This window comes from Eleutherodactylus coqui, chromosome 2 (assembly GCF_035609145.1).
Source record: "Eleutherodactylus coqui strain aEleCoq1 chromosome 2, aEleCoq1.hap1, whole genome shotgun sequence".
NCBI lineage: Eukaryota > Metazoa > Chordata > Amphibia > Anura > Eleutherodactylidae > Eleutherodactylus > Eleutherodactylus coqui.
Genome location: NC_089838.1, coordinates 144,734,294 through 144,806,382, shown reverse-complemented (window position 1 = coordinate 144,806,382; position 72,089 = coordinate 144,734,294). Strand labels below are relative to the sequence as shown.

General features: G+C 43.9%; 1 protein-coding gene across 1 annotated transcript; it reads right to left on the bottom strand.

The window, feature by feature from the left end:
• Window positions 1–18,071: 18,071 nt before the first annotated feature.
• Window positions 18,072–53,687, bottom strand: LRIG3 (leucine rich repeats and immunoglobulin like domains 3). Its single transcript, XM_066591708.1, has 19 exons — window positions 53,412–53,687; window positions 38,815–38,886; window positions 38,607–38,681; window positions 33,864–33,998; window positions 33,473–33,616; window positions 32,346–32,489; window positions 31,171–31,314; window positions 30,752–30,895; window positions 28,626–28,706; window positions 27,992–28,063; window positions 27,465–27,536; window positions 27,184–27,347; window positions 25,528–25,848; window positions 25,153–25,434; window positions 23,468–23,920; window positions 22,835–22,990; window positions 22,360–22,500; window positions 22,016–22,252; window positions 18,072–19,185 (listed from the first exon to the last, which is right to left on the bottom strand). The coding sequence occupies exons 1-19, from the start codon at window positions 53,582–53,584 to the stop codon at window positions 18,956–18,958; spliced, it is 3,240 nt and encodes a 1,079-aa protein (XP_066447805.1). The 5' UTR covers window positions 53,585–53,687; the 3' UTR covers window positions 18,072–18,955.
• Window positions 53,688–72,089: the final 18,402 nt, after the last annotated feature.

The following is a 72,089-nucleotide window of genomic DNA, read 5'->3' as shown; positions in this document are numbered from 1 at the left end:
AACATGGGCGGCGCAGTGGGAGTCAGCCTCCTCAATTCTTTACAGAAGAGTGGGCCTGGTTGGCAGACATCTGCCAGGTCCTTGGAAACTTTGAGGAGTCTACCCAGATGGTGAGCGGCGATGCTGCAATCATTAGCGTCACCATTCCTCTGCTATGCCTCTTGAGAAGTTCCCTGCAAAACATAAAGGCAGACGCTTTGCGCTCGGAAACGGAGGCGGGGGAAGACAGTATGTCGCTGGATAGTCAGAGCACCCTCCTGTCTATATCTCAGTGCATTGAGGAGGAGGAGGAGGAGGGGGAAGAGACAGCTTGGCCCACTGCTGAGAGTACCCATGCTGCTTGCCTGTCATCCTTTCAGCGTGTATGGCCGGAGGAGGAGGAGGATCCTGAAAGTGATCTTCATAGTGAGGACAGCCATGTGTTGCGTACAGGTACCCTGGCACACATGGCTGACTTCATGTTAGGATGCCTTTCTCGTGCCCCTCGCATTACACGCATTCTGGCCACTATGGATTACTGGGTGTACACACTGCTCGACCCACGGTATAAGGAGAACCATTCCATTCTCATACCCGAAGAGGAAAGGGGTTCGAGAGTGATGTTATACCACAGGACCCTGGCGGACAAACTGATGGTAAAATTCCCATCCGATAGCGCTAGTGGCAGAAGGCGCACTTCCGAGGGCCAGGTAGCAGGGGAGGTGCAGAGATCAGGCAGCATGTACAGCACAGGCAGGGGAACACTCTCTAAGGCCTTTGACAGCTTTCTGGCTCCCCAGCAAGACTGTGTCACCGCTCCCCAGTCAAGGCTGAGTCGGCGGGAGCACTGTAAAAGGATGGTGAGGGAGTATGTAGCCGATCGCACGACCGTTCTCCGTGACGCCTCTGCCCCCTACAACTACTGGGTGTCGAAGCTGGACACGTGGCCTGAACTCGCGCTGTATGCCCTGGAGGTGCTTGCTTGTCCTGCGGCTAGCGTCTTGTCAGAGAGGGTGTTTAGTGCGGCTGGGGGAATCAACCGACAGTGCCGACAGGCTTACACTCATCAAGATGAACAAAGCCTAGATTTCCCCAGACTTCTCTTCTCCACCAGCGGACAGCAGCGATACCTAAACAATACGTAGGCTGCACCCGCAGATGGAAGCATTGTTCTCTATCACCATCAAAAACGTGGACCTTTTAGCTTCATCAATCTGTGTATAATATTCATCCTCCTCCTCCTACTCCTCCTCCTGAAACCTGACGTAATCACTCCGAACGGGCAATTTTTCTTAGGCCCACAAGGCTCAGTCATATAATTTTTGTAAACAATTTTTATACGTTTCAATGCTCATTAAAGCGTTGAAACTTTCACCTGAACCCATTTTTATTTTAACTGGGCTGCCTCCAGGCCTAGTTACAAATTAAGCCACATTAACCAAAGCGATTAATGGGTTTCACCTGCCCTCTTGGTTGGGCATGGGCAATTTTTCTGACGTACATTAGTACTGTTGGTACACCAATTTTTTGGGGCCCTCGCCTACAGTGTAATCCAATTAATTTTTTGCCCACCTGCATTAAAGCTGACGTTACATCAGCTGTGCTGGGCACTGCAATGGGATATATTTATGTACCGCCGGTGGGTTCCAGGGAGCCACCCATGCTGTGGGTCCACAGGGAGTTGTAACTGCATGTGTCCACTTCTAAAGAACCCCAGTCTGACTGGGGCATGCAGTGTGGGCCGAAGCCCACCTGCATTTAATCGGATGTTACCTCAGCTGTGATGGGCACTGCAATGGGATACATTAATGTACAGCCGGTGGGTTCCAGGGAGCCACCCATGCTGTGGGTCCACAGGGAGTTGTAACTGCATGTGTCCACTTCTAAAGAACCCCAGTCTGACTGGGCCATGCAGTGTGGGCCGAAACCCACCTGCATTAAACATGACATTACCTCAGCTGTGATGGGCAATGCAATGGGATATATTTATGTACCGCCGGTGGCTTCCTGGCACCCACCCATGCTGTGGGTCCACACGGACTTCACAATAGGGAGTTGTACCTGCCTGTGTCTATGAATTAAAAACCCCGGTCAGGTTGGGGCATGCAGTGTGGGCCGAAGCCCACCTGCATTTAATCGGACGTTACCTTAGCTGTGATGGGCAATGCAATGGGATACATTAATGTACAGCCGGTGGGTTCCAGGGAGCCACCGATTCTGTGGGTGCACACGGAATTCCCATTGCGGAGTTGTACCTGCCTGTGACTATTTATAAAAAACCGCGGTCTGACTGGGGCATGCAGACACCTTGACAGAATGAATAGTGTGTGCCTAGCCGTGCCAACCCTCTGCAGTGTGTGCCGATGGTTCCTCCTCATGGCAGACGCACTTATAAATAGACATGAGGGTGGCGTGGCATGAGGGCAGCTGAAGGCTGCGCAGGGACAATTTGGTGTGCGCTGTGGACACTGGGTCGTGCAGGGGGGGGGGGGGGGCAGCATGTAACCCAGGAGAAGTGGCAGCGGAGTGTCATGCAGGCAGTGATTGTGCTTTGTTGGAGGTAGTGCGGTGCTTAGCTAAGGTATGCATTGCTAATGAGGGCTTTTCAGAAGTAAAAGTTGTTGGGGGGGGGGGGGCACTCTTGCCGCTATTGTGGCTTAAAAGTGGGACCTGGGAACTTGAGATGCAGCCCAACATGTAGCCCCTCGCCTGCCCTATCCGTTGCTGTGTCGTTCCCATCACTTTCTTGAATTGCCCAGATTTTCACAAATGGAAACCTTAGAGAGCATCGGTGATATACAAAAATGCTCGAGTCGCCCATTGACTTCAATGGGGTTCGTTACTCGAAACGAACCCTCGAGCATCGTGATAATTTTGTCCCGAGTAACGAGCACCCGAGCATTTTGGTGCTCGCTCATCTCTAGTGCTTAACATACACCAGTAAAGGTCATGCAGCATTTTTTTTCATGCACATAAAAAAAAATGCAGGTGTGGGTAACTTAAAAGAAATCAATGGGCTTTTAGTATTACGCACTGCATGCATAGTACATGGGACACATATGCCCAAGTGATTGAGCTCTAACTTTTTACTCAAGGATTGCTATTTTCCACATGGATCCCCATAGCTGGTATGATATCCATTTGTTTGCACCCTATTCATATGGGGATTTTATTGCATGTACTGAGCTAGGTTCTGGAACTTTATTTATATACTGATCTTGGTTCTGGTGCTGCTTCGTTCTAGGGTCGTATTGAGGTGCTGAGCTTGTTTTTGGTATTTTTTTTGTGTTACAGAAGGCAGAGATAAACAGATCAGGCTATATTCACACCTGCATTCAGGAAAACAGTTTTCCTGCTCTGATATGGGAGCAGGAAAGGGGAAACCCCTGGCAGTAGCGGTCTATCTTATGATGAAAATTAAAAACGGTAAATGGGGTCTGTTTGGTTCCCATTTAGCTGTCCGAAATTTTACTAGATGGATAAGTCCTTCAAGTAGAGGGGGTACGCTGGGTCTAAATGGGGCCACAGAGAAGCTGCTTTGGGCCTAAGTGGTTCCATAATAGAGGGACACAATGGCCCTTAGTAGTTGCATGGCATAGGTGGTGCACTGGGCCATCAATTGGGTGTGCTAAAGCTGAGTGGAGCAACATAGGGGATGTGCTCGACTCATTGTCCCATTATAGAGAGGGCGTGCTGGTCCTAAGAAGTTACATGACAGGGTGGTATGCTGGGTCCAAGTGGGGACCTAGGTGTCGTACACTGAGCCCAAGTGGGGACCCAGCAGTGATATGCTTGGCCCAAGTGGGGACACAAGGGTGATACACTGGGCCCAAGTGGGGACCCAGAGGGGGGTACGCTGGGCCCAAGTGGGGACTCATGGGTGGTACGCTGGGCCCAAGTGGGGACCCAGAGGGGGGTACGCTGGGCCCAAGTGGGGACTCATGGGTGGTACGCTGGGCCCAAGTGGGGACCCAGGGTTGATACGCTGGGCCCAAGTGGGGACATGAGGGCAGTACCCTGGGCCCAAATGGGGACACAAGGGTGGAAGGCTGGGCCCCAGTGTGGGCCCAGGGGTGGTACACTGGGCCCAAATGGGGACCCACGGGTGGTACACTGGTCCCAAATATGGACCCAGGGGTGGTATGTTGGGCCCAAAAGGGGTCCCACGGGTGGTACACTGGTCCCAAATATGGACCCAGGGGTGGTACGCTGGGCAAAGGTGGGGATCCTGGAGTAGCAGGCTGGGCCCAAATGGAGGCCCAGGGGTGGTACGCTGGGCCCAAGTGGGGACCCAGAAGGGGTATCCTGGACAAAAGTGGGGACCCAGGTGTGGTCAAGGGGGTTATATCCTGCCTCCAAGTGGTTCCACATGATCGAGAGGGTTACACACTGCCCCTGAGTGGTTCTACACAATCAATTGATTGAGGGGGTATGGTGCTGCCCCCGAGTGGTTCCACACGATCGATCGAGTGGGTGACGTGCTGCCCCAGTTTGATTCCACACGATCGAGAGAGTTACATACTGCACTTGAGTGGTTCCACACTATTGGTCGATTGAGGGGGTTACGTGCTGCCCTGAGTGGATCCACACGATCGAGGGGGTTACGTGTTGCCCCCGAGTGGTTCCACATGATTGAGAGGGTTATGTACTGCCCTTGAGTGGTTCCACACGATCGATCATTCGAGGGAGTTACATGCTGCCCCTGAGTGGTTCAACATGACTAATCGAGGGGGTTACATGCTGCCCCCGAGTGGGTCCACACAATCGAGAGGGTTATGTGCTCGCTCTGAGTAGTTCCACATGATCAAGGGGGTTACGTTCTGCCGCCGAATGGTTCCACATGATCTAGAGGCTTACGTACTACTTTTGAGTTGTTCCACACAATCGATCAATCAAGGGGGTTACGTGTTGCCCCGGAGTGGTTCCACACGATCAATCGAGGGGGTTACGTGCTGCCTCCAAGTGGGTCCACACGATTGAGGGGGTTACGTGCTGACCCAAGTGGTTCCACATGGTCGAGAGGGTGAAATACTGTCCTCAAGTGGTTCCACACGATCGATCGATCAAAGGGGTTACGTGCTACCCCCGAATGGTTCCACACTATTGGTCGATCGAGGGGGTTACGTGTGCTGCCCCCGAGTGGGTCCACATGATTGAGGGGGTTACGTGTTGCCCCCGAGTGGTTCCACATGATCGAGAGGGTTATGTACTGCCCTCGAGTGGTTCCACATGATCGATCATTCGAGGGAGTTACGTGCTGCCCCTGAGTGGTTCAACATGACCAATCGAGGGGGTTACATGCTGCCCCCGAGTGGGTCCACACAATCGAGAGGACTATGTGCTCGCCCTGAGTAGTTCCACATGATCGAGGGGGTTACGTTCTGCCGCCGAATGGTTCCACATGATCGAGAGGCTTATGTACTACCCTTGAGTAGTTCCACACAATCGATCAATTGAGGGGGATAAGTGTTGCCCCGGAGTGGTTCCACACAATCAATCGAGGGGGTTACATGCTGCCTTTGATTGGGTCCATACGATTGAGGGGGTTACATGCTGACCCAAGTGGTTCCACATGGTCGAGAGGGTGACATACGGTCCTCGAGTGGTTCGACACGATCGATCGATCAAGGGAGTTACTTGCTGCCCCCGAGTGCGTCCACATGATTGAGGGGTTTACGTGCTGCCCCTGAGTCGTTCCACACGATCGATCGATGAGGTTACATGCTGCCCCCGAGTGGTTCGACACGATCGAGGGGGTTATGTGCTGCCCTTGAGTTGTTCCACACGATTCATCGATCGAGGAAGTTCTGTGCTGCCCCCGATTGGGTCCACATGATTGAGCAGGTTACGTGCTGCCCCCGACTGGGTCCACACGATCGAGGGGGTTACGAGTTGCCCCATCGACCGATCGTGTGGAACCACTAGAGAGCAGCACATAACCCCCTCGATCGATCATGTAGATCCACTCGGGGGCAGCACGTAACCGCTTTGATCGTGTGGAAGCACTATGGGTCAGTACGTAACCCCCTCGATCGTTTGTAACCACTCGGGGGCAGCACGTAACCCCCTTAATCGATCGATCGTGTGGAACCACTAGGATGGCAATACGTAACCCTCTTAATCATTTGGAACCACTCCGGGGCAGCACGTAACCCCCGATCAATCGTGGGCACTCAAGGGCAGTTCGTAACCCTCTCGATTGTGTGGAACAACTCGAGGACATCATGTAACATCCCCTTGATCATGTAGAACTACTCGGAGACAGCATGTAACCCCCTTGATGGTGTGGAACCACTCAGGGGTCAGCAAGTAATCCCCTCGGATTGATCGATCATCTGGAACCACTCGGGGGCAGCTCGTAACCCCCTCGATCGTGTGGAACCATGGGCAGCATGTAATTTCTCTCGATTGTTTGTAACCACTCGGGGGCAGAACCCCCCCTCGATCGATCGTGTGGAACCACTCGGGGGTAGCATGTAACCCCTCGATCGTGTAGAACCACTCGGGGAGCACGTAATCCCCTTGATCGATCGATCATAATACCCCTCTCGATTGTGTGGTACCATTCGGGAACAACATGTAACCCCCTTAAAGGGGTTGTCCCGCGCCGAAACGGGGTTTTTTTTTTTTCAATAGGCGCGAGACAAACCCAATGCATGTGTTAAAAAAAAAAAACGTTTAGTACTTACCCGAATCCCCGCGCTGCGGCGACTTCTTCCTTACCTTAGCAAGATGGCCGCAGGGATCTTCACCCACGATGCACCGCGGGTCTTCTCCCATGGTGCACCGTGGGCTCTGTGCGGTCCATTGCCGATTCCAGCCTCCTGATTGGCTGGAATCGGCACACATGACGGGGCGGAGCTACGAGGACCAGCTCTCCGGCACGAGCGGCCCCATTCACCAGGGAGAAGACCGGACTGCGCAAGCGCGTCTAATCGGGCGATTAGACGCTGAAATTAGACAGCACCATGGAGACGAGTACGCTAGCAACGGAACAGGTAAGTGAATAACTTCTGTATGGCTCATAATTAATGCACGATGTACATTACAAAGTGCATTAATATGGCCATACAGAAGTGCATAACCCCACTTGCTTTTGCGGGACAACCCCTTGAATCATGTGGAACCATTCAGGGGCAGCACGTAACTACCTCAGTCGTGTAGAACCAGTCGGGGCAATCATGCACGTAACTCCCCTCAATTGATTGATTGTAACCCTCTCGATTGTGTGGAACCATTCAGGGTTAGCTCTTAACCCCCTTGATCATGTGGAACCACTCGGAGGCAGAATGGAACGCCTTTGATCGATCGATCATGTAGAACTACTCAGGGGCTGCATGTAACCCCCTCGATTGTGTGGAACCCCTCAGTGGCAGCACGTAACCCCCTCGATCATGTGGAACCATTCGGGGGCAACACATATCTACCTCGGTCAATCAGGGCAATCGCGTACATAACCCCCTCAATCGATCGATCGGAACCACTCAGGGGTAGCACGTAATCCTCTTGATCATGTAGAGCCACTCGGGGGCAGCATGTAACCCCCTTGAGCGATCGATCATGTAGAACTACTCAGGGGCAGCATGTAACCCGCTCAATGGTGTGGAACCACTCGGGGGAAGCAAGTAACCCCCTCAGATCGATTAATCGCGTGGAACCACTTGGGGCAGCTCGTAACCCCCTTGATTGTGTGGAACCATGGGCAGCATGTAATTTATTTCCACTCGGGGGCAGCACCCACCTCGATTGATCGATCGTGTGAAACCACTTGGGGGCAGCACGTAACCCCCTCGATCCTATGGAACCACTCGCACGGCAGAATGTAACCCTCTCAATCCTGTGGATCCACTCGAGGGGCAGCTTGTAACCCCTTTGATTGTGTGACCTACTTGGCGGCAGTACGTAACCTGCTTGATCGATCAATCATGTGGAACCACTCGGGGGCAGCATGTAAACCCTGATCGTGTGGAACCACTCTAGGGCAACACATAACCCACTCTATCGATTGATCGATCATGTAGAACCACTTGAGGGCAGTATGTAACCCGCCTCGATCATATGGAACCACTCGGAGGCAGCACATAATCCTCTCGATTGTGTGGACCCACTCGGGGGCAGCACATAACCCCCTCGATCATGTGGAACCATTCGGGGGCAGCACATAACCCCTCGGTTGTGTGGAACCTCTCAAGACGATTGCGCACGTAGCCCCCCTCGATTGATCAATCATAATACCCCTCTCGGTCGTGTGGAACCACTCAGGGACAGCACATAACCCCCTCAATCATTTGGAACCATTCGGGTAGAGCACTTAACTACCTCGGTCATGTGGAACAACTTGGGGCAATCTAACACATAACCCTCTCGATCGATCAAACGTAACCCTCTCGATCGTGTGGAACCACTCAGTGTTAGCACATAACGCCCTTGATCGTGTAGAAGCACTTGGGGGCAGCATGTAACCCCGTTGATCGATCATGTAGAACTACTCAGGGGCAGCATGTAACTTCCCTGGATTGATTGATCATGTGGAACCACTCAGGGGCAGCTTGGAACCCCATGGATTGTGTGGAACCACTTGGGGCAGCACCTACATAACCCCCTCTGTTGATCGAACATGTGGAACCTTACTCGAAGGCAGCAAGTAACCCCCTCCATCGATCAATTGATCATGTAGAACTACACAGGGGAAGCATATCACCCCCTTGATCGTGTAGAACCAATCGGGGGCAGCACGTAACCCCCTCAGATCGATCAAATTGGGTGGAACCACTCAGGGGCAGCTCATAACCCCCTCGATCATGTGGAACCATGGGCAGCATGTAATTTCTCTCAATCGTTTGTAACCACTAGGGGCTTCTGCCCCCTAGTGGTTACAAACGATTGAGAGAAATTACATGCTGCCCATGGTTCCACATGTTCGAGGGGGTTATGAGCTTCCCTCGAGTGGTTCCACCCAATTTGATCGATCAATCAATCGTGTGGAACGACTCGGGGGCAGCATGTAACCCACCCGATTGTTTGGAACCACTCAGGGCAGCACGTAACCCCCTCGATCACGTGGAACCATTTTCGGGCAGCGCATAACCCCCTCGGTTGTGTGGATCAACTCGGGGCGATTGCACATGTAACCTCGATCAATCAATCATAATACCCCTCTCAATTGCGTGGAACCACTCAGAAACAGCATGTAACCCCCTTGATCATGTGGAACAATTTGGGAGCAACACGTAACTACCTCATTCGTGTGGAACCACTCGGGGCAATCGCGCACGTAACCCCCCTCGATCGTGTGAAAACCACTCAGGAGTAGCACGTAACTCCCTTGATTGTGTGGAACCACTCGGGGGTAGCATGTAATCCCTGTGATCGATTGATTGATCGATCATGTTGAACCACTTGAGAGCAGTACATAAACCCTCACGATCGTATGGAACCACTCAGGGGCAGCATGTAACCCCCTTGATCGATCGATCATGTGGAACTACTTGAAGGCAGCACGTAACCTCCTCTATCTTAAGGAACCACTCAATGGCAGTACGTAATCACCCCCTCAATCATGTGGATCCACTTGAAGGCAGCATATAAACCCCTCGATTGATCGATCGTGTGGAACCACTCGGGGGCAGCATGTAATGGTTCACTCAATCATGTGGGACCCCTCGAGGACAGTCCGTAACCCTCTCGATCCTGTGAAACCACTCAGGTGCAGCACGTAACCCCCTCGATCGTGTGGAATCACTCAGGGGCAGCACAAAAATTCTGTGGAACCACTTGGGGGCAGCAACCCTGTGGAACACACGTGAGGGCAGTATGTAACCCTCTTGATTGTGTGTAACCACACGGGGCGAGCACGTAAACCCCCTCGATCAATCGTGTGGTACTACTCGAGGGCAGTACGTAATTACCCCCCTCGATCGTGTGGATCCACTCGAGGGTAGCACATAACCCCCTCGATCGATTGTGTGGAATTACTCGGGGGCAGCATGTAAGTTTCCCCTAGATCATTGATTGATCGATCATTTGGAACCACTTGGGGGCAGGATGTGAACCCGCTCGATCGATTGCGTGGAACCGCTCGAGGGCAGTTCATTACCGTCTCAATTGTGTGGAACAACTCAAGGGCATCACGTAACGAATGCCCTTGATCGTGTGGAACCACTTGGGAGCAGCAAGTAACCCCCTCGATCGATCGTGTGGAACCACTCGAGAGCAGCAAGTAACCCCCTCGATCGATCGATCTTGTGGAACCACTCAGGGGCAGCATGTAACCCCCTTGATCGTGTGGAAGCACCAGTATATAACCCTCTTGATCGTGTAGAACCACTCGGGGGCAGCACGTAACCCGCTTGATCGATTGATCAATTGTGTGGAACCCCTCAGGGGCAGCATATAACGCCCTTCACTGTGTGGAACCACTCAGGGGCAGCATATTACCCCCTCGACTGTGTGGAACCACTCGGCGGTAGAACCACTTAGCGGCAGCACATAGCCCCTTTAATCGTGTGGAACTACTATTTGGGGGCAGCTTGTAACTTCCTCGATTATATGGACCCACTCGGGGGCAGCACGTAACAACCCACTTGATCAATCGATCATGTGAAACCACATGGGGGCAGCAAGTAACCCCCTCGATCGTGTGGAACCACTCGGGGGCAGCACGTAACCCCCTCAATCGATCGGGTGGAACCACTCGGGGCGATCGCACACATAACCTCCTTGATCGATCAATCATAATACTCCTCTTGATCATGTCGACCACTTGGTTATGTGCTGCCCTCCCCTCGATCATGTGGAACCATTCGGGGGCAGCACGTAACTACCTCAGTCGATTGATCTTAACCCTCTCGATCGTGTGGAACCACTCAGGGGTAGCACATAACCCCCTTGATTGTATGGAACCACCCGGGGGCAGCACGTAACCTCCTTGATTGTGTGGACCCACTCGGAGGCAGCACGTAACCCCCTCGATCATGTGGAACCATTTGCGGGCAGCACGTAACCCTCTCGGTCATGTGGAAGCACTCGGGGCAATCGGGAACGTAACGCCCTCGCTCGATCGTAATACCCCTCTCGATCGTGTGGAACTACTTGGGGACAGCAGGTAACCCCCTCGATCAGGTGGAACCATTCGGAAGCAGCACATAACCCCCTCGGTCATGTGGAACCACTTGGAGTAATCGTGCATGTAACCCTCTGGATCGTGTGGAACCACTAAGGGGTAGCACGTAACCCCCTTGATCATGTGGTACCACTCGGGGGCAGCACGTAACCTGCTTGATTGTTCAATGGATTGTGTGGAACTTACTCAGGGAAAGCACGTAACCCCCTTTTTTTCGATTGCAGGAAATCGCGGATTGTGGATTTCTCACCTGCATATGTACACCGATGCACTGCTGAACATCTGTGCATGAAAAAATGCACCCTTAGAAATCAATGGGGCCTATCTGCGCAGTATGCGCGTTAAAATGGAGCATGCTGCGTTTTTTTCCCGCGTGTGAAATCTGTAAATCAAAATAAATCACATCCGCGGCTGTTAAATTAACTGTGGATAGTTAATGATTGATCTCTGTTTTTTCTTTGCGCAGGAGACATGCTTGGATTTGCTAAATGAATTATGCTCGTGGAGGCCTTAGGACTCATGTCCACGGGCTACATTGAATTGTGGAATCATCCGCGCGGTTCTATAAATCCACAGTTCTATATGCCCATATTCATTGGGCATCCGCAGGTAATTAAATACCTGCGGATGTCATTTTATCCCGACGAGTTGATCGCTCGCATGGTATAAAAAATTGCAGCATGCTCCATTTTCTGCGGTTTCCTGCACGAAAGGCTTCCATTGAAGTCAATGGAAGTCGTCCAATCCACGGGCACGGCAGCTGATGACACTGTTGCCGTGCCACGGATCCACGGGAAAGCATGAAAGTAAAAGGGAAAAGCACTGCGCACGCGCGGCATGTTGGATGGCGCACCTAGCGCATCCGCCGCAGAGGAAAAAGATCTGGCCGCGACGGAGGAGACCTGCGCCACGTCTGGACAGGTGAGGAAATGCCTTTATTGGCCTCATGGCTGTGGGCACGGCTGGAAACCGCCGAGTGATTCTGAACTGGGAATCCATGCGTGCCCGTGGACATGATTCCACATTCTGTGCGTGCCATTCACAAAAAAAAAAAAATCAAACTCGCAGGTGTTAAGTGCGGACACCCCATGCTTCTCTATGGGCTGGTTGAACTACGGATCATCCGCAAATCAATTTTGCCCATGGACATGAGGACCAAGGGTTTCAGAACCAATGACCAGCTTTCTGTAGCGTTACACTTCAAACGTACAATATTTGTAACATTAAATGATCATTCCGGAAAAAAAATTATTTTGTATATTGAGAGACCACTGTACTATTAGGCTTCATGCCCATGGGCGGGTCTGATCTCGCAGCGGAATGCGACCCGCGGCCCGACATTGACCTCATACTTACCCGTCCGGTGTTTTCTCCCTCCGCTTTGCGATGTGCCGGCTGGCGCACAACCACGAAGAGCGGAGCCGCTGCGTCAGAGGTGACCTCTGTAAAGCCCGCACAGAAATAGGACATGCCATTATTGAAATACCGCGCAAGCTTTCACGTGGGGAAATCGCAGCTGTCGGCATAGGATTGCATAAACTAATTTAATCCTATGACAGCGTGTCACGGCGGAATTTCCGTCCATGGGCATTGGGCCTTGGAGAAAGAAAACACCCAGTGCTGACATTGACAACCTGCATGGGATATTCCGTCGAGTCAACCCTTATCAATGCATAGAATGAAAGGGTCATAATCTATCCATCTTCTTGTTACATCTTGACCAATCTGGAATGGCGCTGTTCTGTATAAAGAGGAAAAATAGATGCTGGGGCTGCTGGCTATACCTTACACAAATGCTGGGCTTGTTTATTAGACATTCAGGTTGTGTGCTGCCCATGTATTGTGTTTCTCACACAGCCCCATAATAGTCTATGAGGCTGTTCACATGAACATTCTTTCACATGACCCAATGTCCTTTAAAAAAACAAAACACTATGTCATATTCTCATCGGTTTTCATAAATGAGAATAGCATATGCAGTGTCCAAGAATATCAGAACATTACATCCATAGTTTTTATTATTTTGTGTGTATATTGGGGTAATAATGATTTTAAATATTTCTACTAAAGGAGTATATTTTTAAGAGGTATCCTCTTGCAGTGATGAATACCTTGTTGTTGGTCCCAGTCATTACATATCAATATTGCAGTGATATTAATGTTTACAGGCACTTTAAGATTCATGCAACTATACTGCTCTGAATGCAAGAAGTACACAAAAACAGGTATTTTTCAACTAAGTTCTGCTAAAACGTTAAGAAAATAATAAGGATAAAGATGTTTTTCTCAAGTTGAGTCGTGTTCTTCCTAATCCCTTTAATTTTAGCTGTCTTATCGTTATTACTTCTGTCTATCAACAAGCAAAACGTGGTGTAGCAGAAGCAGTCATCATAAAATGAGAAAATCTGAAATAACATCTATTCATGACAATGGAAGGAACAACCAAGTCCCTTGTCCTTATTTTATTTTTAAATTTCCCTATTTCCTGGAGACAATGACAGTAAACATCTTTTCCATTAACAGAATCAGGGCTCAAAGAGTTAGGTGCTGTCTCAAAATGACTACCCTGATTGGATTCTACCAGCAATAATGTAGTAAGATGGTGTATTTTTTATACTTATGTGATCACTCCATTATTATAAAATTTCACAAAATAAATAAATTAATTTATTGGGGCAGAATACTGTTTCAATTTACTTAGTGGTAATAAAATACAGCCATTACTAGTTTAGCTATGCAGCTGTTTTGTTGGAAAGTGCAGGTTCAATATGACCCTACAGTGTATGTCAGACATATTAGGGAAATGTAAAGGGACACTGTCATCATGGTTGAGCTCCACAGGCTACATTAGGTGAGGGAATGGGGAGTCTGGGGAGGTGTTTGATACTCATCGGGTGCCCAGTTCCTGTGCTGCATCGCTACAGAGTCAATGCATGCATCTCCCATTCATCTCTATGGAAGATGTACATGCAGAAAGAGTCAAGTTACTGGTGTACACTGACTTTGCCAGGATGCAGCACTGCAACGAAGTGTCGGTGAGTATCAAATATACCTCCTCAGACTCTCCATGCCATCACCTTTAAGCCCCAAAATGTGTTTTATGGGGCTAAAACGTGATAACCATGTTTCTTTAAAAATTCTCTATAATATTGTGTTATTTCTGTGCTATACCACCCAGGAAATGATAGAGTAAGGGTGGTTTCATATCTGTATCAGAACCTCCAAGCGAAGGTTCCGTGACAGATCCAACTGAAAATACTGAAGGAAAAAACCACTGCATGCTGCGGGTTTTTCTTCCATCCAAAAGCCGCCAGAAAGTGGGCAGACCCCATTATAGTCAATGGGGTCAGCCCAGCCATGGGATAACCCTTGCCTGCTCCCTGAACGGCAGAAGAAAGCGGAATCCCCAGAACAAGTGTGAAAGCACTGTAAATGGATAATTGGGCATTTGCATCATCCTTGTCAATCAAGTATATCAGCACTGAGTGGTCAAGCTGAATGGGGAGTCCTGGCCAGTATCAGTTGGGGAGGAGCAATTGTGAATAATAGAGAGATCCTGGTAGCCCAGAAAAAAAGTGACTACCTGAGTAAAACTGGCTTTTCTCAGGTAGCATCATTGATTTGTCTAACTGTTATGTGTGTAAATATCATAATCACCAGACAAAATTTAGGCCTCCTGGCGAGAGTGATATCCAGCCATGATTCACAGCCCGATATCGCTCCCACAATCCTTCTGAAAAGCCCTGGATGTGAGGCGTTGTCGCACGGAAACAGCCTCCCATCCCAGCAGGGCCGAAGAAATCTCCTGCTGGGGCTATCACAGCCACAGCAGGAGATCAGTCTTCTCCTATTGTTTTCAATGAGACTGGCAGTAGCAGCGCCAGTTCCATTAAAATCAATGGCCGAAAATCGCTGAAGGAAGTCCCTGCTGCAGCTGTCACAGCAGTGGCAGAGGAACACGATCATCTCTCATTGCTGTAAACGGGGCTGCCGCAGGCCCAATTTGAAACAATGGGCGAGATCACAAAAAGAATAGACATACTGCAATTTTTTTGTCAGACTGCATCGTAAGCGTTAAAACATCGCACGTGAGGGGAGCCATTGGCTTCATAATTTTGCGATTTCTCGCAGCCTCAGGAAGTCGTGCGATTTCATCACAAGTGTGAAGGCACCATTAGAGGTATGTTGTGCGTCCGTTTTTTTAAGTTGTCAGAAACGGTTATTCAAGCTTTAATGTGGAGAAGTGCCTCACTAAAGCCTGTGACCTCTCCATTAATCTTTCATTGGCACAAGTTCTGTGTATTTGTTATACACGGACCACCCATAAACCTAAAACCACTGGCATGTGACGTAAATGACATTGATTATCCCATTACAATGGTACCTGTCAAGGGGTAGGTTATATAAGAAAGTGTACAGTCAGTTCTTTGGAATGAGATGTTGGAGGCAGGAAAAATGGCCAAGCATCTTCAAAAACTACAGGTTTTGGGGGCATCCCAGGTACATTGTGATTAGTACTTCAACAGTCAGCTAAAGAGGGTCAACCGGAGAACTGCCAACAGGATTATGCATTCCCCAGGCTCATTGAGGCTCGTGGAAGAAATGACTAGCCAGTCTGCTTTGAGCCCCGAGAAGACAAAGGGACCTTTGTTGCTAGATATTTTGGTGAAAAGGTTCCAGAAAGGGTTTGTTAAAAGAGGCCTAAAAGGTTTACGCTACTGTTTTGAACCTCTAGCAGAAGTCCCACACTCATTCTTAAAAATAAGGCCCTAGAAGAGTTATTGAAATATAATGAAACTTTATATATGAGATTGTAGTGTGGATAGAAGGGATTACAATATCAGAGCAAAAGGATAATTTATTGTGGGAGACACCTGAAAGGCGGCTCTAGTACCCTGTTGAGCCGCCTCCACTCTGTAGTAGTAGTTTTGTCGTTCATGACACCACTGCAAACGAAGACTGTGGGTGTCAAAAGCAGTACACATAATGGGCGCTGTGAGACCAAGTGTCCTTCAGCCAAGCACCTTGAAATGGTTTTGATAAACACAGGGATCTGCAACAATGGTGGCACCTGTCTCTAGATTGTGGACAATGAAACAGCTGGAGCTGCTAGTGCTTATCAGGACGATCAGATGATTCGCTCTACTGGTGGTCTGTTGAGTGCATCCTGAGCCCAGTCGCCTTCTGTGCCGTCCCTCATGCATTAAATGGTTCCAACACCTAACAAGTCTTGTCAGAATGGCCCAGGTGCCAGGCAATTAATTGATACAACATCCAGCTTCTCGCAGTCCAACAACGTGCCCTCTCAGAGTTTAATTAGGCAAAACTCTTCAATTGCGGCAGAGGCATATTTAGTGGTCATCAAGTTCTACACAAGAGGAGAAAAGGGAGGAAAAAAACCCCCCAAAAGCACAACATTCCACTACTCACCAGTAGCCTCTGAGAGCTTTTTATAGACCAAGGATGGAACCACTTTTAGGGCCACAGATAAGACCATTTACCCAATCACATCACAACTCTAATCACTTGATAATCTGCCTGCAAAACTCCTTCTAGGTGCTTGATTTTGTTTTGACACTGTAGTTATCCTTAAATGTTACTTCCTCCATAATATCTGCCAAGAGTAAAAGGGAGATCCGAGCCTCGTCATCCATGGATCCATTCGAGATTTCTTCCTGGCAAGGTCTTGCTCAGGCTACTGCCAAAGTCTATTCATTGGTAAACTGTAATTAGGTCATCTGCCTTCCAGTGCCCCGTCCTGAACCTTCTTCTCACAAGCAATGTTATTTCCATTTCCTAGATCGGTCCTGTTAAGCTCTATTTATAACTTGGACAACACCTTTTAAGGCAGGCTTCTCCAAGCTAGACACTGCATGGTGAATGTATTTTGCACAAATCACAAAAAAATTTGTGACACTTACTTCTCCCTACATCCCATGGCACCGCTTTAAATCTCCCCTCCGATGTCCTTTTTTACAGGCTGCCCCATCCTGTTTATGGGACATCACAGACACTGCAGCCAATAACAGAGATCAGCCATGGATAGCAGAGCTGTTATTGGCTACAGTACCCATGATGCCCTGGAATCTGGGCAGGACTGTTGCCAGTAACTAAACACCGGAGTGGAGGACGGAGAAGCATCATGGGGAGCAGGGAGAGTTATGTTTAGTGCATTTTACAAAGGATCTATAACTTGGACAATCCTTTTAACTACCCTGGTTAAATGGGTTAAAAGAGGCCATTAGTATAGCTTATATAATTTCAGAACTGTGATCCACCTAAATTTGTTAGAGCCCCTCCAAATGGTCACCTCTTGGACAGAATAAAGTTTGATCCTAATGATCAGATTTGTTGCACAGTTTGGATCTTGCATTGTATAAATTTATCAACCACTATAGTTTGAATTTGATTCTTAGAGGGGACGGCTATCTGGCAGTCAATTTTAACTTCCATCATAAAAAAGGGTCTCCCTGTTCTGTTGCTGGGGGGATACCTAGATTGCCAACAATGTTCTCTCCTTAGTTCAAACAGCAGTACAAAATTCCCAATGAAGTTACTATTAATGAAAACAAGGTGGGGGGGGGGGGGGGCGAGATATCCTTACAGGCTCAGAAGGCTCTACTTAGTGTTTAAATAAAAAAAATAAAAATATAAAGTGTTTAACTAGGGTAATTCTCCCCCCCCCCCCCCCCCCCCCCCATCACTGTGCTGCTGTTTAGACTAAGGAAAACTAGATTAGAGATCATGGTTTTTGTTTATCCCACTTACAAAAAAACAGAACTGAAAGTAATCAAATCTTATATACCCAAAAATGGTACCAATAAAAAAAGAAAAGAATGTGTCAACAGCAAAACTACACAGCTATGGCTTTTGAGATTCATAGATGCAAAAACAAAAAACAGTGTTCTTGACGGGTCAAGATCACTATGCGAGTTCTACTCCCCAATGAAGTAATACTGCAAATTTTATGAATATTGATGCTTTGCATACAATTCACTAATTTATGCTCAATACAATAAATTTACAGAACATAGAGAACATAATTTGGGTAGATCAGCCTTTTGAAGCGGTTGTCCAGCTTTTATCTGTTGACGGACTATCCTCAGCCCAGGCCATCAATATTAGATTGATGGGGTAGCTACCCAGAACCACCACCAATCAGCTGTTTGTGGGGCCAGTGTGCTTTTGCTGACTTGTGCTATAAGCAGGACAGTCATGGTCTCTCTGCTGTGGCCTGGCTTGAAATTGCAGGCAGTTCCCATTGAAGCGAGTGAGAACTTTGCCTGCAGCACCAAGCTGAGCCACTGCAGATAGACCATCAATAGTTACAAGTTGATTCACTCCTGTTATGGGTCTGTAGTTTCACTCTGTCCATTGTGCAACTGTTACCAAAGTCAACTATGTAAACAGACCTGTGTCCGGCCACAAATCAGACACTAGCATGGTCAAATTGGCAAGGTAGTTACCCTTCTCAAATTGTTAATGAGATGTTACAGCACCTTTTTATTTATTCGCCATACTGTGCAAAATTTACAATATCAAAGAGATTTGGCAATTTCTTTACAATACACTGCTATTCATTTTCCATAGAAAATCTGATATAAAAATACAAAAATATTTATAATATTTACAGTTTTTTTAAATTATGGCAGGATTTTCTCTTTTATATATATTTATATATAAACCAAAGCTCTAAAATAAGCAGATATCTTATGCAAAGTTTTTTCTCTGAAGTTCATTTCTGGGGACTTTGCATTCACTCATAAGTTCATTATTTTTACCTTTGGGCAAAGTCTATTTTTGAGGTAGAAAGTTAAAGTCTTTGGATTAAGAAATGCAAATACTGTTAAGCCGCTATGTGTCTATATCACAGCAATAAAACATAGGAGTCCTGTGATCTTCAGAAATCTTTTGTTTGTAGAATTCTTTCCCAGTCTCATCTGAAAAAGCAATTTTTGATGGTTCTTCTTTATCACAGTCCAAGTGTATATCCAATGAGGAACGATTAGTATGTGTGGTCACGTATCCAGTTGTCCTCTGAAAGGGTTCATGAGGCGGCTTCCATACAGACTTCCCAAATGTGCCTGGAAATTAGAAGAGAAAAAAGTTAGAGTTAAAACCAGTTTGCTTTTTTTTTTCTCCCCCATACTCTTCTTATTTGCTTACTACACTTTACAAGTTATACCCTTTATCAACAGCACCACTTCTACAACACGTTTATTTTAATTGTTGAGGTCCTGGAATGGACAACGGATCAGTCATGTTAACAAAACGTCTGACAATTTGACAGTCTGTATGCTTTCCTCGCACAGAATCGTCACGGCTGACACGCCAACTTTGCATTGCGCATGTGCGGCAATGCACCAGCCGGCACATCGCAGTGCAGAGAGAGAAGACACCAGATGACCGAGTATAAGGTGAATGCCAGGGCCCGGGTCGCATCTCACAGCGGGATCCGACTCAGCCATCTGCATGAGGCATTAGGGTGCCTTCAAAACTTGCGATCGCTGCATTTTTGAAGTTTTTTTTTTAAATGCGAATGTCAATGGGACTTTCTAAATGTTAACAATGCATTGCAAAAAAATGTCACAAGAACTGCGTGTTCTTTAGTCAAGCAACTTGGGGGCTCATGCCCACCGTCGTGACAGTCTCAGCCAGTGGAATATGGCAGCGGTCAGTCACGGTGCCCCCCCAAAGACCCCATACTCTCTTCCGGGATCTGCTGTGCATGTCCCGCCTGATGCGCAGTACAGCGCATGACGCGGCCAGTTGTGGTCAGGGGCGCGTAATCCCCCGATACTTCCTCTGTGCTGACAGCGGAAGTATAGTGTGACGACTGCCTTCCATTGACTACAATAGAAGCCGGACGTGCGTATTCCTGCGACAAAGACAGCATGCCGCGGTTTATTTCACGCTGTGGAATTCCGCAGCGTGAATATTGAGCTATGGGGTTTAATAGAACCAAATATCTGCGTCTTAACGCCGCAGATTTCTAATCCAGCAGTCGGCATTAGCCCTGAGGGGAGGGGTGATTGATTGCATAGCTAAACACAGTGATTCATGCCGCAGTACACAATGGCTTTTTCTTCGCACTATTTAAAAACCTCCTGGCCAGAGATTCTTTGCATACACACACCCGCCTAAGCAAACATACAGTGTTTACATTGCAAATGAGGGAAATGACGAGTATTTAAAATCATCATCTTTACATGTTAACGCTTAGCGTTTGAAAGAAAAAAAGTTGGAGTCGTTCAAACGATTGTTGCGTGTAAATGGGCCTTTACTTATGCCGCTTAGATATGCTGGGTTAGGGTTCCATTTTTAGATGTACAAGACAGCCAATGCAATGTTCAGATTACCCAAACCCCGCAATTCGATAGCATTCGACATCAAATGCACTGTACCTGTTCTAAGAACTGCTCATATGATCTGTGCTGGCAAATCAGAGAGCAGAATTCAGAATGCATTAGGTAGTTACAAAACTGCAGTGGCCACCTTGGATAGGTGAAAGCAGGGATCCCAAACTGGCGGATTGGAGAGATATTGACAGAAAAGAATGGCAGCAATTTATGCACCCTTTCCCCTTAGGTCCTGGGGCAAATAAAGTTTCAGGAAACTGGATCGCTTTTTGAGTCTTGGGATTTTTTTTTTGGGGGGGGGGGGTTTCATTTGGTTTTTGCAGAAAAACTAGATGATTTATCTAGTCTAGGTGGCCACAGCTGTACTTTAACATTTATTTTAGCTATTTGAAGGATATGTTCAGCTGTTGGAATTTTAAATTGTCTCATCATTCAAAACTAGGTTTAAGATGCAAAAAGTTTTTAAAAAGGGCCCTGTCCAACTGAACTGTTATCATTCTGTTTCTCGCTGGACGGTGGGAATCTGAACGAAAATATTTGTTCAGTGTAAATGCCTACATGATCTGAATGACGAAAAACAACTTGTTGGTCGTTCAGAATGACTGCCAGTTTATCATTAATGGAGGCAGGCACAATCTTCAACCCGCTCAGCCTCCATTTACTGTAAGTCTTGTTATTTGTATAGTTACAAAGTAACAACTTATTTCGCAGCCCTTCTAGGTAATTTATTTATTACCCCCCCACTAAGCTGGGTACTCATTTTACCGACCTCAGAAGGATGGAAGGCTGAGTCAACCCTGAGCCGGCTACCTGAACCATGCAGGGATTGAACCCACAGTCTTCAAGTCGTGAGCGAGAGCTTAAAGGGGTTGTCCCGCGCCGAAACGGGTTTTTTTTTTTTTTAAACCCCCCCCCCCGTTCAGCGCGAGACAACCCCGATGCAGGGGTTAAAAAAACCACCCGCACAGCGCTTACCTGAATCCCGGCGGTCCGGCGTCTTCATACTCACCTGCTGAAGATGGCCGCCGGGATCCTCTGTCTTCATGGACCGCAGGGCTTCTGTGCGGTCCATTGCCGATTCCAGCCTCCTGATTGGCTGGAATCGGCACGTGACGGGGCGGAGCTACACGGAGCCCCATTCAGAAAAGAAGAAGACCCGGACTGCGCAAGCGCGGCTAATTTGGCCATCGGAGGGCGAAAATTAGTCGGCACCATGGAGACGAGGACGCCAGCAACGGAGCAGGTAAGTATAAAACTTTTTATAACTTCTGTATGGCTCATAATTAATGCACAATGTACATTACAAAGTGCATTATTATGGCCATGCAGAAGTGTATAGACCCACTTGCTGCCTCGGGACAACCCCTTTAAGACTGCATTTCTGCTGCCTTAACACTCTGTGCCACACACAAGTATTCGAGGGATTACCGTTGGACACTTCTGCACTATCGTCCCATGCAAAAAGGGCCCTTAGTCATACGGCTTTAACTAAAGCAAAAGAGTGTTTGCCGAAAAGGAAGAAAAAAAAAAAATAACTAAAAAGGATTTCACTTACCCATATGCAACATTTTATCTGCATTGTTGTTGAAGCCAAAAAGGTCCATCTCTGAATCTGCTCTGTTATTGTCGCTTTGTTCACAGGCAGAGCCAGGAAAAACGTAAACCACAGGAAACGTTTCACAACCATCTGAGTTATTGATAAAGGGATCATCTGTTTGTTGTGTATATGGGGAACCAAAGTCCTTTTGGGTTAAATCTGGTTCATAACTGTTGATGTTTGAAGATCTCAGATCTGAATGTTAAGATAAATAAAACAAAATCACTCAATATATTTGCATTACAGCTAAGAGAGAGAAAAAAAAAAAAAAAAAAAAAAAGGTTGCCGATATGTCCACTGACCTGCATGATAGACTTCACTCCTTTCAGGGCTGTACAGGCTTCCTTTCAGATATAAGCTCTGCTGTCCCATGTAGTTATAGTGAAGTGGGTCGGTTCCAATTTCTAAGTCACCTTCACTTCCATTATCCAGATTAGAAATTCCTATAAATAACAAAAGTATAAGGTTCCTTTTATTTAGGGAGAATGAAAAAAACCTTATAAAACCACGCTCAAGGAGCATCAGCAGCTGTTTATGACAACGAGATTCTGCACCACTGAACTCTGTTACATATGACTAAATAAAGGCCTTCCAATTAGCTAAAACATTTTCTGTAGGGTATTTATTATGGAAACTGTATCGTCTGTCACTTTGCAGTGTCAGCGGTGTATTTCATGTAAACTACATAAACCAAGGAAGCCAAAAACACCCAAGAGAATTTAAAGAAATCGAAAGATAAACAAAAAACACAAACCTCAACCAGAAATGTAATCTTACCATTAGCGTCTCTTTGTTGCGAGAAATAACCACTCATGGAAGAGGTTATGAAATGATGGCTTCCATTTTCAGAGGAGATGTATCCTTCTTGCCTTTCTGCAAGAGTTCCCTGGGAGGACAAGTAGCTTGGAGTATCCACTGGTAGGTTTGTCTCATCTGTAAAAGGTAGAGCGTTAACATTTGAAAATTGGCCAACTTAAGGTAGAATAAAAGTTTAAATATTTTAGACTATGGAAAAAAAAATAGAAGTCAATTATAGTCTCCGTACAGAAAACCCATGTTGGTTATGGCTTACTCACATGGGTGCCTGAATGGCCCAAAAGTAAATCAATAGGCTTTAGGACTCAGTTACATGAGCGCAATACGCAGCCGCCATACACCCATGTGAGTGAACCCTGGCAAAAATAGTCTGAGGTTTAGGAAATACATCTACTGTTTCAATCTGTGGTACACTTAAAAAGCAAAAAAACTGATTTTTAGAAGGCATAGTTTTTCCCCAGATGAAGCTCACTGTGCAACACATGTTTCTCAAAACGTGTGTGTCCCTCCAACCACTGATACTTTTCAATGTTGGTTAATTCAATTGGCATTTAACAGCTTTTATTTCCTGACTGGCTGTACAGTCATACCCACCTGTGTTTGTAACACTGCAATCCTCGTTCCTTCTTCGTGTGTGGTATATGATGACCACCCACACAAGGGAGGTTCCCACCACACAGCAAACCACTGCTATAATCACAACTCCAACTGTAGCCCATCCATCATCCTCCAATGATGGTGTGGCATTTGCAGGGGAATCACATGTTGGATTAGGAATTACAGAGAGATGGATATTGCCCCTCTCCGTTCCAAGAATATTGGACATCTCACAAGTATATTTGCCAGCATCTTCAAAGTCTGTGTCTACAAGAATAAGAAGCTGATTCCCAGCAGCAAAAAAATGTCTCTCCGTTACAATCAATGGTTTATCATCTTTTGTCCAGTTCACTCTTGGTGTAGGGTTTCCCCCAGCTATGCACTGCAGGACAGTCGTTTCGCCTTTCGATACAGTCCGATCTACTAATGGTCGGAGAAATGATGGGGTTTCTGTTGAGTAAGAAAAAAAAAAACCACTTAAAATTCAAGGTAGTTCAATTCTGGAAATAACCAAAATTTTACCCAACATTTCCAGTTATACATACACTGAGACTGTTTTCCACAGCCTCTCCTACAAATGTGCTCAGCCACAGACTAAGGGTAGGTGCACATGGTCACAACCACGAGTGGCACCCAAGGGACTTTTCAAGTGTGTTGTTCCAACATATATGGAAGATACACACTTAGGGGCATTGCCTGTCCCATTTCTAATTTTCAAAATGAACAAGTATAGCACATGCCATGACTTTTTTCATGTGGACCACTGGTCAGTGTGGGGAATTACTATACTATACACACAAAAACCACACCCAGACCAAAGCTACAATATTTTGCATCATAGGGAAGGACGTGATTGAATGCAGCATAATACAACGTCTTATCGGCATTATCATAGGAGATCATATACTTTGATGACAATTGCCTAAATCAGACAAGGATTGGTGCATAGTGCATCAGGAAACTAATGCAAGAGGGTATCAAAATAAGGGAGTCTATAGGCATTAGGCTAAAGTTTGGAAGCTCCAGGAAGACCCATAGCGACATGGATGTGGCGGAAAGCAATCAAGTAAGTTGGATGATGACCGTAGTCTTCTAGTATTTGGAGAGAACTGGGACCCCCCAAAACCCACCTCCAATCTATGAGAATGTAATGAGCATCTGGAAATTCTTGTGCTACTTGACCCCCAAAACCAAAACAGAGCAGTTTCCTTTGAAGGTTCTGCAGAACGTAGTGCGGGATGGACACCAGGAGGTCCTGAGAACTGTATAGCAATTTTGGAAGCAAGGACATCTTGATTGCATGCATGCGACCAAACCAAGATATTAGGATAGGTTTTCCAGGTGTCCATCAGGCCAGAAGAAAACGGATAGAGGGTGGATAGTTAGCCGCATAAAAGATCTGAGTAGCGAGAAGTTACTGAATGAGGTAGGATAGGGAAGAGCTGGCCCATTGAAAGGTATAAATAGACTTCAAAAAGGCTGAATTTTTGCAGAGAGAGGGAAATATTGAGTGCCACAGACCTATCAGGGTTAATTGTACTGCCAGAGACACTGGCAAAACCAGTTAAAGAGTAATTGAAGATCAGGAAGATAGATAGGGAGTTGAGAGAGAGAGGACAATGTCCTCTGTGGAAAAAAAATTAGGTTTTAAAAGACTATTCTAAAGTGTAAGAGATTGTTACCTAGCACGGTTAGTGTAGCATTGGCTGAAATGCTGCCAGCACCATTCTGGGCTGTACAGCTGTATACACCAGTGTCTCCAACTTTGGCATTGACAATAAAGAACACATCATCTTCTGGCATTACATGCATCCTTCTCTCACGGGCCGCAGGAAAATCTGTACCACCATTTTTTTGCCATGCTATCTGTGGTGTTGGGTGACCAACTGCAGCACACTCCAGTCGAGCCGTAGACCCAGCACGGATGGTAAGGTCTATGGGCATCTTTGTAAATGAAGGAAGCACTGAAAATAAGCAAACAAATAGAAACTTTAAAATAAACCCGTTTTAAAATCCCCATGTATCACAAAAAGTACTCAAAAATAAGCAATACGTACTGTTAACAGTTAACCTGGCCTTCACAGAGTATGTAGTCCCAAAATGATTGGAGATGACACACTGGTATTTTCCTTCACCGATAAACTCCACATTGCGAAGCCTCAAAATGGTGGTATGCTCCATCATATCATCACCTGGTACTCGCTGTTGAGCAGAACTTTCCATATCTGCATCATGTAGAATTTCATTATCCTTTTTCCAAGAAAAAGTCATTGGAGAGTCACTACTGCTAGCAGCGGAGCATATGAAGGTCACATTGGAACCTTTTATTGCAGATTGGGTTTCAGGTTGGACAGTAATCTGTGGCTTTGGAAAATCATCTATTAAGAAAAAAAAAAAAAAAAAAAAAAAGTACTATTGTTATTCTAGAAGTGTCTAACTACAATAGATAAGACTAGTGCACAAATTTTTAAGCTTGCACTTAAGGGAACCTGCCACATTCGATAAGCACCATAAACTAAAGTTATGTTGCTCACAGGACAGGGAATATGGAGTCTGGAGGGGTTCTGGCTCACTTGCCATCACCATTGGAATATGGCGCTCATGCTGTGGACATGACTTATCTTAAGTCAGCAATTGCATGCATACACTGCTCTCTATGGGAGCGCACCTTCACTGACTGAAGAGCGTCACGCTCAAAGGTTGAGCGCCGACTTACAGGCTTGGCGAGTGAATAGAGAGCCGAGCAAGTATAAGTACAACCCCAGACTCCACGTTCCCTGTTCTATGAGCACCATAACTTAGTTTACAGTGCTTATCGGACGGGACAGGTTAACTTTATGGATGACTACTACATTGTTGCCTTAAACATATGGCCTCATTAAACACTTCAGTATTTGATCAGTATTCATTTTTTTCAAGCATAAAAATCAGCAGTGGATTAAAGAAAGGAGAAGAATAAATATTACTATTATATTTTGCGTTTTGGATCCACTCCTGGTTTTGGCTGGAATGGATGATAAATACTGATCAAATGCTGAAGTTGTAAAATCTGCTTTAGGCGGCTTTGAAACAAGTGCATCACCAGCATGTGCCTTGGCCCGACCATGGAAATACTGATCCCAAACACACAGCATTATAGTGATCTACAGTGCTGCGAATTCAGATCAGTAGACCCGGCAGTTGGACCACTAGTCTGTAATACAGAAACCAGCTGAAAAGTGACCCAACACCGCTTTCACACAGCAGCATTTTGGTCAGCATTATGCATTAGTATTTGGAAGCAAAAACCAGAAGGTTTTATCTATAGGTTTTTCCTCTTCAATCAACTTTTTTTTAAATCAAAGTACATCCTTCATCAGAATAAGATCTGGAACAACCTGTTTTCATCAGCATTTCAGAAGGAAATGAACTATAGCCAACATTTGCCACCCTCCTCCCTTAAATAGGGGGCAAAATTAACACCAGTTACTCCATAGAATTAAATGACTTCATCTATTTAACTCCTCACTGCTACGAGCGGCATGCACATTCTGATGGTTGAATTGGCTTCTCCATTACTCTACTACACTTACAAGTAAATAGCTTACCATGTAGTAATCACTTCTACCAGAATCAGTAATCAGGTTAATGATGTTGGATTGCCATTTAATTTGAAAAAAAAAAAAACAAAAAAAAACTATAATTAAAAAAAACAATACACACTACAAACTTACCACATACAAATCCATCCGCTCTCACAGAGAAGATGCTTTTGCCTTTTAGACTTTGAGGATGTGCACAGTTTGCATTTACAAAGGTTTCCAACTTATTTTCAGTTAACCACTGAGGTAGCCATTTCAGTTGACAGTCACACAAAAGGCTTGATGTGTTCAGATGCCTGTGTGACAATAAAATATTAAAGTAACAGCAAGGCAGCCAATGATTACTGCTGTAGGCCTCCATACGAGTGACAAGTCTACAGGAGAACATACTCTGAGAAGGCGTAAATACTTACAATTCCTGAAGCTTCTTCATCTGTGAGAATGCATTACTTTGCAGTGACATAATGGCATTGTTACTCAGATCCCTGAATGTGGAGAGAGATGAGAAAAATAAATAAAAAAATAATGCAGAAAGAGTAAATAGAATACAAAAAAGAACAAAACCAGTCTAGTGCTGATCACACATGAAAAATCAAAAGATGTCTATTTATATAGAACACGCACCTTAATAGAACTATGTCCACAACACAAAACAATGCTTACTTAATTGACATATTCTACAGCACTAAGTACATCTACGAGTGACAAATGTACCAAGAGACGCAAGGTTCTTTTTTTTTGCTATAATCTACTCCAGTTTGTAGTGTAAATTGTAATAAATGTGATGGGTGGCATGTCTTCATACCCTTTAAGGCCAGGCCCTGCCCACTTTTTTGAAAAAGTGGCAGGGCAGCAGAAATGTCAGAAAAGTTGCAGTTTTGGCACTTGCCAGAATTGCAGCTTTTTGTTGCCAGAATTAAATATGCCCCAATATACTTACAAGTATTCAAGAGCTTCCAACCACGAAAATGCCTTTTTTGTTATCGATCCTATCCGATTACCCTGTAGCATCCTATAAGATAAATATCAGTATAAATTAAAGACAGTGATTGCCAAATGCTGTTGTACACAGATGTTGAAAGTTTCGTATAATTTAAACTTAGGTCAGTTTAGATTGGGGATCCCCAATGGAGCCCAGGACTGATGTAAGTGATGACAAGCTCCGTACAGTGCAGCAGAATTTATATGTGCTAAATAAATAAATTCCACTAAGAATTTGAAAGACTCCCTAAGGCCGGTCTTACATGATTGGATTTGAATTGGGGATTCCGCTCGTGAAAAACAGAATGCAGCATGTTCTATTTTATGCAGATACCTGCGACATAGAGGCTATTGTGGATATACGCACAGCATCATGGCTCGTGAAATACAAATAAACAAAAATATGTACCGCGCATGACCGCCTGCACGAGTACATAGTCATACGCAGTACATTACACGGTCATACACAGGGTCGCAGCCAGGCTCACAGCTGGAATGCGCTGCAGGCCTCCCGCAGCAGATTTCGCATATAGCATTTTGAGCCCGGCCTGAGATATACAATGGTACAACCACAAAACAAAAAGACAACTTACAGCCTTTTTAATTTCTCAAGGCCAGAGAATGCTCCATTCATATCTTCAATAGTCCAAGATATTTCATTGTACTTCAGATCCCTGCAACAATATAAAAAGCCCAATCTTAAGGAAGCCAGATTTAAAACCAGGGACAAGAAAAAGCAGTAATGCTAAATACTATTGTATAAACAAGACAAGTATTATAAGAGGTCAAACCAAAGAAATGCCCATGTTATTTCTCCTTTACATCCAGAAAAGCAAGAAAGCATTTTTTAAAGTAATTGTTCCCCCCGCCCCCCTCCCCCCTGAACTCAAAAATCAAGTAATGTTCCTCCAAATGTGAATAGAAGTTGCATATACTAAGCGATTGATAACAATCAGTCAACCCTAGGGCCGGCCAGCATTAACCCTCAGATGACCTGCTACTCATAACAATTGACAGTCAATGGCTTACCCCCTAGTGAGTTCTATGAGACAATGTATAAGACAATGATTTGCTAAGAATTTTGCAGATCTTCTCAACTTTTTTCTTCTAAGAACCTGAATGCATAAAAGAACAACAACAAAAAGCTAACTGTGCAATTAACCTACTTTGAACCTCATGGAAATCCTAAATGGTTATTAAAATGTGGCACCTCACAGAGCTGATGGGAACCTTAGGTGCAAAAGGTCAACTATGTCAAAAAGCTATTAGGTAATTTGAAGCTAGTCCTCTAGGATTACATTATAAAATGGGTAGATTTGAGCAGTAAACTAGCATTTTTGTCATGAGGGCTAGAAGGATTTAAATTGCCTTCCTCTGGATCAACAATGGGGGTGGAAACAGGCTGAACTAGATGGACATAGTAGGTTAGGCTGAAAGGAGACAATATTACTATGTATGTAAATGGAGCCGAGGCAGAACGTCTCAGATCTGGTAAACGAGTTGTGTATTGCCAGCTGAAGGGCAGCATCATGGCAAGTCCCGAATGTGTTTCTGATTTGGTCAGAACAAAAACTTCAGTATAGCAGCTATAAACAAATTATCTTTTTCACTCAAACCACACCATAATAATTGATGGAAAACGCCAAGCAGAGATTTCTAAAGTAAACCAGAGTAGAATCCCTTTTTACACAGGCTGTATGGGCAAGTTACTTCGTTTTCCCAACTAACTCATACAAATGCATCCATGACAATCCGACAAATGAGCAAATGCCTGCTGTTGTCAGATTACATCTTTTGTGTAGATATAAAAGTGCTCAATTGTTGGCAGCACGTCTCCCCGTGTAAACAGCGGGATGCGCTACCAACGAATGCCATCTGTATAGTGGCAAGCGATTGTATTAACGATCATTTGTCAAGATACTAATGATCTTTTGCTGTATTTAAACAGCAGTAACGAGCAAGGATATCAACCAACCAACATTAAACAGGCGGAGAATAGACCGGTGTCAAAGCCCTTCTAGGCCAGAAGTGGCCACATTTTGTATTACAGGCACAAAAAGACTTTAGTAACACAGCAGGGTACAAAAAAAATTAAACTGTAATGCAGAGTCTACATAGGAAGAAATGCTCCACATTTCATGGCCACTCTGCAACAAAATCCATATATATGTTACATGCAAAGTGTGCTGAGGATTCACTGCAGATTTCACAGCTATACACTGAAGTGTTGAAATCCACCATCAAAATTCATGGCATATCTGCGAGATAATGAACATGCTCTGGAATTGAAAGCCCATATGTATTATACTGTAACTGCATGTGGATTTGTGGTGTAGAACCCACACCGTAAATCCACCAGGTTTGGGCTCAACCAAAAAGATAAAAAAAGTTAAGAAACATTGATCGTAAAATACTTTCTACAGGTATGAAAGTTCCATCTATTCAGCACAGGACTCTGTTGGGCGTCCAAACCGATTCAAATGTAAATGTGACATTACTTTAAAACAAAAAAAGTGGTAACCAGGGATTTTGTCATTGATCTCTGGCCTTCACAGTAACCAATGCCTTCAAGCAAACTCTGATGAGAGCACAAAGCCATTTACACCATTATTAAAGTACACAAAGTGGTAGGCTGCAGATGAACATAAAGCAATTTAACAACTGGGAAAAATAGTCATTTTATCAATATAGGTTTGATAAACGATAAATCGTCACTTACAACGTGCTTAAACTGGACAGTCCATGAAAAGCGCCATCGGCAATATTACTAATTTGGTTGTTGCCTATAAATAGTCTACCAAGCAGGCTTAATCCCATAAAACTTGATTCATCTAATCTTGTTAGTTCATTGAAGGTTAAATCTCTGTAAAATGAAAAAAATAAATAAATAAAAAGTGTCACTCAGTGTGAAAACTATCATTGTACCCACAATTCTATGTATATTTTAAAGCAGGACAGCCTTAATTGAAACAGTGTGTCCCATAAAAAGGGAAGTCTGAACAAATAAGTCTACGTGAAGTCAGAAAGCAAAAATGCCTTAGTAACGCTGTTCTGAAAAAAGTACAAATCTGTGGTAAGAAACTCATGTTTTGGCATTCAATCTGTACTTAAAACTGGAACTAACTAAAAGCAACTTACAGCTCGCTGAGTTTTTGGCAAAACTCCCAGGCATCGGGGCTGATCCTGCTGATGGCGTTCTGGCTGAGATGGAGGTGCTGTAACATAAGCAAGCCATACAACCAGCCTCGACTAATCTCTGTGAGATTGTTATGATCCAACAGCCTTAAAAATGGAAAAATGCAAATGTAAACACATACACAAAGTTGCAAAACTGAACACAAGTAAAACAATACGTTTTGCCATGGCATGTGAATTAAAAAAAAAAAAAAAAATGTTTGGAAAGGGTAGTCCACCACGGAGATCCAAAGAGGCGTCTAATCTGTTCACCATTGACAGCATTTGATAACCTGTGACTGTATTCTAACAGTGGCAGTAGACAATGTCTATGTATCCACAGTCTTATTACTATTGAAATGGACGGGATTGCTCAGTTCTAATATTTTATATTAGGGAATTGCTCAATGTAATTTCATAGCATCTGAAGTGATTCCAAGCCAGAGCTTAACTGTAGACAGGACCAGTTACTGTCTAGTCCTGTAAGACAATATAAATTCTACAGACAATCTTTGGTTTTAACACTTAATTTACAAACCGCTTTTTATAAAAGACTCAAACCTTTCCAAATAAGCGAGATGGAACACCACCTCTGCAGCGCCACCTATTGGAAGGCAGCATTCCTGAAAGTCAATGTTAGACTTCACACAAGCCTTGTAATAATGACTGGGAATTGACAGCCGTTTCGGGGAGTTTGGCTTGGCTAGCGATGTGACATGGGCCTTTCCCTACTGCAATGCAAATTATGCATACAGGATTGCTAGACAGAGGAATCTCATTCTACTTGTGACATGCAACTTTTCAGCCAGGCACAAGAAACCAAACCTACCGTTTAGCTAAAGACACTAAACAGTTGTAGAATGCTAGATTACGACACTTTAGGTCTAAAGTAAAAAGCTGATTTTTAATGTTTTAAATAAAAAAGCAACACTAAAAACCACAAGTACACAAAGCGGTAAGCCTTTGGGACAGGTGGTTGGTCCTTAATCACAGCAATGCTATGCACCTGGTGTATAGAAGGAACACCTGTGGATTAGTGGGGTGACCTGGTTCACCATATTTAAAGTTGCTGTCTTTAGTCACAGACCATTTAACTTGAACGTACTCAACACATTGAACTACAGAATAAGACTACTTACAAAACTTCCATGTTACTTAATCCCCAGAAGGCTCCATCCATAAGCCGTGTGATGCCATTTCTCTGGATATTCAGATATTTTAGGGCATCAAGGCCTTGGAAAGCGAGTCCATCTACATGTTTTATCCGGTTGCGCTTCAACTCCCTGTAACAGAAAACAAAAACTATTGTAGAATTGTAAAATAAGGCTTAGCTTAAAGGAACTGCATATAATATATATGTTCAGAAGAGTCCACAGTATGTGATCCCCTTTAAAAGGGATGGTCAGCATCTTCATTGAGGGCAGCACTAGTGCCTGTCACGCTGATTGCAGCAATATGTCTGATTTATGCATTTGTGCAGTAATTTTGGAGAAACTTGCATTAGTGGCACCCACACAGAACTAGTCCTCCATGTTCATGAGCTGTAGGTTGGCCACAGCCAATGATTAGCAGCTTTGCCTACGCACAGTAACAGGCAGACAGCTGTTAATCAGTGGCTGGTGGACTGGGTGGGTGTAGCTCCTGAATATCCAGGACTACTACAGGTAGTCCTCTATGCATCTGCTGTTACTGAGAAAAGGGAAGTTTTCTCAAAGCTACTGCACAGATCCACACAGCAGACATGTCACTGTAATCTATGTCACTACTCTAGGGGTTGTCTCATAACAGATATTAGCTGTTGCTGAGCGAGTCCAACTGTGATTCATCCTGCAGTGAATGGCAGCTGTGACTACACATGCGCATCACCATCTCCATTAATGTCTATCGGACTGAGAAGAGATGGTCGGCCACTACTGCCACATAGTTTTGGATGAGTCATGGCTGGACTTGTTCAGCGACAGTTAAAAAACTTGTCATGAGACAACCCCTTTACCATAAAACAAAGCCGATGACACATAGGCAAGTTTAGAGAATACCCAAGTCTCTTCATCAAGTGCGGTATAGCAGGATGTCTAAATATGAAGATACTTCTATAGAAAGGAGAAAAACAATGGAAGGATGGCACAGGACAGCATATCAGAGAGTTATACGAGCAGGGAGAATAGATAGACTGAAGCAGTTTGTAGATAAGCGTAAAAGTTTTATGTAAGGGCCCAAAATACACATAAAACAGGCAACTATAAAAATGGCTGAGATTTATACTTACAGATGCTGGAGATTGGCAAGTTTGAACATTTTAGGAGGGATGTAGCCAATCCGGTTCTTATTGAGTTTCATCACTTGCAATGTAGCTGATAAATTGTCAAATGCTCCAGATTCCATAGAAGTTATTAAGTTTTTATTGATGTACCTAGAAGTTAAAGAAAGATCAAATGGCTCTTAACACAATGCACACAAATGACAAATAAATAATGTTATACACTCCATTCAGTATTAAATATATAGTGAATGGTTAACATCCTACTACTGAAAAAAAAACAGGAAATCTATGTTGAATTGTAACAGAGAAACGTACCAATATTTACCAGATTACTAAAATTTTTCTAAACCTATAATTAAAAAAAAAAAAAAAAATTCTGCCAGAGGGATTAACTTACAGATATTTGAGCCTCAATACAGGAAACGACGGCGTTTTCAGCTCAGTAATAAGATTATTACTCAAATCTAAGGTTTCCAGCGATAGGTAAGGTTCCAGGTGCTCAGGCATTACAGAATCAATCTTGTTGTTTGTTCTGAAATAAGTAGGGGAAAAAAAAAAGTTCAATAAAATTTGTGACTGCGGTAGACCATTATAAACCCCCTCCACCTTCTTACATGAAACAAGACTCTCAAAATAACAGTTTACTACGTACAGGTGAAAAATACTACTAACGGTACAGAATTTTTATATCACGCTAAATCATTTTAAAGGCACAGCCGAATATAATGCAAGAATGTCCCTTTAAAAAGAAAGAAAAACTAGCTCTGTTAAAGGCCCACATCTGGCTGCAGCAGCTGCATGTTGAGTAATTCACATTTGGAATGGAAATGTTTAACTGTGAGACTTCATGCCGAATTTAAATAAAAGGTTTGGGAGAAATGGAGTTTAGGAAAAAGCACAATGATACAGATGGCATATTACTATTATTTTAACACCATAATTAGGACCAACTTTGGCTTGCGGGACTGTAATAAATGATACAGGTGTAGCTTCTCAAAAATGTAATGTGAAAAAGCAGCAGGGCACAATACTGGTTTATTAAGAAGGTAATTACTGACAAGGTGTTAAACCCATAAATTACTTGAGTGATAAACTCTCCTTTGCAGCCCGGCTTGTTACGGCAGGGGCCAGCAATTTCCTGAACTGCACACCCTCTAAATTGCAGCCTGAAAGTGTTGGGTTGTAATCCAGGCGAGTGCACAGTGACGCCTTTGTGCGCAGCATTCATTAGAACAGAGATTTTTCTTATGGCTGAATGAATAATGGATTCTGTATCACAAAACACTGACATGTTCTAATGTGCTCAGATTCAATCGGAATAGTTTATATGTATACAGAAAACTGTTCGGCCTCTTCCAGGATTCCTAATGTAATATGTAGCTAGTATACATGCAGGTATATACGAATATCCTGATTGAAGATTAGTTATCCCAAATTATTTTTTAGGGAATTCATGCTTCCCTATATATAAAAACAAATGATCTTATAGTCTCTGATCCCAGCTATCCGCTGTGTCCAGCACCGCAGTCCTGGTCTTCCCCTGTTGATAGGCTGCAGTCAACCAATGTATATGGGATGTTACAGGCTGCTGCAGCCAATCACAGACCTCCGTTTTAAGTGTTCCCTAAAAATACCTCTTTAGGGAGGCCTAGCGTATTCCTTAATCTAACCCCTCTATATTTGATCCTATTGCATTCCCCACACCCGTTTCAATCTACTGCACATATCTATACATTTTCCTGGCTGCTGTCTGGCACATGTCGCTTTATGCACAGTATTCTATTTATTTACAAGATAGCTCGACCTCTTGTACCTTGGGTCACCTCCAATTCCTCATACACTATCCTACCAAAAGTAATTGGACACCTGAGCAAGAATCAAAAGTAGCGATTGTTTACATATGTTAACACTTGAGGACATGGTAGAAAGTATGCTATGGAGAGTACACAAATGTCCAATACCAACTGAAGTGCATTTCCCTTCATTCATCCTGCAAACATTTGCCGAGTTTTCTCATAGAAGATGGACACAGTTCATATTTATATTTCCTGACCCAACGTTCCAGGTCATCTTAAAGATGTTCATGAGGGGTCAGGTTGAGACTCTCCACAGACCATATCCTCAAACCAACATAATTCAGCACTGGAGCTGTGACAAGGCATGTTTTGTTGGAAGTATTGATGACCATTTCCAGACTACTGCCACTTTGTCGGCAGCACATTGTGTAGAATGTGAAGGTACATTCATGTTTCATGCCAGTACAACCAAAAGATGAAGACTACGCCACGTAAAACATTCCCAGGCCATAAAGGAACCCTCCGCCATATTTCGCTATTGGCACAACACACTCAAGCAAAAGGTGTTCCCTAGACAGCCTCCACACTCGGGAACATCCATCGTATTTGAACATACACAATTCATCACTTCATAGAACCTTCTATCGCTCAACTGTCCAATGACAATGCCCATTCCACCAAATGCATTGTGCTTTGTGATGGACAGCTTGAGTGCAGCGGGACAACCCGTATATCCAATAGAGTAGTTCCCATCATATGGTGCTGACTCTGCAAGTGGAAACAGAGTCTCCGTGTGCTCTGGGATAGTAGGAAAGAGTTCTGCGAACAATCCCTCCCAGCGGTTTCTTCGTTTCGATTCAGGTTTTGGGTCATCCGGTTCTTGCTTTCAGTGTGGAACATCTTTCTGACACTATGATCACGCAACTCAGTTAATCTGGCAATCTGGGTTTTTAGTGGAAAGAACACAAACTGATAGTCCACTAATGTGACAACCAACACCACCACGTGTAAATTCTAAGTTCCTTGGATCACGGCATGTTAAGCGAAACACAGAAAAAACAAACTATGGCTGACAATCTATATCTTCTGTAGCATACTTTAGGTTACAACACATGCCAATAAGATATGATCCATTCTACGGTAAAAAGATATCCAAATACTTTTTGTAGGATAGTATAAAATTGTAAGGTCTTGTGAGCAGGGCCCTCACTTCCAATGTTCAAAATGGCTTCTTACTTTAAAAACTGTGTGTACCTTCCGATTTGTAATGTGCTGCGAGATATGTTGGCGCTATATAAATATTATTTTATTGTTTTAATACATGATAAGCATGAAGAAAAAAAAAATGCAGCTAACCCCTTCTTTAATTGTTAAGCTGAAAGAATTACTGAAGGTCTAGTTCTTCCACTAATGCAATTATCTCTTAAGAGGGCGACAAACAAATGTCCTCATACCTCAGAGTTTAATAAGAAATAAGCACCTGGCTAGTTAAACCAATGCAAATTGATTTAAAACTCAAGGTAGCTGTAAAACGCATTAGATGGAAGAAAGGCACTTTCTCTGCAGGTGGCAAGTAAAAGCAGGCTGGTGCACTTAGAATGGAACAGAAAAGGCACGAGGCATGATCATTTAGACTTCATTTCTTGTAGAAGCTCCATTTTTATGAATATTGAACACTTTTACACAACGGTCTGCTTTTACTTTGTAAAGAATTTAAATCAACAGGTTAGTGTCTCCACGGCTCATTTTCTTAAACATGGTCTATGAAATCTAAATGCACCCTTCTCTAAACCACCTGCCCGGCAGACACACGGTAATGCAGAACCAAGATACAGATTTATTAGAAACTGAAGGTTTTTATGTGCTTTAAAACCTTGTCTTTACTTTGTTCAGATTTTTTTCTTTTACAAGACCCAACACCGAGGAAACTCTTAAAAGGGAACCAGTCATAGTCTTACCAAACCAAACGAAGAACGGGGCTACATTTATAATGGGTCTCTTATTCCGAAAGTTATTAGGTGTATGTATAAAAGCATACCAGAGGAATTACAGTTTACAAGTTTTGCGCACTGCATGCAAATCATGTCCAGTGGGCTGGACGGACAATCTCATCCTCACAGTGTTGGCTAGTAAGCGGCACGAGTTCATCTGCCAGTGCATGTGCAGATCTGTCCCGCCATAAGTTCGTCTATCACAGACAAACTCACTTTGTATGTGCGATACTTTGCAGCCATGTGTGGAAGACACCTAGTACATCATCCACACCAGTGGAGTAGACATTTGGGCAAAACTAGCATCTAGAAGGAACAGCCCAGCCTGCGCTACATGATTAGCGTGTGGCACATAAAACTTTTAAAACTGCAATTCCTCAAGTGAACTTTTATAAACACCCACGCAAGAAAATAAACTTTTGGAAATAGGTCTGACAATTGTAGCGGCGTTTTTGGTTTAGTTTGGTAAAAACGGAACACAGGATCTCCTTCCCTAATAGGTTCTATTAACAGTTTCTCTAAAAGCATCAAGTCATAAATTGGCTCCTTAATAGACTTTCATTTTAACTGGACCTTACCCTGAGATTAACAATCACCTTAAAACGAAGGCTGTGTTTATAAGTCCGGGATTCTGTGAAAGCTGAGGCTACAAAGCAAACTTGTCACAAAACCTAGTCTGTGTAGGCCTAGCCACAGAGACCGGCTACAGTCTGCATCAACAAAGCCAACCTAGTAGTAGCCTACAAGCATGAGCACAGCATAATTAAAGTCTAACAGTTGATATTCTGACTTTATATACAAAAAGGGTAACCAATTCACATGATCCAAAGACGCATTCAATCATAAGGTTCAGTGATGCCTAAACATGACCAATCACATGCTTTTCTGGTGGGAACTTCCAATGAGCAATTTCTTACTAAACATGTTCAGTTAGTTTTTTCTCTCTCCCTAAAAACAGGTTCCGCAAGCAACAAACAGTCATATAGTCACCTTCCCTGGCTCCCTGCATTTACAGCACCACTGCTCGGTCCTCCGTGCCCAGTGTTTTATAGGTTCCATTCAGCTTCTGTATGAGATGTCACAGGCTTCTGCAGTCAATGACAGAGCTCAGCGATCAAGCGCTGAACTCTGTTATTGGCTGTGTCAGCCTGTGATGTCCCATGAACAGGCCGACTGCAACCTGTACACGACTTCATGGGGAGCTGGAAGCGGCTGGACAGCATGGGGAATATGTGGCCGTTATGTTCTCCATGCAACAACATATTTAAAAAAAAAAAAAAAAAAAAAGACAACCCCTTTAAATAAACTACTCAATCTCCTAAAAAATATAAAGATATATATAATCCTACTTACAAGGAAAGAAGTGTAATATTTGCTGACAGAGGGCCAAGATTAGGAATCATCTTCAAGGCATTTCTATTTAACTTCCTATGTAAGAAAAGCACATGGGTGAATTTTAAAACACATCCATTCAATATAACGAAAAACACAGAAGAAAAAGAAGCCAAGAATATGTTCTTCACGACACTGAAAAGCAGCTTGAGAATATGAACAAACTTACAGTTCACGTAGATTATGGAGGTGACTCATTGAGCTCGCTTTGATTGAAGAAAGTCTGTTCTGGCTTAAATCCCTTTAAAAAAAATAAAAAAATTACATATGGTTAAAAATATGCTGTAAACTAAGAGTACGGTCACCACAGACGACATAAATGCTGCGAAATTTCACAGAAAAAAAAAGAAGAAAAAAAAAAAGAAATCTGTTGCACTTACATTGCAAGTTATGTGGACAAGGTTTAAAAAAAATAATCTCATCCACAAGGAGCAGAAGGTTTCTGTACGAAATCCATAGCGTACGTTATTTAGGATTCCAAATCCGTATCACATTGGTTCATGGTGCGGTTTTTGAAAGCAAATTTAAACTTGTGCAATGCAAAAGTACAAACCCGTGGCGTATCCGCACCATTAGATGTGGATTTGGCCTCTGCAGATAAACTGCGGATTTTCCACTGCATAACGCTCACGTCAAATATGCCCCGTTTGAGGATACTGCGATAGTGGTAATCATACATAAATTTTCTGACAAGAGCATACAGATCTTTAATTGTTAAACATTTTCTAGGATATGAACAATCATGTGAACAATACATTTTTGTACATCACTGGCAAAGGGCACTTTTCAATTTACAAGATAAGAGATGTCTATTCTCCATAGTTTACAAGTAATTTTTATGATATGGCGAAAATAAGCTCAAGAGACAGTTGTCAGACTTCCTACACAAAGTTCTAAGACCCTTAGAAGTTTTAGTTCAGTGGGATCGATGGAAAACATGGTTTAGGCCTCCTAAACCATGCATTGCATTATCCGCTGCGATAATCCGCACGTGGGTAATGCAATGAACACTTTCCTTAGGCTATGGAAAGTGCAGCCCGATATACACGATCGGAAAGCATAGTGACTTTAGTGGTCTCCTGCGGTGGAAATTTCTGGCATTAAACAAAACGCCCATGGACAGGCAGCCTGCAGTAACTCCCTGCAATGGCATGATATGTCTGATTTATAAAAGCAAACAAGCACTATAAGGGTGGCTTCTCACATCGGGTATTTTTTTTTTCTCTTTTTGGGGTGGGGGTTGGGAGAAATACACCCTGACACAGGATGCTCAACCTTGGGAATAGTATGGACTTCGGAAGGTCACTAGAATTACTTTAGTACTATTCCTTGTGTTGCTTATTCCATTGTCAGGATGCGCATAGTCTCTCCTTAAGGAGAACACCTAGGTGGTGTTTGGAGACACCTAGGAGGTGAGTGAGGAGACTTATGCTATTCATGCTCCTCTGGGAAATATATGCGAATAAGCGAGATGGAACAATACGTCTGCAGCGCCACCTATTGGATGGCAGCTTGCCTGCAAATCAAGGTCAGGCCCTTCATATAGGTCTTTAAAACAAATCCCAATCATTCTCATTAAGGCTTGTATAAAGAGTCTGACATTGATTTGAAGGAATACTGCCATCCAATAGGTGGCGCTGCAGAGGTATTGTTTCATCTTTCTGATTTACATATTTATTCCATTGTATAACAATGCATGCTGGGGATTAGTCAAATGTATTCAATGAATCTTCCCCTTATGAGCTTTGCAATTCTGTTTTTGCCCAGAATTGCAAAATTGGATTTTACCATTTGAGATTGTCTGCTACAGCGTGCACAATAGTAAGAAACAAGTTCCTGCTGTGTCCCCACCGCGTATGGACTATTTGGGTAGGCGGGCTGGAGGTTGGAAGGTTCCTCTACTTCCTGCATGCCCCCTGTGATCAGGAAAAGTAGGAAGCTTTCCTGCACGGTCGGGTATTACAGATGATGTGCAGGGACTGGCGCATTAGTTTGTTTTTTACAATAAGGCCATACCAGTAAACCGCTGCAGGATTGCGTATGAACAAGCTCACCATACGCAGTGTATTACGTACAAATGTATAGGGCTCACGCTGCATGTTACACAGAGAAAGAGCGTGCTGCAATCTATTTTTTCATGCGTATCTTTAGGCACATGTGCATAGATCACTGAAAGTCCAACGACAGTTCACTGCGTATCACATGGCCGTGCGACGCATGCATAATATGCGGTGCAAATGCAGTCGTGGACATGAGCCCTACAAAACTATTTTTTATTTTTAAACACACCAGATAACATTTACTTCTCACTGATACATAAGAGCGCCCTCGGCCGACAGTGACACCAATTGGTTATAGAGTGCGGAGCCGTGTAGCTGCATTTTTTAAAGTACTTTGCTTGGCTGGGGTCCCTAATCGCAACTTCAAGTTCTGTTGGGGGACCCGAAAAAAAAAAACAAAAAAAACAAACACAAGACAAAAAGCAGAGGTTTTCAGAGCGGGGATGTAGATGAACACACTCTCCATATGCAATGTATTACGTATGGACAGCATACCATACATAGCCCATACAAGTACGCAGAGAGCATGTTGCGATTTATTTCTCCTGTGTATCAATACACTGTGTGCACACGCCGGTTAGATGGATCAATGAAGGTCCATTGGCTCCATTCACCGTGAATTATGCGTCTTTGCAACGCACACGTTATATGCAGTGAAAATATGGTCATGAGCTAAATGTGGTGTCACCACTTGTATAATGTACACAAGAAAGACATTTTCCACCCAACCCCCAACAAATTAAACAATGCACTGCATGCATCCTAAAACTCGCACTATAAGCAGTCCAACTGCAAAAACCCGAGCCTCAAATTGGCTGTTTGTTTAGTTTACTCTTTTTTTTTTCCTTTTCTAAATAAAGTCCTGCGATTTTCAATTTTTGGCAAAAATGTCCCAGCCTAGTGCATACCAGCTATTAATGAGATCCAGATGAAGCAGGAGACAGTCAGCGAGCCCATGATTTGGAATTTATTAACATCTGACCCGCGTATAGGCAGAAGGCTGCTGACTTAAACATTCCCTAATGAATAAACATGCAAATCAGGTTAGCAGAAGGCCTGGCAGAGCGCCTTCTAGAAACTACACCGTATATTAGTAAATCTAGTCATACCGATAGTATCCCGAAGAAAGGACAAAAGAAACTGCATTAATAATAGTAAACCATCAAATAAAAGACATTTTACGGCACCTTCTTAAAAAAGGAGAAAAACACCCTTCCTAATAAAAAACACCTTTTTCCTATTCACATGGCACATGGAGGTGAGAAAGTCTGTTCTCATGGGATTAGGCCCAAGCACAAAAGAGCAGAGCTCTGAAGCTATTAAATGCAGCAGGATGGCCCGCAGTGGAGCCAGACACTTTCACTCCCCGCTCCAGCCACCGTCCATCTGGATCCCATCACTGCAGCCACAAGCCCGACAACTTCCACCAGGAATCACACACTACAAGTGCTACAGCTTTCATCCTTACATTAAACCAAGCACAAAAAGAGATCACTGGAAAGGCTTTATGGCCGGGTTTAATTAGGGAGCCAATATAAACCTGTCATGGACACAAGAGACGGAAAACAACCCAAAACATGCACACCACCAAGTCCCTTATTCCTGAAAATCACTGGTAAAGTCTTCAAAAAGCAGACCCCCTCGTCACAATGCACCTGGATCTGTAAAAGTCATTATTTCTCAAAGAAAAAAAAAAAAAAAAACCTCCTTCAGCGGTGGTCTAGCAGCACATGTTTTTTTGCAAGTTCAATTTTTAGGCCATATACCTCCAAATCCACTAGCAGCTGTAACCACAATCTGTCAACCATAAATGCAGAGCGAATGGCTGCGCAAGGGGAAAAAGGTTTTTCGGAAAAATGAGCTGTAGTGAAAGGGCGGGGGGCTGGGCCCTCAGACAGCAGATGGGATTTACACATTTTGAAAACTCGTTTTAAACTTTCCATGAATAACTCCTCTAAACCTTTGATAAAGTATGTATAAAATATGCCTTTTCATACCCAATTAAGAGCTGCGATTCTTTGTTACATGTCGATGAGATTTACAAAGCACAAAAAAAAAAAAAAAGGGTGTTGAATTCAGGGCATGATGAGGATGTAGGTGGCTTCCACCTTGTTCTACAGAACCAGTATACATGTTATTGATTAGGGGAGGGAATTGTAACAAATGACTTACTTGAAAACCTGCAGGTCCCCTAGGCTGCCAATCTGTGGGTAGCAAGGTATAGGCACAGATTTCAGAAGTTTTGTAAGACTTTTGAAACTTTGCAGGGCTGGACAGGAGTCCCATGAAGCTCCTACAAAAATACACATGCTGATTGGCAGTCCATGTGCACAGGAATGGTCACTGGCGTAACTAGAGGGGATGCAGTTGCACCCGGGCCCAGGAGCCTTAGGGGGCCCATAAGGCCTCTCTTCTCCATATAGGGAGCCCAGTACTATGAATAAAGCATTATAGTTGGGGGCCCTGTTACAGGTTTTGCATTGGGGCCCAGGAGCTTCAAGTTACGCCTCTGGTAAGTGTGCTTTTACACAGGATGATTATTGGAGTGTTTAGATACCCCAATGATTATCATTCTACTGCTTCCACACAAGAGTGATAATCATTGGGTGAGTGGAGGAATGCGCCAGAATTCACCTCTACTCAGGGCAGTCCTTAATGAACAACCGCCCGTTTACACAGGCCGACAGTCGTTTGACAATTATGCTTGCATAAACTAAACAATGAACAATAAGCAAGCAAATCATCATTTGTCATTCAGTCACTGGCAGTGTTTACACTGAGCAATCATCCTTCACTTTTGCAAGATCAAGCAATAAACTAATAAAAGATCCCCAACACAAAAAGGACCTCCAATCAGCATCTGGAGGTAGGAGAATGGCGTGGAAGTGTGCATAGATAAATTTGCATGAGCTTCATTGGATCTGACAGATAGGCTTACCGCGGAGTATCGGGGCAATTTGCAGCACGCAATTTGCAATGATTCTCTGCTCGTGGACACGGGGCCGGCGCATTCCATAGCAATGCTATGGAAAGTTGCAGCCAGCGTGATTCGCCTGCGATTTACCGCTGGCGAAATCAATGCCGTGGACACTGGGGCCTTAGTGATCTACTTGCATAAAGTGTTAATGACCATTAATACTAACATTTTCATTTGTATGTAAACAGACCTCTACGAGTTGTTTGCAGAGCCCAGTTCTGTTTAAACACATGCCCAGCTGTGCAAACAGCTGCTGTCACATTCCACTGTTCTCCTCGGGGCTAACATAGCCGCGGGATGAACATCCTCCAGTCTTTTGAAAGAGGAGTGAAATACATTCAAATAGAATGTTCAGCCACTGAAAGAATGAGCAAATACAATGGATCTTAAGTGAACCAAAATCTATCGATCAAACGAAGAGCACACGATGCCCGTGTTTACATGTAACAAGTATCACTTATTTTCGGCCATTTGGAAGAATTGTGAGCGATAATTGTTGCATGTAAAAAGGCCTATAGTCCTAGGTCTACAAAGTTTAAAAAGTAAGACTTGCAAAACTATTAACACAAGTGGCAGACCAGTGAAATCAGTGCGTCTGTCACTATACCCTGCGGCCCACAGCCCGGGCGGCGTACAGGACCTTACAGGTTCCCTTTAACGCTTCGGTTAAGCTCATATTGTAGCTTGAGTGCCTAAATATAATGATCAGAAGATGCAAAAAAAAAAAAACAAACAAACCACGCAATCCGCTAATTTCACTTTGATGCAGAGAGGAGATGGGTCAATTTTAATAAATACCTGCAAGGACTCCCATAAGACTTCACACAGACAACTAGGATTCAATTGAAGATGATACACAAGAAGAACTGCACGATTTCTGTTTGCCCCAAGTAGATACTTGTTCAATAGTCACATGCGTTTAAATTGAACGATTATATCCGTTATTTGAACTGATAACCAATCTGTCTAAAAGCACCCTATGATATGCCTCTGCCTTAGGGATAGTACAACAGTGATCTTACATTATTCCAAGGCCATCACTTTATGATCGGCACGGCGACCACTAGGACTCCAACAGTCCTGACTAGCACAGTGCTACATCCCCTTTACCAAGAATGGCTTCAATTTGGGCTGTTGTACTTCTCTGAACAGGAGGATGACACAGAAAAATGTAGAAGGGGATGCAGCAATAAACCAGCACGTTCTTGACCAATGTGGGACATGCTACCACTTTACAAGACAGGAATAGCCAAGACTCCATTTCCAGATATGTTTCATGCAAAAAAAAAAAAAAAGTTCTGCTAGCAGATTTCTTTGCACAAAATGAGGCTGTTTGTAGAGCAGCTTGACCACATGTGTCCCTCACACCTAGGAGATGCGGCCCCCTGACTCCAGGGCCAAATGTCACAGCTGTTAATTGAGTAAACACAGTGGGGTTTCTGTCTTCAACTCCAGGCTTATTTACACAGATGCAACGTTCCAGAATGAATTTTAGGAATGTTCACTTGAAAAGAACAACAGAACTGAATCTGCCTTGCGAGATGTGTGTGTTTATTTGACACATATTCAAGTTTGCAGCTAAGTAAACACCAAACGTGCTGGTTAAATCCTCTGGAAACAAAATGCACAAGAGAGAAAACAATCCAGGACACTAAATATGTTGCAAAATAAAGAGGCCTCATGTAATGAAGCTAGTACAGCTAGAACAAGCCACCCAATGTACTATGCAAGCAGGCTGCAGCACAGGGTGGGAAATCAGCCATTTCAATCGGTGCAGTTTAGTGCGTGCAAAAAGTCCATAAAATATGCCGCTGCGCACAGAAAAAAAAAGCGTAGTTCGTTCTACAAAAACGCAGCACAAGAGTGCTTATACTGGCCTTGGGCTGCCTGTCCACGGGCGTTTTTGCATTGCGTGAGGCGGTAATCCGGCTGCGGAATTGCTGCGATTCTCAGCGGTGAGCCTATCTGTCAAATAGGCTGACCGCGGAGATCCGTCTGCTGGCTCCTGCTCCTGGGCGGCACGGGATATTGCAACGTCAGTGGACAGGCAACCTTATAGTGGCTTTGACGTGTGAAAAACTGCGAGAGGGACCTATGCAATTTTTTCGCTGCCTAAATATACATTGTTGGTATGTAAAAATCCCATTGATTCATGTATATTTATGAACTGCACAGAAAGGCCGGCTTCACTCGGGTGATAAAATTGCATGAGATTTGTGCGTTGCGAGACGCACAAATATAAACTCCATTCTTTTAAATGGGGTCATACACATAAGCGATGGTTTTCCGCTTGTGCATGCTCTCATCGCAGCGCCCATTGCATTCAGTGCGGCCGGATCGTATCACATGCTAGGCCCATGCGAGGAAAGGTCTCCCATCGAAAACAATGGGAGAAACTTTGCTATCCTTTGCCATGGCTAATAGCCACGGCGCAGGATTCCCTGCATCCCTAAAGTGAAGAGGCTGTTTTAGCATGAAAATGCCTCGCATCCTTGCGGAATTTACATGGTAGGGGGCGGGATTCACAGTCCCATATTGCGCTCGCCTGTGTGAAGTTAGCCTAAGAGTACATTCACACAGATCGAGATCGCACTCCTAAGTTACAATTCTGGGTGCCAACATGATGCAGTTTAGATTTTTTTTAAAAATGATGCAGTTTAGCTTTAAAAAAAAAAACAAAACAAAAAAAACACATCACATGTACTTATGGGTGTCAAAAATATTAAACATAAATATTGCAAGTTCTTCAATAGTTTCAATGGTCGACTATGCACCACACAGCATGCAAGTGTGATTTATTTGAATAATGGGCAGCTCATTTTTTCGAAATCGCTCTTTTCCCTCTACTCCTGCATAAAGGTTCTTCTTATTTTCCGTTCCCACAGCTGTGACTATGATAAGCAAGTGGTCCCCAATGCTTACCGTCACCGGTGAGGTCAGACGTTCTTGACAGAGAGCTACAGGAAAGGTCGGACACATTCACTCCATATGTGGAATGGTGGAGAGATCAGAGACATGGCTGGAGTCAGCGGGCCAAAGCTACAAAGCTATGCAGTCACCACTGCTAACCCGATGCCCTTTACCATCAAGGGTCCTCTACCTGCTGACCTCCAACACTGTGCCAAGTCTGCCTTTGCCAATGTCACACAGACGGAGGCACATATACACACGCATGTGTGCAATGGGAGTTGCGTATTTGTGCGCGTTTTACTTTACTTTGTGCAAACACACTCCCATCCATTGAAGTGGGCAAATAAGTTAATTAGTTCAATACGTGATATTTTAGTGTATGAAAAGCTTACCTGAATGAATCTATTGAAATCAATGGGTTCTATTTACTACGTATTGTAAGTGCAAAACACTGCGCAAATATTTTTCCATGGCTCTGCATACCCATGGAGGTCCTGCCCTAGTGGATGATTGTGAGAGCTGCTTGTACACCATCTGTCTACACACTGCGGAAATATGTTAGGCCTTAGGATAGAATATTGGAGTATTCTGGTTTTCATACAGGTACATGAGCCCTATACTGTTCCTTTACAGGCCACACATTTCATATGGAGGCATCCAGAAGTTGTTTCGGTCCATTTTCCTAAGTCTAAGGGCTCTCACAAATGAACGTATTGTTACATCATATTCCGCTGTATTAATCTACCATAGGCTGCCATGTTGCCGCTCACACAAATTATGAAAAAAAATAAATCATAGAATTATTTTTTTTTTTTTTTTTTTTTAACATGCGCATATACATGCCAAGATAGTGCATGGTGATTGGTGAGACCATGCTCCATCAAACAACATATTTTCGTATACAGTGTGACAGTCTGCATGTCTCCCATGATAAATGGGTCGTACAGGATACTAGAACTGAGGACCTGCCTGAAACAGACTGGATGCTACGGAGGTGCAGCGTGACAACAGCACAGTAAAGATGAGCAGATGCATGGAGATCTTCTAGATTATAAGATGTTAGAACTGTAGGAAGTAATCTAAGTGGGCGGTGGATCACATAAGGAACCAGGGAAGACAGTGCAAGTAATAAGTACAGGCTTCCTGGCTGCCGTACCGGGGTTTGTGGGAGTTTTGGCCACAGCCTACAGGCAGGTTGCCACCAAACTTTACTGGCAGCAGACCAGACAACACTTTTGGCTCTGTCAGATGACTTCTCTGCCATGTTCTTGACCACCCAGCTGGGGAGGGGGAGGTTTTCATAGTTCGAGAGGACCAGATTTAATTTTTTTTTTTAAAGAGCTAACTTTGTGGTCGTTTTTACCCAATTACCACCTTGTGTAAATGCCAACTCGTGACCATGAAACTCCTGACCTCACCTTTTTTAACTACACATTATGAATTCTTCAGGTCTTTTTCAATTAGGGAATTACACAAATAGAAATTCAATAAAGACATTTTACTCATTCACAGAGCATATCCATAGCGTTGTACAGAGATTGTCATCACTTCCATCAGCCCCTGTCCATCACAGCCTGAAATTACAAACTATCCAACTGGTATGTTTTTTGGTGTATGGGAAGAAACCCACATAAACCCGGAAACTTCATGCAGATTTCATCCTTGAAATTGAATCTAGGACCCAACACTACAAGGCAACAGCGATAACCACTCAGCCTCAAGCACATGTCAGCCATCCCTACAGATTCCTATTACTCTGTATACCGCCATTTGGTACATCTAGGGGGGGGGGGGGGGGGGGGAACACAACCACCATAGAGCAAGGAGATAGAGCACGTCATACAATATGACATATTTCCTCAAGGATTCTGTACAAAGTGATAGTATAGACCATATAATACACACAGCTCAGCTGAATGGATGCTTGCTCTCTGAACCACATTGCAATCAAAACTTCTTTATCATACAGTTAAAATGGAATGCAGTTTTCCATATGTAGTCAATACAGCCTCTCTCAGATGAAGATGGAATGGCCTCCAGATGATCAAACTGGACACAATCAGTCACATCTCATTTCAAGCCTCGTCTACTATGTTACAGTTACAAACTGCTGACTTTTAACCCATTTTTACACTCCAGTGCAACATTTTAACCTATTCAACTTTAAAGGAGATGTCCCGAGGCAGCAAGTGGGGTTATACACTTCTGTATGGCCATAATAATGCACTTTGTAATATACATTGTGCATTAATTATGAGCCATACAGAAGTTATAAAAAGTTTTTTACTTACCTGCTCCGTTGCTAGCGTCCTGGTCTCCATGGTGCCGACTAATTTTTGGCCTCCGATGGCCAAATTAGCCGCGCTTGCGCAGTCCGGGTCTTCTGCTGTTCTCTATGGGGCTCCGTGTAGCTCCGCCCCGTCACGTGCCGATTCCAGCCAATCAGGAGGCTGGAATCGGCAGTGGACCGCACAGAAGAGCTGCGGTCCACGAAGATAGAGGATCCCGGCGGCCATCTTCAGCGGTAAGTATTGAAGTCACCGGACCGCCGGGATTCAGGTAAGCGCTGTGCGGGTGGTTTTTTTAACCCCTGCATCGGGGTTGTCTCGCGCCGAACGGGGGGGGGGGGTTTTAAAAAAAAAAAAACCCGTTTCGGCGCGGGACATCTCCTTTAACTCAAAAGGGTAAGCAAGACTTGGACTGATTAAAACCAGATCGTAAAATATCTTGCCTGAGTTGCAGTTAACAGCATTTAGAGATATACTTCACAGCAGCCTCGTGAGTCAGACACAATGGACAGGAGAGAACACATTGACTTGTATGGGAGACTGTTCTAGACATGATCTGTGACCTGTGCAGGGGTCATTCTGCAGAGAAGGGAAATGGATAAGCTGTGACCATCACCTATTGTGAATGGTGGATCCTGTGTTAACTACACATAGGGGTTTAAATGTCAGTGTAATACTGCCTGTGATAATGATGACTGCTGATAGATTATTCAGTGTGTGTGGGGGGGGGGGAGGGTCACCACCTGGGACCTATGCCAACTGACAGTTTACAAGACCGAGTCAATTTCTGCATTAGGCAGACCGCTTAGTTTCCACTGCAGTGCACATGCTTGGTATTATAGGCAATATTCCTATTAAATTGAATAGTCTGCAGTACCAAGGTTGACCATTGCAATGGAAACAGAGCTGTCTGCTTCCTGCAGAAATCAATTCAGTGCATAAGTGCACCAGCCTGGCAAACAGCTGGTCAGCAAGGGTCCCAGTGGAAGTTACTATGCCCGCATTACTTTCCCTGATGCAAGATTGGTTACACGCTTCTACAGCGATTTTTCTAATTCACTTACTATACTATGTTATGTATATAGCGTTTATGGCGATTTTAAAAACGTAACATTAACAGTTACGTTTTAAATGGCTTCTCCTTTGGAATCTGCTTATATTCATAACTTCTATTGATTTTCCTTTCAGGACAGGATGGCTTTTCTGTAGTTTTTTTCATATAGGATATTTTTTGCCAGAAAAGACTGTCCTTCGCTCTGATGGCATCCATTACTGTGTTTAACAAAAAATTACACAGAGGGGATGGAAGTATCTAGTAATCCTAAATGTTAGACAATGTGACATTATTACATCCAGCTGGCGTTTAATTCTAGGACATTTGTTATGACGCTAGAAGTGCAGGCGGTTTACACACAGTCTCATAATGTATACATATGAAGCTGCATGCATAATGTAGGGGGAAAGTACAGAAGAAACTTGGTCTACATAGTAACAGCAGGCTTTTTTATTCTACCAAAATGGTCTAAACCAATTAAAGGCTGTAAACCACTAACAGCGCTCCTGCTAGTAAATGCTCAAACCTTCATTTGTTTTAGCAACAATAAAAACCCTCATAAAGAAGGCAAAACTCCTGTTATCAGGATAGCAACACTATGTTTAAATAAGCAAATATTCAGGAAAGTGTCAACTGAATACAATATAAACAAAAATGTATCAAACTGGAGAGTAAATATCTACTCTATGACTACGGAAGGTCATTTCATGAAACCAGCACCACAGCTGTAGACGTGTGCTACGGGAGAGCTGTGCTCCCAGACGGGCGGATTGGGTTACATTAGTAAGGTGTGGGAAGAATTTGCTTGACAAATTACTATATGGCAAGGCAAAGGAGGTTTATTTCATGTATGGTCAAGTTTGTTGTAACAGACCCGAGGCCCTTACCCAAGGAGCCGCTCGACAGAAACTATAAGGGGGCTTTCACACGAGTGGAACATTTCTGCATCTTAAGAAGCAGCTTCATTTGCTGCTGCGGATTTCTCCTCCATAAGGCCAGATTCACACAAGCGTATGTGTATTTGCGCGCATGCGCATAGGGTTTTTGCAGAACGAACAATGTGTGCATTAACGTATTTTACTATACCTTTTGCACCTGCAAAGCATGTTCATTTGCATGTGGCAAACAAAGACACCAATTTATATGGCTAATTAGTCTAATGAGTTCCAGATTTGTTTTCTAGCACAATTACGTATAGCGTATTGACCTCTATGGGGACTTTTGGTGAGCAAATGTGTAGAAAATAGAGCATGCTGCGTTTTGGGATTTTTTGCGCAACTGAAATGTGCAGTAAAAATATGTGCAATAATAATTCCACAAGGCATCCTTAAATTCCGCGGCAGCAAGCTTTCCCCTGCGAAATTGAATCATGCGGTTTTAAGTTAAGACTAATGTAATTCAAGCCCTATAGGGACAACATCAGGATGCAAAGAATGTCAGTGCGGACTAAAGTCCGTCCTGTGTGAAAACGCCCCTAGGCCACTCGCACACACAGCGTTAGCAAAAAAACAGCTATTTTACTGCTGGTTTCAGATGCAGGCAGTAAAATTAGTCAATGAGAGCCATGCCTGCAGTTACAAGTGCTGGCCACTACATGGGAGGTCGGCGCAGAGGCTTTAGCTCCGACCTCTGTTATTGCGGCACTGACCACACGCGCCCGCACAGCTGATCGGTCTGAGTCCCGAGTGGCAGACCCCGGCCAATCAACTATTGATGACCTATCCTGAGGATAGGTCCTCAATAGTATTTCCTTGGAAAATCCCTTTAAAGCAATTTTTCCAAACGCTAAATATTTTTTAGGGCCTTTTGAATGTTGTGAAATAAAGGGAGAAAAAAAAAAACCACACTCCCCTCCTTCAGTGCCCCCCCCCCCCTCACCCGGCACTGAAGCATTGGTCCCCATTACTCCCAACTAGAAAAAAAAAAAAAAAAGATAAGCCGCTCCTTATACACGATAGGACTCAGCCAATCACAGGCTTCAGAGTTGATTCTGCCCTGACCACAGAAGCCTGAGATTGCTCCAGCACCCATGTGTACAGTGAACGCCGCTTAACCACAGCTACTTTGGAGCAGTAGGGTCCTAGGCTCTAGTGCTGGGTGGAGACTGACTCCCTCCCCCCCATTCTTGTAGACGGACGTGAACCTTTGGTTCCGGTTGTGCCCATTTAGGGTACTTCCAGAAAGCAGAATTATTCCATGGCACTGCGCAAATTTTGATGTGGAATTGAAATAGCTTAAAATCACTCCGCAAATCTACAAGACTTGCAAGTTTTGATACGGAATTCGCAGTGGAGAAGTAAGCTACAGATATAGGTGCAGAATATGGAACGATTCCACCCTGTGTGAAAGCACCCGCATTCTAAACAGTCCTCTCACTCTGCTACATTACTTGTATTGAGATTTTAACAAACAGCAACTTCTAGAGTTAAATAAATAAAGATATTCATCTCATAATCCAATTCCCTTATCTAAAGTGGTTCCAATCCAGGTTTCCCTTAAACACCAAGATTTAACAACAAATGTATATCCAAGGGCTTCTTCACATGAGCATGCGCAAAACCGTTAGTGGCAGTGCAATGCATTTCAGCCGCGAACGAGGTAGATCGCGTACGTATCGATGCATAGTACTGTACTTTTTGCACACGTAGGGCAAGTTCACACACGCAACAGACCCCTTACATGGATTAAAAATCTATTGGCCTAATGCGATCCAGATGTGCACTTTCCCTGCAGCTTTGCACAGCGTTTCACGCACCTCTTACAGACTTCTACGAGGCCGTTGGTGCGCAAATACACACAAAAATGGGAGCATACTGCATTCTTTTCCCCTGAAAAAAAGCAAGAAAAACAGAATCCCCTGTCGCTAAGGTTTAATGAGCCCTAAAAGCAGACTACGGATCTGTCAGCGTTGGTTGACCGTGATAACAAATACATTATTTTTGATCAATGTAAAATGACCTCATAACCGTAAGGAAAAAAAAAAAAAAAGCAAACACAACAAAAAGCAAACACACTGAATCGTTCGCATTTAAAACAGCAGCGACTGAATGACAAACGAGAATTCGTTGTGCAGTCGTTCATAAGTTCTTACGTGTAATAAGTGATCGTTCGGCTGCTGCAGACTCTGGATGACCAACAATCAAGTGAACGAGCGAATGATGGAAGAAGGGGGGGGGGGGGGGGAGTGATTACCTGTGTGCGTAATCTGATGGCATTTAAAGCAAACTAGTGCCAGGATTCGCAGATGCGAATGCCTCCTTGCCCCATGCAAGGACCTCAGGGCTCCGGCTACTTCTACACTATTTCACGAGCCCCTTTTTAAAAATATTTTTCCATCCTAACAAGAAAAAAAAAAAAAAGTTTCCACCCACAAGGTAACAGCCCTCTCTTAAGAGTGCCATCTGTACCCAGCCCAAGCCTGGCACAGCCGGTGCCCCCCTTGGCCCCGCTCCTGCCTCCACGTCGCCGTATACTTACAGCTGTACAGCCCATCCCGGCAGGTTTTCCGGCACTGCATCCACATCCCCTCGGCTACAATCCAGCAGATCCCCGAAGCAGCGACAAGGAGCCGGGCACGACCCCCGGTCAGCCCCCGTGCCAAGGGCACACTGCAGTACTAGCAGGAGCAGCATCACCCTGCAGGCGCTCATGGTGTTGCAGTAGTCCGGTAGCGTCTAGCAGTAGCTCCGTCCTCCGGGCCGGCACACTGGCATACCTCGTACGGTGCCCGAGCTGCTGCTGCTGCTGCCTCCGTCTGTGCAGAAGAAAAGTACAACTTGTGCGAAGAGGAAACTTTCCCTGCGAGTCCCCCCAGCCGGCCAGGAAGGGTGCGGGGCTCTGCTCTCATTGGTCAGCGCAGCCCCCGTCACGTGATGACAACAAGTCCTGTGTGTGGGGGAGGGGAGCAGAGGACGTGTGGAGCTTCCCGCCCTCCGCCTCACAGGGCGCTGATAGCCGCTCGGCTCTGTAGGGTCTCCCGTATCACTGCTAGGCTTTATTCCCTTCTTAATAAAAGTTTGCAGCTTTCTTAAGAAATGTGTCACTTTCTGTTGTCGACATCTCTGTTTGCTGTCAGTGAACCAGAACATGTATTTGTTGTAGAGGTGAAGGCGGACCTGAAACTGAGGATGCCTTGTAATTGTAAAGGTGCATCCCCATCAGGCTGCTTTCACGCGGGTGAGAAAATCATGCGAGATTTGTGCGCTGCGAGACATCTCGCACGAATATGAACCTCATTCTTTTGAATTGGGTTATATATTATCGTTTTTTTCCTCACATCGCATTGCGGGAAAAAATGGCGGCATGTCCTATCTTTGGCCGCTCCCTCGCATTGCCCATTGTTTTAATGGGGAGGCAAAAGCATCACACAGGTGAGGTGCCCACGAGTGCCATGCGAGGTGCCCCATTGTAAACTATAGATAACACTTGCCGATCTTCCACATGTTCTCAAGCGCAATATCCAAGCAAGTGTCACGGCCCGATATTAGCTTCAGCATTAGAGAGTCGGAATCAGGAGGACTGCTTGGGCGAGCGCTTCTGTCATGATGGGACTGAGCAGGCTGGTCGGGTCAAGGGTATTATTTTTTAGCAGAGGGGATATAATGGAGTGTTTGAGTGAGGTGGGGAAAATGCCAGAGGTCAGGGAGAGGTTGAAGATGGTGGCGAGGTGGGTAGTGGTAGCCGGAGAAAGGGACCAGAGGAGGTGCAAGGGAAGAGAGTCAGCCAGTCCTGCTGAAATTTCTACATGGGTGGCCATTCATTTGTAGCAAAGTTCACCTTGACTCAATGTGTTGAAATACCTTTTAGTGCTGCAGTTTATTAGTCCTATCAATTGCTTTACAATGGATTTTGTTGTGTAAAGGTAACAACAATAATGTTAGTGAACCCAGACTGAGCGCCCCCTTAATTCGAGCTTCTCATTCCCACCTGCAAGACTTCTCCAGAGCAGCACCGGTCCTCTGGAACGCACTACCAAAGGCTACCCGAGCAATCCAGGACTCATAGAACTTCACGCGTGCTCTAAAAACGCACCTCTTCAGGGAGGCATACCGCATTCCCTAAACAAACCCCTCTGTACTCCGCCTGATAACATGCTCCCTGACCTACTGACTGCAATCCCTGCTAGCCATCTTAAACCGCTCCTGCAGTCATAATGTTTCTGCCGTCACACGGCTAAATGTCTGACCATTGTCTATGTGTATATCACCCCTCACTCTCCACCTCGCCATACCGCGCACATCTCCAGCCCTTTACCTTCTGTATCACCCCATTACTTGTAGTATGTAAGTTCGTTGGAGCAGGACCCTCACCCCTATTGTTTCCATCAATTGATTACTATGTAACCGTGGTTCTGTAATGTTTGTACTTTTGTCTTTCTGTATCCCCTGTCTATGTAAGCGCTGCGGAATATGTTGGCGCTATACAAATAAAGTTTATTATTAATGGCTTAGGATAATATAACTTGTTGCAGAAAGTTATCAGTCAAGTTAGGCCGTTCACATGGCCAAGAAAATTGTGCGAGATTTGTGCAACGCAAGACGCATGAATATGAACCCAGAGTGTGGTAAAACATTTGCAACATGCCCTATGTTTGGGCATTCCCTCGGAATGTCTTGCCCATTGTTTTCAATGGGGCCGGCGTGAGAGGTGCACTTGAGTGCAATGTGATGCGAGGTTTCCAATTGAAAACAATGGGAAACATCTGCCGATCCAGCTGAAAGCCGCGCTGAAAGATCGCTATTTCCCTGAAGTGATGCGAGGCCTTTTAATACTACATTTTCCTTGTAGCTGCTGGTTATAGCCAGTTTAGCTACCGTATATACCGGCGTATAAGACGACTTTTGAACCCCGAAAAATCGGGTCTGAAGTCGGGGGTCGTCTTATGCGCCGGTAATACAAAAAAAAAAAGTGTAAAAAAAAAAAATGTCATTACTCACCTCCCCCGGCGTTCTGTCGCGCTCCGGCAGGATGTCGCTCGCTCCTCGTCCCCAGCGCAGCATTGTTTTCTGAATGCGGGTCTTGAAATCCCCGCTTCCAGAAAGCTAGTACACACGCCGGCAGCCATGACAGCATTGAATGGCTGTGATTGGCTGAAGGTGCACGTGTTAGCAATCACACCCATTCAATGATGCCATTGAATAGTGTGATTGGCTGAAGCCACGTGTGTTTTAGCCAATCACAGCCATTCAATGATGTCATGGCTGCCGGCGTGTGTATTAGCTTTCTGGAAGCGGGGATTTCAAGCCCCGCATTCAGAAAGCAATGCTGCGCCGGGGACGAGGAGCGAGCGACATCCTGCCGGAGCGCGACAGAACGCCAGGGGAGGTGAGTAATGAATTTTTTTTTTTTTCTCCACTGTATACCGGCGTATAAGGTGACAGTTGGGGGGTCGTCTTATACGCCCCGTCGCCTTATACGCCGGTATATACGGTAATAACAATATTTTTGTGATTTTAACCCCTTAATGACATGGCCTATTTTGGCGTTGAGGACCAAACGATTTTTAGTATTTTTTCATCTCCATTTTTCAAAAGCCATAACGTTTTTATTTTTCCGTCGACGCAGACGTATATGGGCTTGTTTTTTGCGTGGCGAACTGTAGTTTTTATTGGTACCATTTTTGGTTACATAGACTACATTGTAAAACTTTTATTATTTTTTTATGATCGTAGGGAGAGAAAACGCATCAATTCTGCCATAGATTTTTTTTTTTTGAAGCGTTATTTATGCAGCATAAATGATACAACACATTTTTTTCTGCTGGGTGGTATGGTTACAACGATACCAAAATTCTTATATTTTTTTTAGGTTTTTCCACAGTAAAAACCCTTTTTTGGAAAAAAAATTTTTTTCTAAACTTGCTGCATTCAAAGTCCTATAACTTTTTTATTTTTCCATGGACGGAGCTCTCTGAGGCCTTATTTTTTGCAAGACGTGCTATAGTTTTTATGGGTACCATTTTGGGGTACACACGTTTTTTTTATCACTTTCATTGCGTTTTTTGGGAGGCAAAACGATAAAAAATTAGCATTTTGCCTCAGTTTTTTAGCATTTTTTTAACGCTTTTTGCCGTGCAGGACAAAAAGTGTGTTCAATTTATTGTACATGTCATTATGGATGCGTCGATACCAAATATGTGGGGTTTTTGATTTTTTTTCATGCTAATATGAGAAAAAGCATTAAAAAAAAAGTTTTTAATAGAGATGAGCGAGCATACTCGCTAAGGCAAACTACTCGAGCGAGTAGTGCCTTATGTGAGTACCTGCCTGCTCATCTCTAAAGATTCGGGCAGGCAGGTACTCACATAAGTCACTACTCGCTCGAGTTTGCCTTAGCAAGTATGCTTGCTCATCTCTAGTTTTTAACATTTTTTTTTACATTTTTATTTTTTGTACTTTATTTTGCTCTTATTTTTACACAATCTGTGTCCCTCCCTGAGGCACTTACACTGCAGCACTAATGATCGTTGCGATAAGGCATGGTAGGACTTCTCTCCTGCCATGCCTTATCGCTTATTACAGCGATCTTAGGCAATGGCAATACAGGATGCCGGTATCTGGCGTCCTGTTGCCATAGCAACCAGCCAGCTCTTGCGGTGTTATCTGTGAACCCTTTCCCTGCCGCGATCTACTGTCCCAGCGGGAGGCCGGCTACTAGTGACAGCCGGCTCCCGCTGCGGTATAGCGTGAGATCTGCTATGATCTCGTGCTATCCCTATGACGCAAGGGTACGTCATTTTGCGGGAACTACCCCGATCCCATGACGTACCCTTACGTCATGGGGCGGGAAGGGGTTAAACATACCTCCTAATGGGATCCTTGGACTGAGCAATTGCGAGATGTGGACAGGTCCTTACCTGTGGATTAACTTTTGACATGTTTGCAAAATGCAGTTCAGTTCACTGCAGTGTATATTATCTGAAGTCAATGCCTGTAGGAGCCAATATCTACAGTATGCACTGACTATAATTGTGATGAGGGTGACAACAGTATTTGGGCTTGCTCTGAGGAACCTTATCTTATCACACAATTATGTAAATACAGTTGCCTCCAACATAGCTGATAGTTGTGGCACTGGACCAGGGAATGGCAAACTCTTTGCATTGTGATCAAGTGATATACTATATACAGAGAAAATCAGCGTAAATTGCCATTGTAGAAAAGGATGTATCAATTTTTTGAGGTCTAAACCCTGAGCACATTTTCTGCTATTCACTGGAAGTGTAATTTGTAGCTTTGTGAGGAATGTGTGAACTTGTCTTATCTGAAGTGTTGGCAAGGGCAAGTGACTTAGAGATAAGAAAGAATGGATAAGCTGCCTCTTTCAACATCTTGTCAGGTGAGAAAAAACATTTAGTACAACTATATTGCAGTTATCCGTTTGCGGTGCTGTGTGCATTGAAAGTAGTTTTAGGACAATTTTCTAAGAGAACTTTACTTCACTTGGAGGACCACTGCATCTAAAGTGGGTCAATACCCTTAGACATACTAGAAATAGCAACAAAGAAAATGAGATATTCTCATTCACTATATGTCATTATAATATACATAATAACAAGGTTTTCTGTGTCTTCACAATATTCCCTTAGGCCTCATGTCCACGGGGAAAATCAGTCCCGCTACGGATTCTCCATGGAGAATCCGTAGCGGGTCAATCCTGCCCCGCGGACATGAGGGCTGAAAATAAGAATAAACTTACCCTCAGCGGACCGGGCAGATCTTCTCTTCTTCGCGGCCGGATCTTCTTTCCTCGGCCGGCGGATGGGCTCGGTACGCCAGAGGCGTGCCGTGCGCATGCGCCAGGCACATCCGCTGGGCCGAAGAAAGAAGATCCGGCCAGGAAGAAGAGAAGATCTGCACGGTCCGCTGCGGGTAAGTTTATTCTTATTTTAGGTCTCCCGCGGATCCGGACGGCTTCCATAAGCTTCAATAGAAGCCTGCGGGAGCCGTCCCCGCGGAAGACCAGCACCTAAATGGAGCATGTCCATTTTTTTTCATGCTCCATACTTTTTTTTAAATTCACTGTTATTGACCCTCCGCGGGTATTTATCTACGCACGGGTGGTCAATGCATCCCTATGGGGTGCGGATCCGCGTGCGGGAGAAGAGTTAAAACCCACTGCGGATTTTAATTCTTCTTTTCCCTGTGGACATGAGGCCTTATATGTTCACAAGTTATCCCTATAGACTTCTTAGGTAAAACATACTGTATATATCCCCTTAATGATGCTGCCCTTTTTTTTCCTATTTTTGGTTTTTCCTCCCCTCTTTTAAAAAATCGTAACTCCCTTATTTATCCATCGATGTCGCTGTATGAAAGCTTGTTTTTTGTGGGACGAGTTGTATTTTACAATGGTAGTATTTAATGTACCATATAATGTACTGAAAAACTTTTTAAAAATTCTAAATGGAGTGAAATGGAAAAAAAAAGGAACTTCCGCCATCTTTCAGTGCGTCTTGTTTCTACGGTGCACAAACTGCAACAAAAGCGACATGATAACTTTATTCTATGGGTCAGTACGATTACTACGACACCAAACTTATATAGTTTTATTTTTTTGCTGTACTACTTGTATTTTTTTTCAAAGACATTTACTATCTTCTGCACGCAATAACTTTTTTTTATTTTTCCGTCAACATAGTTATGCGAGGGCTCATTTTTTGCAGGACCTCCTGTAATTTGCGTTGGTACAATTTTTGAATTCATACGACTTTTTGATCGCTTTTTAATGCATTTTTTCTTAGAGACAGGGTGACCAAAAAAGCGCACCTCTGGCACTTTGTTTTTTTTTTCTGACGACGTTCATCGTGTGGGGTAAATAATGTGTTACTTTGATAGATCGGACTTTTACAGACGCAGCGATACCAAATATGTGTTTTTGTTTTATTATTTAGATTCTTTTATTGTAAATATGGCAAAAGGTTTTTTTTTTAAATATTACTTTTTTTTCAACAATTAGTAAAATGTTATTGTTCTTATTTTTACTTATTCTTTTAGTCCCCCTGGGGGATCACAACTAGTGGTGCTCCTGCAGCATGATGTAATGCTATAGCAATGTGACAGGCAGTCTATCAAGCCACCCCACAGGGATAGCTTGATAGGCATACTGCCAAAACAGCCCTGGGGGCTTTCATAAGGCCCCCAGCTGACATGACACCTGCACAGCTCCCTGCGATCTCATAGTTTTGAAAGATTTAAATGCGCTGGCAGAATTGACAGCAGAATTTAAAGGGGTTAACATCCCCGATTGGCCGCGTGGCCGATCTGAGCTGTTGCCGCTGGGAGTCGGCTGTTATAAATAGCCTGCACCCACGATGTATGATGAGAGATAGCCGTGCGATCTCTCTTCATATATCCCCCGACCCCGCAGGAAAGGGATATGCAAGTTCTGTCTCATAAAGGGGTTATTCCAAACTCTAAACTCACCACTGAGACCCTCACAGTCAGGAGAAGATTAAATGGAGCAGCAGTCACTCCTGTGCCTGTGCCACTCTATTCACTTTCAATAGGACTGCCTGGCATAGCCAAGTAGAAGTACTCAGCAGTCCCATAGAGTGGCGGCCGCACATGCACGCCATTCACTCTGAAGTCACTGTGAGTGGGAGGAATAACCCTGCAGAAAAGGGGGACATTGAAATGAATGGAGTGGCAGTGACTGTGGATAAGAAATACTTTGTAATTTTGGGATAACCCTTTAAATTCCCAGTTTAGGTATTATATTGATGAATATTGTGAGCTGCTATTCCAGAGCAGGTAACCTTAGGGGACCTTTACAACGAACAGCTATCATTCAGATAGTCACCCAGAAAAGTACTTTAAGCTTATGAATTACTGTTGTTTGTTTGCTTTTACACAGGACAGTGACTGTTCATTATTTGTTCACCAAGATATCATTGATAGATGATGGATCTCCATGCAAAGTCATTCAAATACGAACAACAGCAACTTTACAGTAGATGACTTTTGATCAACTAGCAGCTATTTTTTTGATAAACTGAAACAAAACAACGAGCAATGTATTACTCATCACCCTGTTGGTGGCCATGTTTATACTAAACAACTGGCATTTGAATTTGCTCTTATTATTTGGCCAATAGTTGCCCCGTGTAAAAGTACCTTAAGCCTGTTCATGTTCGTCTATCTGATGTCTGTCTGTCTGTCTAGATTGTCTGATGCGTGCTCATGATAAATAATATTAAATGAATAATAAAATAAATAATAAAAGTGTTCTATAAATTAATAGCTAAGTTACATCCCATTAAAGGGGTTGTCTCGCGGCAGCAAGTGGGTCTATACACTTCTGTATGGCCATATTAATGCACTTTGTAATATACATCGTGCATTAAATATGAGCCATACAGAAGTTATTCACTTACCTGCTCCGTTGCTAGCGTCCCCGTTGCCATGGTTCCGTCTAACTTCGGTGTCTTCTTGCTTTTTTAGACGCGCTTGCGCAGATGCATCTTCTCCCTTCGGCTGGTCTTGGAAGCATCGGCGTTTTGGCTCCGCCCCCTTGTACGCATCATCGCGTAGCTCCGCCCCATGACGTGTGCCGGTTCCAGCCTCCTGATTGGCTGGAATCGGCACATGACGGGGGCGGAGCTACGCAATGATGCGTACAAGGGGGCGGAGCCAAAACGCCGATGCTTCCAAGACCAGCCGAAGGGAGAAGATGCATCTGCGCAAGCGCGTCTAAAAAAGCAAGAAGACACCGAAGTTAGACGGAACCATGGCAACGGGGACGCTAGCAACGGAGCAGGTAAGTGAATAACTTCTGTATGGCTCATATTTAATGCACGATGTACATTACAAAGTGCATTAATATGGCCATACAGAAGTGTATAACCCCACTTGCTGCCGCGAGACAACCCCTTTAATTAGAATGTCTTTCATGTTAACTGAGGATATTGTGGCCTACCTGTAAAGTTAAATCACAACTTTTATAGATTTGAAAGGTTATATGAAGTAAACCAAAAGTAACCGATATTCCCCTCAATGAGATTTTTGTCTTTGACCACTTTTGTTGAAATCTGTCAAATGCAATCTGCTCAGTTTAAACTCTTTGATAAGATTTAGGGCGCCCACCCACTGGCGATTTTTTTCCCTGCGAAATTCGCAGCATTTTTTTCTCTGCAGGGGTCTATGGGACTTGTAATGGTAAAACCGCGAAATTGCGATTTTGCGCGATCGCGATTTTAACATTACAAGTCCCATAGACCCCTGCAGAGAAAAAAATGCTGTGAATTTCGCAGGGAAAAAAAATCGCCAGTGGGTGGGCGCCCTTAGTATTTCTTAGCTCTTTCACTCCCGAGCCATTTTCCGTTTTTTCTTTTTCATGGTTGTTGTCATTTTTTTTATCTTGGCCTTTCAAGAGCTATCTGTCACGTCTGTCTCCTGACATCTGTGGTACTACAGGTTCTCTGGAGCTTTCCTGCTCAGGTGGAGGGGATTGTGCTGATTGGGCGTGTGTGTGTCTCCAGTCAGCCAATCACTTTAGGTCAGTACACATAAAAGCTGTCTTCCCAGGTGTGGGTGTGTTCAGCTTTCTTTGTTCTCATTCTCTCTCTGTTTTGTTGCAACGGGCGACAAGCAGGAAGAGGCCTGCACTCTCTGAGCAGTTTCTAAGATGAGGCTAAAGAGCCGTGTCATGATGGCAATGAGTGCAGCACACTCTTTGTAATCTAGTGCACTGTTGAAGGTATACAACAGGATCTGGACGACTAATGGAATTAGGTGATCATTACGCCAGTGCCTGGATTAAGAGCACTTGGTAGTGAAATAAGACTAACACACGTATGTAGGTAAATGACAGGCACACCATTTACTTTCAGACATGTGGTTGTCTGTATTAATATTAAGCTCCAGAAATTGCATATACAACTTGCATATATACTGTTTAACACTTTACACACAGATAAACAAACTTTGAGGAGGCAGCATCTGAGCTAAGGAAGAGCTATAAAGAGAGAACTGACAGGGACTATTGGTATTGCCAGGAGCGGTGACTTGGCCCACTAGCTTCCATATTTTAGGCCCCATTCCACACTTGTAGAGCTCTTGAGCGGCCAAAACAATAGAGAGCCCCCACAAATGACCCCATTTTGAAAACTAGACCCCTTAAAAGAGGTAAAACACATATTTTTCCACAACACACATATGAATGAAGACTTTCTTCCCAAAATGGATACCCCTGTTTGTTCTGTGTTCAGAAACATACCCATTGTGGCCCTAATCTTACATCAATATGCACAACCGGGCCCAAACCGACAGGAGCATTTCACGTCAACTGTTTTTTAACTTTTACGTGATTGCCATTATCCATTGGATAATGGCGATCACGTGACCAGAGACGGCTCACTGCAGCCTTCAGTCACTGCTCCAGGATGTCGGCTACCTTTAGTAGCCAAAAACAAGGACATTTTAAATTTCCCTGGCCCTCCCCAGCTTCTGCGTTCACCATTTTGATAACGGGCGCATGCGACGAAGCTCAGGAAACTAATGGTTTCTAATGGTTCTAGTGGGGGGACATTGCCGGAGGTTTTAGATTAGTAATTTCACCTCCGCTCACGGTTCAGATCCGTGACAGGAGGTGAAACTTTAGTTTGTTTAACTTTTACGTGATCGCCATTATCCAAAGGATAACGGAGATCACATGATTAAGAACTGCATACTGCGGATCGCCGTGAAATCTCAAGGCTGTCAGCTACCTTTGGTAGCCAGAAGCAGGGAGATTTTAAATTACCCTGGCAATGGTAGCCAGGAGCCAGAGAGATTTTAAATTCCCCAGTGAGCCCTTCTATGTGTGCGCGTGACATATGACATCTGGTGCACATGCGCAGAAGGTGATGTAAGGTCCTGGAAGACCAGAATGTCGCGGGAGATCGCAGAGGACTGGGGTGAGTACTCATGGATCCAATCCATGAGGGGAGCTGAACCTTAACTTTTTTTTCACTTTCTATTTACTTTAACGGCGATGGCATAACCAGGCATTGGATATCTCGACCCACAAAGACAGCTCCAGGTTGTTGGCTACCTCTGGCAGCCGACAGCATGGAGCTGTCACGTTCACAGCCCATGTAGCTTTAATCCCCAAAGTGAGCTAATTTTTATGGCCCTGGGGATTAAAGCCCACTTAGCTAGTATGTAAAAAGTCTATGGGGTGGTCACTAAGGGGTTAAAAACTTTTAGGCCTCAGGCAAAGCCTTTTTCAAGCCTATAGATAGGTAGACAGTCTCTGCAGCTCTATACTACAGAGGTATATGCATGCTGATTGCTACCGCGTCATACTCCATATGGTGCCACATTATGAATATATACTCTCTAGGGCAGATATAGCTCCATAACACAGCATCTGCAGGAGCATAGCACATTCTTTCCTGTTGGATTCATACAGACAAGAAAAAAATGTATTCATCTGTACGAAATTTGAGGTATAGAAAGGTACAGCACAGCCACATTGAAGTATTTAGGTGCCATATTATAGCTTCATACAGCTCATAGTTTGTATAAATCATGTGTGCATCACTGTATAAAGCCTTAGGTCCGTTAAACCCTTGTTTTTAATTCCCCTTTTACCTTTAAATATTTCATAGAGGTGTTTTAGTAGGACATAGATAGATAGATAGATAGATATGCGATAGATAGATAGATATGCGATAGATAGATAGATAGATAGATAGATAGGCGATAGATAGATAGATAGATAGATAGATAGATAGATAGATAGGCGATAGAAAGATAGATAGATAGATAGATAGATAGATAGAGAGATATGAGATAGATAGATAGATAGATAGATATGAGATAGATAGATAGATAGATATGCGATAGATACACGATAGATAGATAGATGATAGATATGAGATAGATAGATAGATAGATAGATAGATAGATAGATAGATGGATATGAGATAGATAGATAGATAGATATGAAATAGATAGATAGATAGATAGATAGATAGATAGATAGATAGATAGATAGATAGGAGATAGATAGATAGATATGCGATAGACAGATAGTGCAAATTATTAAAAAATGCATCTTCATCTTTTCCTTTTTTTTCTCTACAGTTTCTACAGTTCTATGCGTGTGTTTTTGAGTACATTCAGAACTGTGGGCTGTATTATCACTATGTTCTCGGTTTACCATGGCAATGTCAAAACATGGTTGAAAACCTTAAAATACTGCTAAATATGTGAATTGTGTACTGGAGCACATATTCTAAGCAGAACATTTTCAATCAAAAGCTTCTGCACTCTTTATACTCTTTATAATAGAGTTCCTACTACTGGTCATTGTGAATCTATATGCCTCCAAGGCAAAGAAAGTGCAGCTAAGTAATTTCCTGGTAATTTTAGCTCTTTTTTTCTAGTGTTATAACTACATGTTTGGTATCCGAAGGTGCATGTATGCATCCCAATTTTGGGAGTAATTATTCTTGACTCTATGTGATCTTAAACTCAGAACCATGGAGAGCAAATTATGCATAATTTCAGTGCACTGATTACAACAAACACAACCATATGAACAGTTTGCAAGACGTTGCCTAGGGCTTTAAATATTTCACTTTAAAAGAATTCTGCCAAATTTTTTTTCTTTTGACTTTTTAAGTAAACTGATATATCCTCAGGCAACCTAAACAGACATTGCAAACAGCACTGGACACGGATAATTGCAAAACAGCTTTGCTGATCAAAAAATAATTTAATTTACGTATTCCAAATTCAATACAGGGTAATGTGATGTACAAATGTTTTACATAAAGTAGATGCTTTCTGAACGCAGCATTAATAGCAACTGTTTTTTATTGATAAATTAAAAGAGCTGCATTTCATTTGAGTACATGAAAACATGGAGTCTCCAGGATGTTTTTTGTATTTATTAGTAGTAGCTTTAACCCTTTCCAATCTATTTATTTTTTCTCATCCATTCTCCCCAGCTCCAAATAAATTGGAGCTGGGGAGAATGGATGAGAAAAAATAAATTTTCCTTTCACCCTCCTGAACTGACAGAGTTCAGGAGGGTGCAGGTGCTCACTGCAGCGTGAGGGGAATGCGGAAGTAATACTTCCGCATTCTCCCTTCTGCCTCCCGCCTCGGCGATCATGTGACCGCTGGGGTCAGGTGGAACCCAGCGGTCACATGATCGCCAGGCCGAGAGGCAGAAGAGAGAATGCGGAAGTATTACTTCCACATTCCCCCCAACGGTGCAGGCTCCCGACTCGGCGTTCATGTGACCGCTGGGGGTCAGGTAACACTGGCGGTCACATGATCGCCGGCCGGACTCTCTCTGCATTACATAGCGCTAATTGAGCGCTATGTAATGTGTAAAGGAGAAGGCAGAAAGGGTTAAAATCCCTTTCTGCCTTCTTCTTAGGGGTCCTTGATGAGGATCAGTGCAGGAGTGCATCTGCACCTGATGTGTCTGATGATCGGGTGCAGATGCACTCCTGCACTGCAGTGTCGGGCCTGTCCTGACATCGGAGCTGTGGAGGGTATTGATAATGTCGGGGCAGGCCCGACATTGGAGAATACTATTGATGACTATCCTCAGGATAGGTCATCAATAGTCGATCAGCTGGGGTCCATCAGTCGGACATTGAAATCAACGCAAGCCATGCCTGCAGTTAGAGGCGCCGGCCACTTCATGGAGGTTGGAGCAGAGACTTCCGCTGCTTCCACTCCAACGTCTGTTTAATTGCGGCACTGTCAGTGGGCACACAGTCAGCTGACCGGTCAGGGTCATGAGCAACGGACCCCAGCTGATCAACCATTGATGATCTATCCTGAGGATAGTCATCAATATTATTCTCCCTGGAAAACCCCTTTAGTTTAGCTATCCTAAACTCCTGCACCAATAGAGTAAAACAATGCCAGATTAAGTCTTAGGTATGGTAAAATACTGTGTAAACATCACAGTGTTTTGCCAGTGTAGGGAACTGCGCATCCCTGGGGCGTTTTGGCCTGCACATGAACAGTGTATTTTACGCACGCTCTCCTGCAACAGCTTCCTGGTTTCTTCTGTTTTTTAACTTTGTTCTGATGTTATCTAGCAACATGCGTAAAAAAACGCTGTACATACATAATTTCATTGCATATGCACTTTATTCCAAATACACCCATAGAAAACATTAAGGTTGAACGCCTGTAAAACGCGGTAAAATAAAACATGCTTCAATCTCTTTTATGCGCATAATTTATGAAAGAAATATAAGCATGTGTGAATGGATCAATGAAAATCAATACACTTTCTTTGACTCTATTCACCGCATATTATGCTCATATACATTGCATGCGTAAAACGCAATGAAATTATGTATGTGTGAGCCTGGCCTTAAGCATATGACTGAATTACATATCAGTGTGGTATAGAGCTGTAATATGTCACTCATAAAATTCTGTGGGCCATACTGTAACTGTGTATGTCTCCAGTTTACACCAAGGGATATTTCACTGATTCCATATAATAATAATAATCTTTATTTGTATAGCGCCAACATATTCCGCAGCGCTTACAAAGACAGGGGGAATACAGAAAGACAAAAAGGTACAAAAATTACAGAACCACGGTTACATATAGTAATCAGTTGATGGAAATAGTAGGGGTGAGGGTCCTGCTCCAACGACCTTACATACTACAAGTAATGGGGTGATACAGAAGGTAAAGGGCTGGAGGTATGCCTGGTATGGCGAGGTGGAGAGTGAGGGATGCTATACACATAAACAATGGTCAGTCGTTCAGCCATGTGCCTGCAGAATCGGTATGACTGCAGGGGCAGTTGATGGTGGCTAGCAGGGATTGCAGTCAATAGGTCAGGGAGCATGTTATCAGGCGGAGTACAGAGGGGTTTGTTTAGGGGATGTGGTATGCCTCCTTGAAGAGGTCCGTTTTTAGAGCACGCCTGATGTTTTGTGAGTCATGGATTGCTCGGATAGCCTTTGGTAGAGCGTTCCAGAGGACCGGTGCTGCTCTGGAGAAGTCTTGGAGGCGGGAATGAGAGGTTTGAATTAAAGGGGCGCTCAGTCTGGTTTCATTAGCAGAGTGGAGAGCCCAGGCTGGGTGATGGATTGAGATGAGGGAGGCAATGTAGGGCTGGGCGGTGCTGTGAAGCGCTTTGTGGATGAGGGTAGCAAGTTTAAATTGTATTCTGTATTTGACGGGCAGCCAGTGCAGGGACCGGCATAGACCAGAGGCGTCTGAGTAGTGGCTGGACAGGAAGATGAGCCTGGCTGCCGCATTCAGGATGGATTGAAGAGGGTAGAGTCTGGTGCAGGGGAGGCCGATCAGCAGTGAGTTGCAATAGTCAAGGTGGGAGTGGTTGAGGGCAACAGTGAGCGTTTTTAGCGTGTCCATGGTGGGAAAAGAGTGGATTCTTGCGATGTTCTTGAGGTGCAGCTAACATGTTCGGGCCATAGATTGGATGAAGGGGGTAAAGGAGAGATTGGTGTTGAATATGACCCCAAGGCAGCGGGCATGTTGTCTGGGAGTTTGGTGGCTCCACACACTGAGATAGAGATGTGAGGATGAGGTCGGTTAGTAGAGGACGGAAATACCAGTAGGTCAGTTTTAGAGAGGTTTAGTTTTGGGTAGAGAGAGGACATAGTGTTAGAGACAGCGGACAGACAGTCGGTGATGTTTTGGAGTAAAGGTGCAGAGATGTCACGGGAAGAGGTATATAGCTGGGTGTCGTCAGCATAGAGGTGGTATTGGAGGCCAAATCTCCTGATGGTTTGTCCAATAGAGGCCGTGTGGATAGAGAAAAGGAGGGGGCCGAGGATCGAGCAATGGGTGACCCCAACCGCTAGGGGAAGAGGAAGGGAGGTAGAGCCAGCAAAGGAGATGCTGAATGAGCAGTCAGATAGGTAGGAAGAGAACCAGGAGAGAGCAGCATCCTTTAGACCGATGGAGCAAAGCATACTGAGGAGGAGTTTGTGGTCAACAGTGTCGAATGCTGCAGAGAGGTCGAGGAGGATCAATAGGCAGTAATCGCCCCTCGATTTGGCCGTCAGGAGGTCATATAAATCAGATGCCATATCACAGGGGTATTCTGCCCTATAAGAATTGTTTTGTAGTATACAGTACCTTACAGAGGCACCATACATTAGTGCAAAGAGTCTCAATGGGCTAGTTATGCAGACCTGCCGGGCTCTATTTACTGCCACATTGTCTATACACATACACCTTTACATACAGTATAGAAATATAGTGTAATATCAGATAAGTTATGGAATATTAGCTCATGGTAATTTTAAGATCATCTTTTTATTTGCTAGTTTGTTGCAATATTAATTTTATTTTCCTAAATGACATACTTATGTAGCATTTTCCAATATAAAATATAAACGGAATTAACATATTTGAGTCAAACTTCAATTTACTGCCTGGCTAATTACTAGGGATAATTGGAGAATGTAAATAGTCACTGCTTGACATTTAAATAATAATTAAATTATCTTAAACAATTTAATTGAGGTAGAATTAAGGGGCTGTGAGGCTCATGGATGGCCATTTCTGCACAGCTGTGAGCAATATGTTCCAGTGACTGAGCGTGACTCTCTGGGGGCAATTAAAATGTTTAGGCTATCATAATCTTCCCAGAGTTTGTAATTTTAACAAGCAAAAAATTACGAGTGCAAAAGAAAGAAGCTAAAGTTGCTAATAATAATAGCAATATAAAATGTTTATATACACGACAAGAAAATATACCTCTTAAAGTCAAATTTCATATGATCCTTCAAGGTTAAAGGCAAACTGTCAGCCAGAACATGCTGCCCAAACTGCAGGAGGGGCTGAGCAGACTGACATATCATTTTGTTGGAAAAGATTCAGTATAACTTATTTTCCATTCACTAAATGTCCGCTCATTTTGAGCTTAGAGGTCTAGTGGGCAGTCTTATCAGTGATTGACAGCTAGCAATCTACTCAGCTCCTCCTGCTCTAGAACATGATGCAATTTGGACAGTATGCTCAAACTGACAGACCACCTTTAAATTCGATATTTATCTATATTAGATTTCCTTTGGACTTGTGTTAAAAAATATTAGCATTGATTGAAGTGTTTTATGGGTTAAATGGCCTGCATTTCATGTTTCTCTGATTTCAACTTAAGGCCTTATTCACACGGGCTACAAAATCGCACGACTTTGTAGCGCTTCCAAAACGCATGCATGTGAAGCCCGTAGTTTCCAATGGGTTCTTTCAGGCTACAAAACATCTCTCGTGGGAAAGAACCCATTGGAAACCATGGGCTTCACATACATGCATTTTTGAAGTGCTACAAAATTGCTTGATTTTGTAGCCCATGTGAATAAGGCCTAAAGAGGTTTAAACCAGGACACTGCTATTGATGGCCTATCCTTAGATTAGGGGATTAGTATCATATCGATGGGGGTCCAACTCCCCTCACCCTACCAATCAGCTCACTGAATGAGCTGGGGCACTTTGGCGAGTAGTGGTCTCTTTCATTGTTTACCAAGCACAGTTCTGCATGCTATATAGTGGCTATACCTAGTATTTCACCTCTGTCTTGTTTAAATGGTACCGTGCTGCAGAGAGCTTTAGTACCAGGCAAAGCCACTAAAAAACAGGGCAGGAGCTAGTGTGCCGAACTCCCGCCTCCTCTCTTTGTCGGCAGTCGGCATGGCACAGAGAGGGGGAGGGAAGCGGGAGGGAGTTTAGCAAAGCCACTGCTAAGCTCACTCCCACTTCCCTTTTCCAGTAGCTCCCTTAGGCTCCTATAGGAGTCTATCAGACTGTCCGCCATATTTTGGCCAAAGATAGCCGTAAAAGTGACTGACCGGAATGCGCACTGTGTGTGCTATTTTTTCCTGCTGGGCAATTTTACGCCTCCAAAAATCACCCATCTGAACAAATGCATAAGAATCCAATGCTTTAGATGGTCGCAATTTCGGCTGGCATTTTATTGCGCACAATCACCACCATAAAACACCTGTGTGAATAAAGCCAGACCCTGTTGTCTGGGCAGTTGTATATTCTGGTTCACATAAACTGGTTTTGAAACACTGAACAGAAAAGATGACCCCAAGCCCAGTCTCATATGGCTTGGGAACCCCATTCAGGAGATAGGTGCGGGTCTGTGACTATGTCATGCATTCTTCTATTGTGTCAAGTTGTCAGTTTAGTGCTTGTACTGTTTCTAGAAAAGCTGTGTGTCAATCAATAGGGCCACCAATACAGCTCCTGCGGGGTTGCAATTCAGATGTCCTAACCACCAACTCAGTGAATCTGTCTTGTTATGAAGCTCAATATGAGTGGATTATATATTACTGCAACACTGGACAGTTGTGCAGTTGAGGACTCATGAAAAAGTCAATGACTTTGTAGGATGGGTACTACCGTTAGTGGTGCATTGTTCTGACAGAAGATAACTCAGGGCCTTGTAATTTACTGAGGACTTTTGATTTTACGGGGAATGCTTTTATAAATCAATCTTTATCTAGAAATACTAGAGTACAATTTGATTGGAATCGATGAGCCACACAATTGCTATTGGGTTAAGATGACAAAGCAAATTAATGATGTAGACTATTCTTGCAGGTGAGTTTAGACTATTCTTGCAGGTGAGTTATGGCCCATTTATACATAACGATTATCACTCAAAATGCGTTCAATCGAATGAATTTGTGTGTTAATCGGGCAGTGTAAATGCTAAATTCGCTCCCTATTCATTCGCAAGTCGTTATCGTTGACTTTCAGTCAGCATAAAAACTATTGCTGGATCTGTGACTTCTCATTCTGTGTAAACGCTCCCCATTCAGCACTTCACATAGAAGGTGAAGTGCTGAGCGAGAAGCCCGCAATCCAGTGGTGAAGTCTATCTGTCTAAACGCTCTGCGGGAGCGCTGACAACCTTAGTGGTGACGTCAGCACTCATGCATTATACATAAGAAGAACCTAATGTAGTAATAATTGTTTGGTAATGTGTACTAACCATTACTGATTCAATCACAGGTGTAAATTAGATTGGGGCAAATAAACACACAATGGCTTGTCCAGTTGCTATTAATTATCACTGCACAGTCATTGCTTTACTAATTAGCACTTCCTTTTCGTACTGTATATTCATGTGTTAATAGCCTTCACAACACCACAGTTAATCCACATGTTTATAGGATACAGACTGACCAGTTTTATTTC

Bases quoted from the DNA above. Each gene is read 5' to 3' on its own strand.
- LRIG3 (XM_066591708.1), bottom strand. From the start codon at position 53,584: ATGAGCGCCTGCAGGGTGATGCTGCTCCTGCTAGTACTGCAGTGTGCC. The intron at 38,682-38,814 runs GTAAGTTTGTTC...TTTCTTACATAG, and splicing joins CTCCATAATCTACGTGAACT to GAAGTTAAATAGAAATGCCT. The intron at 27,537-27,991 runs GTAAGTATATTG...CTCCACATTCAG, and splicing joins TTGGAAGCTCTTGAATACTT to GGATCTGAGTAACAATGCCA.